General features: G+C 42.4%; 2 protein-coding genes across 2 annotated transcripts; one reads left to right on the plus strand and one right to left on the minus strand.

Moving 5' to 3' along the window:
• Positions 1–21,038: 21,038 nt before the first annotated feature.
• LOC135547658 (NEDD8-activating enzyme E1 regulatory subunit) lies at positions 21,039–27,870 on the minus strand. Its single transcript, XM_064976850.1, has 20 exons — positions 27,761–27,870; positions 27,169–27,272; positions 26,992–27,052; positions 26,848–26,878; positions 26,683–26,754; positions 26,253–26,332; positions 24,942–25,051; positions 24,701–24,810; positions 24,512–24,574; positions 24,353–24,416; positions 24,117–24,208; positions 23,917–23,976; positions 23,670–23,803; positions 23,257–23,332; positions 23,010–23,049; positions 22,701–22,787; positions 22,497–22,589; positions 22,245–22,359; positions 21,983–22,032; positions 21,039–21,859 (listed from the first exon to the last, which is right to left on the minus strand). The coding sequence occupies exons 1-20, from the start codon at positions 27,808–27,810 to the stop codon at positions 21,750–21,752; spliced, it is 1,602 nt and encodes a 533-aa protein (XP_064832922.1). The 5' UTR covers positions 27,811–27,870; the 3' UTR covers positions 21,039–21,749.
• A 673-nt stretch (positions 27,871–28,543) lies between these two features.
• Positions 28,544–42,933, plus strand: ca7 (carbonic anhydrase VII). The gene is made up of 7 exons (XM_064991417.1): positions 28,544–28,654; positions 29,312–29,509; positions 34,284–34,402; positions 36,093–36,188; positions 38,575–38,637; positions 38,796–38,951; positions 41,280–42,933. The coding sequence occupies exons 1-7, from the start codon at positions 28,618–28,620 to the stop codon at positions 41,400–41,402; spliced, it is 792 nt and encodes a 263-aa protein (XP_064847489.1). The 5' UTR covers positions 28,544–28,617; the 3' UTR covers positions 41,403–42,933.
• Positions 42,934–62,032: the final 19,099 nt, after the last annotated feature.

The following is a 62,032-nucleotide window of genomic DNA, read 5'->3' on the forward strand; positions in this document are numbered from 1 at the left end:
TCAGCAACCATCAGTCCTGTGTTCCAATGGCACATTGTGTTAGCTAATCCAAGTTTATCATTTTAAAATGCTAATTGATCATTAGCAAACCCCTTTGTAATTACGGTAGCACAGCTGAAAACTGTTGTCCTGATTAAAGAAGCAATAAAACTGGCCTCCTTTAGACTAGTTGAGTATCTGGAGCATCAACATTTGTGGGTTCGATTACAGGCTCAAAATGGCCAGAAACAGAGAACTTTCTTCTGAAACTCATCAGTCTATTCTTGTTCTGAGAAATGAAGGCTATTCCATGCGAGACATTGCCAAGAAACTGAAGAGCTTGCACAACGATGTGTACTACTCCCTTCACAGAACAGCACAAACTGTCTCTAACCAGAATAGAAAGAGGAGTGGTAGGCCCCGGTGCACAACTAAGCAAGAGGATAAGTACATTAGAAGTCCTCAACTGGCAGCTTCATTAAATCGTACCCGCAAAACACCAGTCTCAACGTCAATAGTGAAGAGGCGACTCCAGGATGCTGGCCTTTTAGTCAGAGTTCCTCTGTCCAGTGTCTGAGTTATTTTGCCCATCTTAATATTTTATTTTAATTGGCCAGTCTGAGATATGACTTTTCCTTTGCATCTCTGACTAGAAGGCCAGCATCCCGGAGTCGACTGTTCACTGTTGACATTGAGACTGGTGTTTTGCAGGTACTTGTGGGATACGGAGATGGAAAATGCCAATAAAATGTTTCTACCTCTTGAAAAGCAGATTGCACAGTGATTCTGTATTTTCTGGATGGGCAGGATTTAGCTTCTGCATGGTGGAGGAGGCAGGGCTGTGCACGCCACACATGTTGATGATGTCACGGATTTGGGCAGACCAGTAGTACAATTAAGGGAGGGAAGGGCAAGACCACCCTTAGATTCAGGTTTCGATAGAGTGGAGAACTTGATCCTTGGTTTTTTATTGCCCCATATAAATTTGGTGATGCTTTAGTTAGTTGTTTTGAAAAAGGAAACTGGGAGATAGCATGGGAGCATCTGAAATAAATAGCTCAGTCTAGGGAGGATGTTCATACGGATGACATTAATTATTCCTACTAAGCTAATTGGGAGGGAGATCCAGGTTTGGAGATCGTTCTTGATTCGATCCAGGAGTGGAAGATAATTTTCCTTGAAAAGGCTATTCAGATCTGGTGTTATGAAGATCCCAAGGTATTGAAACCCCTGTGTCTTCCATTGGAATGGACATAGTGTCTTCATAGAGCTGGTGAGTGTAATATTGAGAGGGCAGACAGTGGATTTGTTCAAATTGATCTTATAATCTGAACACTTGCCATACTTTGCAATTGTGTCTAAAATGGGAGGGATTTCTCAGGGTTGGATATGTAGAGCAAGACATCAGCGTAAAGTGAAATCTTGTGCTGCAGGCCGCCTGCAGAAACACCCATAATACTTGGATTGCTCCTTATCAACTCTGCCAGAGGCTCCGCCCCCAACGCAGATATGTGTTTAATATACAAACCCCATAAGAAAGTGTCTGATAACGGAACATTCCATCGAATTCTAGAAAAATAACACTTTACTAAAAAGGCTGTAACTCATTCACAGTAAAAGGTATAACTATTCGATTTCAGATTTTCAATCCTTACAAAATGAAGAAGACTCATTATGCTCTAAAATGTTCTGTCTCTTCATTATGAAGTTGCATAAATGGCAGTTGTTTGGGAAAAAACGTGTTGATTTTTGTTTAAGATACACATTTTCACTGGGTTTTTTTCTTGACTGATTACCATTTGATTGCTGCATCGTCAAGACCGTATGGTGAAGGGAGGAGGGGTGTGTCTCTTTGTTAACCCTATCAATCCCAAGACTAAAGAAAAAATTGGCTATTCATTTATCTGACTTTAATTTAGCTGCATGCCCAGCCCTTATATTTAACCTCACAATGAAATGTTTTATCATTTTCATTTCAGGACAACCAGGGCTACAAGTAGAAAACAAAACAAGTTGACATAAACAGTTGCATTCATGAGTTTTATTGACAAATGTAAAAAATTAAAATTAAAATTAAAACGTTAGCCAATGCAATAATTGAATAAAAATGAATTTATATGAATGCTGTAAGTACAGAAATGGTTTGCTCAGTGGGAAATTAATATCCAACTAGTCAGTGACAAATGTGTGGAGTTTGGAGTTTGTGACAGCAACTACTGTATGTGAAGAACTTAATTACTCTTGTGTAGCTTATGAGCAATATAACCATGTTTTATGTCCTGGGATTTCCTATGATCTATGTAAATATAGAAGAAGGGTTCTTTGGGTTTGCCTAACCTTCTAACGCCAACAACTCGAAAATTGTGTAACCAAACACAACCATTATGAGCATCATAGAGATATGTGAAAAAAATATGTGCATGTTTGTAAGAGTCGGAAAAAGTTTGACGTTTTGGTGACTGCTTGTCATAGTCACGATTTTCTACACATTTTAGGATATCTGAAGTGAAATAGAAAGGTGAACACAGGAATCAGGTTGGTTCCACCAGGCTAATCATAACCACCATTGATAATGTAATCAGTGCTCTGTGTGTGGGTGGATGTGTGTATGTGTGTATGTGTGTGTATATGTGAGTGTGTGTATGTGTGCTGCTCTGCCCATCATTGGGAATCTGGCAAAGAATTCACCTCCAGCCTCACCTCTTGCCTGCTTACCAACTGTCATCGATGGGAAGACTAGAATTAGGTAAGTTTAGTAAGACCTATTCAAACTTAAACTTAATACCTGCTTGTGTATGAGATATTACCTATCCTAACTCCAATTGGTAATAGAACAGTTACTGTGTGTGTATGTGTTCACAGAAACATGTATAAAGCCAGCACACGGAGACTTGATGCAAGATGCTGTGATGAAGTCCAGACTGACAGACATGCTTGATGCTGATGTCTCTGAATGGAGAGAGACCTGGCACACGGCATAAAAATGTCACTCGACCCAACTTTTACTTGTATTGTCTTTTTCTCTATTCAATGGTATCAGTCAATGTGGGGAGGGAGAAACCCTGTGTATTCTGCACCAGGATCAGGGAACTCCTGTTGTACATGGGACACCACACTGGAATGCATGACCATTCTGACATATTTTCCAAGGTAGCCCCATTACCACAAGAAGAATGCTGTTAGGTACAGTATCTGTATCGGCTGGGAATGACATTTGTACTCTATATTAGCAGAACACTGCTTCTATGGTATTTTGTAAAGGATTGTTTATTCTACATTTGAAAGTTATCAAAACACTTAGTATAGAATATCTACATAAATTCAGCAATTGCATTCTTCTCGTATTGCTATGTAGGCTACTGACCTATTCAACTCGTCCTCTGGCATCTCATCATGCATCTGCCTGTAGTTATTGAACTCAACCTGCAGGAAGTTTGTTTGTTGGCATTGAGTGGGGGGAAACAGCTGCAGGAAAGGTTCAGACAGATGGGCGTGTCTTGGTGGTGGCTAGGACACCTAAGAAACACTCACATTAAACCACACCCCCAAGCCAACTCACATTTGGCTTCTCTCCTCTTTAAGTACAGTGGTGAAAAAAGTACTGAATTGTCATTCTTCAGTAAAAGTAAACGCTACACATCAAATTCCTTATATTAAGCAAACCAGACAGCATGATTCTACATGGAACCCAAAAGGGTTCTACCTGGAACCAAATAGGTTCTACCTGGAACCAACAATTGTTTGTCAAAGGGTTCTCGTATGGGTACAGCCGAAAACCTTTTTTAGATTCCAGATAGCGCCTTCCTCTAAGAGTGTAGCGGAGTAAAAGTAAAAGTTGTCAAAAATATAAATATCAAGGTAAAGTACAGATAACCAAAAAAATGACTTAAGTAGTACTTTAAGTACATTACACCACTGCATATCACTTGATGTCAAATCTGACACACAATACTCACTCACCCTTAAAATAAAGAAATCATTTACTAAAAGTCAATGCCCTTGAAGGCTATTACGTCATGCTTTTTCCGCCTGCTATTGCTGCCTGGTGAACAATGGTGGAGGGTTTGTAAGCAGCCACCATGTGTGTGTTTTAGATGAAAGATTAGATGAAAGATGAACATTCATTCTCTGGTGGGTCACCTTGATCCAAATTGCTACTGTGGGGCCAGCCAGACCACAGAAGTACACAGCACGTGTTTTTGCCCTTCAGCATAGAGAACAACTTCCTGGTAACTGCACAACTGAACGCATACCATTACCATTATCCAATAATGTGGATGTTGCCGTGCACAGTCATCAAAATGCACAAACAAGTTCTTCTAAAAACTGAGAAGAATGACAAATCCTTTCATTGTGGGTTGCTTGAGGCTCAAAAATGACAAAAATGACTGGAATTCAAAATAAATGCTGAATAAATGCTAATCGTGTAGATACATACTGACAGAAAACAATTTAATGTTGATTAATGAAGGGATATGGTCAATCTCCTTCCCTCCACATGACTATTAAACTAATATATATGAAATTACATTGGATTTTAGGCCTTTTGTGGTGACATGGCTAAATCACAGTCCCTGCTTACTTAAGACAGCCATACCAGAGAGCCTGTCCTGTTCTGGTGAATTATTTATAAACTAGATGACTATCGGTGGGGTTGGAGAGAGGGCAATAGGAGACAGAGGACAAGAGACCATATCTGTTTGTAATGCACATGTGTTACATTAGAGAGGGAAGAGGAAGACACAGGACAGTGAAGGAGAGAGAGAAAATATAGAGGGAGAGAAGCTGCCCTCTCCTCTGCTGCTACCCTTTGCTCCTGCAGTTAAAGGCAGTGTATCAAGATCTATGATCCTAACCTGTCACAGCAGCAGTCCAGGCAACAGACGCCTAGAGCCATTTCCACAGGTACTGTGTGTGTGCGTGTGTTTTTGGTTTTACAATCTTTGTGGGGACCAGAAGTCCTAGGATAGTAAGGATAGTAAAACAAGGAACATTATGAAGTTGGGACATTTTGCCAGTCCTTCCCAGGAAAAAGGCTATTTTAGGCTTAGGGGTTAGTTTTAGGGTTAGCATTAGGGTTAGGTTTAGGGTTATGTAGGAGTTGGGGTTAAGGTTAGGTTAGGTTAAGGAAAGCTGGATTTTGAATGGGAATCAATTGTTTGGTCCCCACAAGGATAGCAGAACAAACGTGTGTGTGTGTGTGTGTCTGTGTACTAGAAAGAGGCAGGCCTCATGGTCAGAACAGGCCATTCCTGAGAACAAAACAGCCATTCACTTTTCACAACGGTAGGTACACCTTTTCTTTAGGCAACAGACACACACACATACTGTACACACCGACTCACCTTCCAACCCACCCACCCACGTGCTGCTGTATTCACTAATATCGGCACAGTGTAAATTGAAAGCTGATAACAGCTATGACAGGTTTCTAGGGATAAATCCCCAGTCTTTATTCGACTCCATCACCTCCTTCCTTCCCCTACTGTTAGTATAAAGGAGAAGTTGAACTCGGAGCACGACAACAGCACAGCGGCAGTCTGAATACCCCTCCATCTTGAAATGCCACATTCTCCCAACTGTGAGCATATTGGGGGCATATTGTGCAGAGGAGGCACTATTTGGTAGCAACGTTATTCCCAGTTTAGTCATTTTATCAACAGCATTGACACCTGTATACAGTATGTGCCAAGATTTACACTCTGAGCACAGATAAACTGGAGGCTCAATACAAGATACAACCCACTAGGCACACACTGGTTGAATCAACATTGTTTCAATGAAATTGCATTTCGACCAACGTGGAATCGACATTGAATTGACGTCTGTTCCCAGTGGGAAGTGACTTACTAGTACGCTAGGAGTCGGGAAGCAAGTACAGGGAGTTAATTTAATAATAAATGGAACAAAGCAAGCACCACAAGTAGTGTACAGACATATAACACAGGAACAGAATCAATAACGCGTGGGGAAAGAAGCACAGGGAGTGACAGATATAGGGGAGGTAATCAGGAAGGTGATGGAGTCCAGGTGAGTCTCAGGTGCGTGTAACGATGGTGGCAGGTGTGCGTAATAATGAGTAAACTGGAGACAACGAGAGCCGGAGAGGGGGAGCAGGAGGAGACGTGACACTTTCAACACCTGTCTATAGAATCCTTGTTGATTGGCATGTTGATGTGGGATTTTCTAGAATCATATCTTTCAAGTACCAGGCAAAAGTGTGTTCAAAGTCATGTCAAAGCCATTGCTTTTCCCTTACAAGGAGCCGTGAAAACCCACAATATCATGTTACAGGATTTGTAACAGCTCTGTAATTGGTTTGTGTGAAACCAGACCACTACAGGGCCTCTTCTACCAACTGTCTCAACAAAACATGCTGGGGAGAAAAAGGCTTTTGTCACTCCTAGACATAGTATGGTGACATAACAACTGACAATTTAGTGGCCTAAATGAATCACAATAAGCCTAAAGGGACATTTTGTCTATGCTACGCAAGACTGGATTGGAATTTCTTCAATGAACTGAAAACCATGAAGCAAATGTTATTATGTTGCGTGACAGAATCCATGTCATATTAAAAGCAAGATGGCATCCATAGAGGTGTTAACTCATTGAAATGGTAACGGTCAAGCTATGGCATGCATCACTGTAATAGATATAGTATACATGTAGGATTTACTGTAATGAACCACTCTCACACAAAGGATATTATATCCGTGGTGAAAATCCTTGAAGTTGTGGGGTGTCAGCCTTCCTTTAACTATGAAGTACTCTAAGTTACTATGACAGTCCCCCTTCTCCTAGCCTTTCACCTCGAGTTAGTCAAATAAAGTATCACGCTCGCACACACACACACACACACACACACACACACACACACACACACACACACACACACACACACACACACACACACACACACACACACACACACACACACACACACACACTAGTAGGTTTCGTGAGGGATTTAGTGTGCCACTTTGGCGAGTTTAAGCAGTTTAAACACAATTAAAAAACTCTGCAGAATAAGAGACATGATTTACATTTCTTACCACCATTGAAATAGGCAGGAACATTAAATACATATTTATCCATAACAAGGGATACTATAAGACTGGTATCCTTGTTCAACTAAAGGCTCAAGATGCCAGGACAATGTGGTTTCCCCACAGCTGATACCATAAACCAGTTAGAGACTTTTCTTATTTGGCAGATTGAACATGTAAACTTGAATTCCACATCACCATTGATATGGTTTCCGAGGGATAGGCTCATAACAAGGAGAGCCTCAGTTTCTCCGAAACGACCTTGCTAACTCCCTCTTCCTGTCGTTTGAAGTTGCCCCTGGACATTGTGTTAACAGAGATTAGCGTGTTGATCCTAAAGCGCGCCGGTCTCTGTGCATGACTAGGGGAGCCCTGCTGAGAGCAGCCAGGCTCATGTGGCAGTCCACAGATGGGCCATAGCACAAGTCACAGAGCCATGGGATAGCAAGAGGGACGCAGACGGGAGCAGGGGAGGGGCGAAGGGGGTCTTGGATGGAAAGAGGACTTCAGAAAAGTCCCTCCTCAAGATGAAGCCTCGGCTACGGTGGGGGCCCTATGAAATCCGAGGTAAGGAGAACGCGGACGGAATCAAGGAACCTAGACAATAAAACGGAATTCAACAATATTCAAAAATGTGTTGAAATTAGTAGGGAATCAACCAAATGTATAAAATAATAAAACAAATTGCCCAAGTTTTTCATAAGACATAAACAGAATGCATCAGTGATTGATATTTCCCGCAACTTTCTGAAGAGGCAACGAGTGTACTGTGTACGATGCTCGCAGCTAACACTTCTGGTAGATGGAAAGGCTTTCCCAAAAACATTCTATATTAAATGTTAATTACAAAGAATCCTATGCTTGCCTGGCAGAATGATATCATGATTATTTGCATCAATACAGTAGGTATGTATTATGCAAACTTTACCATCACGTGCCCTACAAAAACACTTAAACAACAGCCTCTTGCTAGGTGCCACTGGAATTAAAGGGTAACTACAACTCAAATGTGGTCTCCTGATGTGGTTAAAGCATTGTTGTGGACATAAAACATCCAATTTAGTTGTTTTTCTATAGAAAATAAAAATGGGTGATTTTGAGAGCAAAAACCAGAAAATTCTGTGGGAAATGGAAATTTTGAAAAACAAAATGGCGAAAATGGAATTTGTGAAGAAATTTCTCGGAATCAGGCAACAAAAACGACAAGATTTTATAGGGCCTTAGGATCACTGCGCTTCCTCTGTCTGTGGCTCCCTCATTCACCCTCCTCTGTGCCTCATTAAAGCTCTTACTCCCCATTCTGAACCCACCGCCCTCCCACTGTCACCTAACCCTCCGCCTACGGCAGTGCCATATGCCTGCCATTCTGGTATTGGCAGAGACACGGGATTCGGATAAAATTCAAGTCCCACTGATCTTAATAGGGGAAGCCAATTGCATTGCCTGCGAGGAAACAAACTCAAAACATCTTGCCACATCACCTGCATATTATATTATTTGCCATACACTGTGCACACTGAACACTGTAAACACACTGTACCATTTGGATCATGCAAGCTGATGAAAACTCTTGGAGTAAGTACAGTTTGTGGTTAGCCTTCCCAGCTGGTAATCTGGGCAAAATGAGATCCAGGGTGGGTGGTCTGGTAACCACTGCAAGTGCCACGCTGCCCATTTTCCTTGAGAGGGAGGAGCTCTGCTCTGGTGGAGGGAGGCCATGCTGGTCCCACACAGCGGAGCTGGGCAAAATATTCCTCTGCTCTGGGAGAGCAGACAATAGGATTACTGGCCCTGCCTTCTGCCTTCCTGCAGGCTGCCTGCCTAAACTTAGCAATGAGCAAACTACTCTTTCAGAGATAGCAGACCAAACGCACATGCTAGGCCTGTATAGTGTGTACTGCTGTGCCTCCCCAAACATGCAATGCCACTTTAAAAAACTAAAAGGACCATTCCATCTAAAAAAAAGGTAACCTTGATGTCTTTTTAGAAGAGGGGTACTGAAATCAGGAATTAACCCCAAATGTGTTCCATTGGGCTCATCTAATAACCTGTCAATACGAACTCAATGTCTGATCTATGGGATAATTCTTGAACTAACCGTTCAGCTTTAAAGTGATGCTCCATAACTTTTGTATAATTTCAGGCAGTAGTTTTATAAATGGTGCTAACAAGCCAAAGGGAGTCCCCGTTTTTTGTGTACTACGTCATCCAATTGTGTACTACATTATCCATTTTGTATTATATGCTACGTTCTGCACAATATATACAGTGCATTCAGAAAGTATTCAGACCCCTTGACTTTTTCCACGTTTTGACACGTTACAGCCTTATTCTAAAATGGATTAAATAAAACATTTTCCTCATCAATATACACACAACACCCCATAAGGACAAAGCGAAAACAGGTTTTTAGAAAAAGTACAGAAATACCTTATTTACATTAGTATTCAAACCCTTTGCTATGAGACTCAAAATTGAGCTCAGGTGCATACTGTTTCCAATGACCATACTTGAGATGTTTCTACAACTTGATTGGAATCCACCTGTGGTAAATTCAATTGATTGGGCATGATTTGGAAAGGCACACACCTGTCTTTATATAAGGTTCCACCATTGAAAGTGCGCATCAGAGCAAAAACCAAGCCATGATGTCGAAGGAACTGTCCGTAGAGCTTGGTTACTCTAACAGAGCTCCAGAGTTCCTCTGTGGAGATGGGATAACCTTCCAGAAGGACAGCCATCTCTGCAAGACTCCATAAATCAGGCCTTTATGGTAGAGTGGCCAAACGGAAGCCACTCCTCTGTAAAAGGCACATGACAGCCCGCTTGGAGTTCACCAAAAAGCACCTAAAGGACTCTGACCATGAAAAATAAGATTCTCTTGTCTGTTGAAACCAAGATTGAACGCTTTGGCCTGAATGCCAATCGTCACATCTGGGGGAAACTGGCACCATCCCTATGGTGAAGCATGGTGGTGGCAGCAACATGCTGTGGGGATGTTTTTCAGCGGCAGGGACTGGGAGACTAGTCAGGATCAAGGGAAATATGAACAGCGCAAAGTACAGAGAGATCCTTGATAAAAATCTGCTCCAGAGCGCTCAGGTCCTCAGACTGGGACAAAGCTTCACCTTCAAACAGGACAACGACCCTAAGCACACAGCCAAGACAAAGCAGGAGTGGCTTTGGGACAAGTATCTGAATGTCCTTGAGTGGCCCAGCAAGAGTCCAGACTTGAACCCGATTGAAGATCTCTGGAGAGACCTGAAAATAGCTGTGCAGCGACACTCCCAAACCAATCTGACAGAGCTTGAAAGGATCTGCAGAGAAGAAAGGGAGAAACTCCCCAAATACAGGTGTGCCAAGCTTGTAGCATCATACCAAAAGAAGACTGGAGGTTGTAATCACTGCCAAAGGTGCTTCAACAAAGTACAGAGTAAAGGGTCTGAATACTTATGTAAATGAGATTTTTTTAAATTCAATACATTTGCTGAAATAAAATAATAACTGTTTTTGCTATGTCATTATTGGATATTGTGTTTTAGATTGATGGGGGAAATACATATTTAATCAATTTTAGAATAAGGCTATAACGTAACAAAATGTGGAAAAAGTCAAGAGGTTTGAATACTTTCCGAATGCAATGTATACTGTATGTATATAAAAATGTATTTGAATGATATGTTACAAATCCAATTTGTACAATATGTTACGAATTTGTTGTGCTTAAGATCCTGGACTGCATCTTTAAGTGATGCTTCTGTTCATGATCAACAGACTGAAAACAGGAAACAATGCACAGATTTAATGTTAGAGACTGTTGCCTAGGCAAAATGTTGATGTCTTATATCAATATCTACTTCAATTGCCGTCGCGCTACACATAAACCACTGTTTGCTGACAAGCCCTTGCTCCTGCTGTAACAATTAACCCAATGGCCTGATCCCTAACACTGTTTTCTGCAGCATTAACTTTATGGTGCAGAGGAATATTTTATCTGAGGGGCGGAGTTGCAACCAGTATGCAAAACAAGGCTGGCCTGTTGAAAACCAAATCCAAAAAAAGAGTAATATGCCCCTAAATTCCTCACACTAGTCTAGTTTAGTAAATCAGACTGAAAAGAGAGAGGAACATAATGAATATTCATGACAGCTTGTGACAATGACGCATGTTTCAAGGTGCTAGAAAGCTATTCCTGGTACGCAAAAGCTATTCCTGGTATGCAATCATAGATCAATGCCGTTAGGGAGTTGTGTACCTACAATTTCTTAGTCTTAGGTTACCACTTCCCCGTCATGTGAAATATTCCGTGGTTGTTTTAGGAGCTTACGACCACACTAGAAAGAGAATATGGTCTGCACTAGAAAGACACTATGGCACCAGAAAGAATAGATAATTATTTGGCTGTGATGTTCTGTCTTCCTCTTGGTAATCATTCACACAGAGGGATACTGATTGAGTCCAATGCGTTTGTGTCACACGCCTACTAATATGACTTCAAAGTTGTAGAGAGTAGAGACAGAACTGAGAGAAGAGGGGAGTTGAGGACCTCATCTGTTTTTAGTTTTTGTGTTTTGGAAAGTAACACCCATCATTTTATCACATGTTCAGTGGCAATTTGTTTAGCATAGTTTCATCCAATGTCACACAAGGAATGCTAAGTGGAGAAAAAACAATCACTCATTTTCTTTGAATGCTTTTCCAGCCTCTTGGGACAAAAACAGAGTAAAGCAAAAACAATTCCACAGTCATTGAAATAATGTATTTGAAGCTGAACAGTGCCCTATCCATGCAGTTAGAATGAGAGCGGGGTTGTGAGAGGACTGAAGGCTTCGACTGAGGGGATGAGAAGAGGGGATAACCAAAAGGACAGGGAGATGAGAGTGAGAGGGGGATAGAGGACAACAGAGGCCAGAGAGAGGCAGCCATTCACTACCCTGTCCTTGGCTGCCGTGACTCTGTCCTACACTGATCAAGAGAGACATGGTGGCTGAAAGCACTTTGGTAGCCTAGACAGAGAAGCAACACCACACCGTCAGTGACCCCAGCACTTCCCTACATCATTGCAGACCATGCACACTATTACATGTCCCTGCAGCAGGGGAGAGGGAAGAGAGAGGGGAGGCACAGGGTTCAACGTGTTTTCAGGGCTGAGTAACTCCCTCCCACCCACCCATCAGGGGAACTAGACCGACTGGTCCCTCTCTCTAACAGGTAGAACCAGCATGACTCAGCTCTCTCTGGGACTTAACCCAAATTCACAGCTCAATCTCCAATGTAAAACTGTCAAGGAAACAAGGTCAGAGCCCGTCTCTCGGCACCGCTCTCTAAAACATTTGTGACATTTGGGAGGAAGGAAAAAAAAAACAGATTTTCTGAGAGACTGGCTCTAGATGTACCTCTACAGAAAGCCATCTCAGCTGGTGTCTGGGCCGGCGGTACGTCTCTTCAGACTGAACCACCCGACTCCCAGTCAGATACACAATAACGTCTTTCCGAACAATAACACAACTTATCCCTCAGAACTTTGCAATAATAGCTGGCTCGACTGGCCTACTTTACCCTGACCTCTGGTTGAGACTTTTGAGGGAAGGCGAGAGGGTTAGAATGATTTAAAGGGATACTTTGGGATTTTAGCAATGAGGCCTTTTATCTACTTCCCCAGAGTCAGAAGAACTCATGGATACCATTTTTATGTCTCTGTGTCCAGTTCAAAGGAACTTTGATGTAGTTTCGGGAGCCAATGCTGACGAGAGTTACTGTAGTGTAATGACTGGAAGTCTATGGGTATCTGCTAGCATGCTGTCTACAAGTTCATCTGACTCTGGAGAAGTTGATAAAGGGCTTCATTGCCAAAATTCCACAGTATCCCTTTAATTATGGGTTTCACTTTCAAATCATAGTGAAATGAGCTTACAACTCATTAGCTACTTCTTAGCCACTCGTAACAAGGCGTATTTACGCCCCGTTAAACTATTCATTCACATTCCGTCGTTTTGCAAGTGAACACTGCCAGTTACATGGAATGTAATGCATGCTGTAGTGATGAGACATCCTGTGTTTTTCTTCAAATGGCCCCTGTGAGAAGGAGAGAGGGGGGAGGGAAGCAAAGGGGGAGTGGAGAGAGTGAGAACGACAGAAAGAATACATGCATAACAGGGTAACTGTTGCATCAGCAAATCTTCTCAGGGTGCCCTGTTTGGTGTGTGTGTGTCTGTGTTCCTCAATCTCTAGGAATCTCACTCAGGTGTGTGAAATATTATCTCTCTCTATACTGTAGCTGCCCCAATAGTGATGGTCCACAGAGATGCTCGCCAGCCATCAGCCAAGCTCCTGCTTATGAGATGGTACCAGGGTGCAACCTCTGCTTTGGACTCCCCCTTGTGGTTAGAGGGGAGACATGAACATGTAGGCCTCCATGTGAACCCCCTACTGAGAATGCTCCCTTCCTCTATCATACCACCTCCTCTTTCTCTCTCTCTCTTTCAAACACACACACACGCTCTCTCTCTCTCTCTCTCTCTCCCACTCTCTGTCTCCATCTCTCGCCAACATCTCCAGCCCCTCCCCCTACTCTGTCAAGCTGACTGCTACATTGTGGGTCTCTGCGGCTAGCATGGTGTATCATCCTGGCTGCTGCTGACACACACACACGCAAAGCACAAAGACATAGACCCTGAAACACACACAATACAACCCACAAAAGCACACATCCACATAATGCTTTGTGTTCCACAGAAGTGATGTGCTTTAGAGTGGCTGTAGGGCAGCGAGTGGGAAGGCCCTCTGCCATAAAACTCTCATTACCACCCCCTCATAAGGATTTCATTCCACATCTTTTCCTCTCCCTGACTTAATAGTAGATATGAATCTGATGAATCTGACCATCCTTCCTGTTTCTGAGCAACACAAATAAAGCTCAATAGAAAATGGGCAATTTAATTACACAGAAGAATGCTAGGAATGCTGGGATCTGAGCTTGAGGACCCAGAGGCAAATTCAAGGGAGCTGATTTACTCTATGTGAGGGAAGGAGGGCATGGGGCCAGGCAGAGAGAGAGCTAAACAGTTGGGTCATGTGGGGTTTGATCCTCACACTGCAGTCAGAGTTGCGCCTCGGTTCTTGTTGAGATTATGGCCATTCCTATGGCCCCTTGGAATGGACATGGCCAATATCACTGGTCTGTTCTCAATCAGGATTAGAAGCACAAGCATTTCGCTACACTCGTATTAACATCTGCTAACCATGTGTATGTGACAAATAAAATTTGATATGATTCTGATTGGCTAATCTCAGTTTCTGATTGGTTCATCCCTACACTCCTATTAGCGTCACTACATTCAGACTCCTCAGTTTACTCTTGCTCTATCCTAACCTTATCTCTCTCTCGCCTCAGATACACAAACATCCCTTTCTGAGTGGCTGTGTCAGCCTTTTGTCTCCTGTGCCTCCTTCCCTAACCTCGTGGAGCACCAGGCCACACCACTTATCTGTGGAATTCGCCGTGCCCCTCTCCCCTCTCATCAACACCTCCTTGTGGAGCTAGCCCTTTGTCAAAACAGGCCCTGGCCTCAAAGGCTGTCTGCTCTATGTTCAGATAAAGAATTTCAGCCCAACTTCAATTTGTTCTCACATTGTCAGAGAAGCTCATCTGGATGGCTTATAGGGAGGGGAGACCAGTAAAATGACATTGTTTGTTAATAACAATGTCTGTTATTCCCCTCGGGACATGCCACAAATAATTCCCCTGGAAATTCTTTAAATGGCTCACATTGGTGAGATGTTTTTGAACTCTTTGTGTTTTGAATGTTGCAGTCAAAAAGAACAGGTGTTACTAATAAAGAGAAACAAGTCTTGTTTTGTGTAAGGAATGGAGGGGGAGAGGGAGTGAGTGACCCATTTGAGGCACATAGATGGGAGAGTATGAGAGAGGTGCTGTTAGTACTGCTTGTCAGCTTGGCCTTGGCTGCGTGGAGGAGACTGAGCTTCCCCTGTAGAAGCCTCTCTCCTGCCTGCTGGCCTGGGTCCCCCAGCTGCTCATCCCTCCTCTGAGGCTCTTTCCCTCACAGGCATCCAGAAACTTTCCATATAGCAGGGAGGCGCAGCCTTGCTCCCGGGGTCGCAGAGTTCGCCCCATGAGGAGTTGCGGTGTGCACCCTCAACTGCCTCCGAGCCAGAGCAATCTTGGAGTTCATGGAAAAACACACTAATTTGTCAGTCACCCTTTGAGCTCTTCTGAAAAGGATAAATGATTTGTATACCAGTGGGTGCTGTTCATTAATATTCGATACACCACTTCTGCTTTACTGTGGTGGACAGATTCAAATGGAATTCCGAGCCTTCCCCAGGAGATCTTAGTGATGGCAAATAAAGGAAATGCCAGAGAGTGGAGATAAGACTGGCACCTTATAATAAAACATCTGTCCAGGACATAAGTTCAAGCTCTCGATTCAAACGGTTTATTCCTAAAATCTTAACAGGCACGGCCATAGCCTACGCCAAAAACAAATCAGTTAAATACACAATCACCAACAGTTATCTAGCACCCATGCCCAGGCCCCCTGCGGTTCCACCAACCGTAAGGACGCCTGGCACCGAAATATTCCAGGCATTCCTTTGATGGGCAGACAGCAGGGGGATTGGCCTGCTGGACCCAGCGAAACCTAGATAACTGTTTGCACCAACATACAATAAGATAATGTCATAACTCAGGCACACATACCTGTCTATGAGGATTGCTTCAACACGGTTCCTGAGTTAATGACACGCTAGACATGGACAACACATGCCATCATTAACACATTTACAAAAATAAACACAGCAGTAGAACACACACATGCAGACATTTACACACAATAGAGCAGTGTTCCAACCCACACTAAAAAAAATCCCCCAGGTAAGAGGAGAACTGTACTGTGTATATGTTCAACTGTACTTTATGTGGTTCCACAGTATATCATATATACATGACACCAACAGGATCAGGGCCTCTTACATCCTGTCCTGTATATACAGTAGGTATACATCAGAGGAGGCTGGTGGGAGGAGCTACAGGAGGACAGCTCAATGGCTGGAATGGAATCAATGTACTGGAGTCAAATGTTTGGTACCATTTTTTGTTTTTTTACCCCATTTTCTCCCAAATTGCTGGTTTGCTGCAACTACTCAATGGGCTTGGGAGAGGCGAAGTCCGAGACATGCATCCTCCGAAACATGACCCGCCTAGCAGCCTACTTAACCCGAAAGTCAGCCGCGCCAATGTGTTGGAGGAAACACTGTTCGACTGACTAACGAAGTCAGCTTGCAGGCACCCAGCCCACCACATAAGCCAGAGAAAGCCCCCCGGCAATACCTTCCCCTAACCCGGACGGCACTGGGTTAATTGTGTGCAGCCTATTGGGCTCCCTGGGATTGAACCCCAGGCTGTAGTGGTGCCTCAGCAATGCGATGCGGTGCCTTAGACCTCTGCGCCACTCGGGGCACCTCATTCCATTCCATTGATTCCATTCCAGCCATTACAAGGAGCCCGTCCTCCTATAGCTCATCCCAACAGCCTCCTCTGGTATACTCCTCTGGTATACATACACCTCACCTCTGAGACTAACTGTAAGGTCTGGAAATAAAAAAGAAATGAAAACACACAAACAGTCGTAAGGCGACTGCAAATGGGAGACGCAGTCTTACTTTGGAATGAGACACCTTCAAGGTATAGGGTGGTAACAAGTCGGCTTGCACAATCTGTACAAAATAGTACTGTTTTACAGAAGATCAATTATTGCAAGTAATTTATGTTTCGAAAATTATAATGTCCAAAACTATAGTCACATGTTTTAATATTATTAAAGGCATGTATGCCCTAAAACATCTCTCTGTGATGTTATATACAGTATAGAACACATTGCAAATGACATAAAGCACTAAAGAACCTCACGGACAAGATGATCTCTCTCGGATAAGAGGATCTCTGATCGTCTCCACACTGTGGTTTTGTTTGAGAATGAATGTGATTGTGCATAAGACATGTTGGAGGCACCAGGAGGAGGTGAGAGAGCCCTGTGGATGGATTGTGTGTGCGCGTGTAACACGACATCTACCACAGGCCCCGTGGGGCTGATCCAGAGGTGACTCTGAGCCTGTCTGGAAGGCCCCTCTGAGGGGATGAACAGGGAGGATGACCTGGGCAGACAGGAAGATGCAGAAAGAAACAATGTTGCATATGACACAAACGAAGAATCCAAATTTAGTTTGCTGTTGCATCAGCCCCCCCCAGGCTCCCCCTTCCTTCCCCAGAGGGCGAGTGGTGAGAATTACTGTAGAGTACTTGCATGGGCTGGGCGATGTTGTGTGTTTTTACTGTTTCACTGCAGTCTAACGGTCTATCCTCATCACCACATCCTAGTAAGGGGGCAGGCTGACTGGGTGGGGGGGTGGAGGGGAAATCACGCATGGGCTCACATGCTTTCCCACAATGTTAAAGGTGCATGAGCCGCACCCCCCCCCCACACACACCCTGATTTGGCAGGCTAAACTCCTCCTGGGAGAGGGAGGTTCAACCGTGTTACATAAACACACTATATAAATCACGGGGCTGACAGTGACAGGCCTTCACAGTGCCCATCTTCATACTCACGATCCCACTGACCATCCCACCACAACATGACTGGGAGCTACAGTATAGGATGACCGTTGGAGTGAAATACAGCCTCAGAGGCATTAGAACCTTTCTGACATTGATGGAACTTTGAACTCTTTGTGAAAAATGACATATCCACATCTATCAGTCCACAGAATTCTCCCTGAAAGACTCATGTGAGGGTTAATACTTCCAGATTCCCTGCAGCCTTACAGTAAACAGACTGAACGCTCTACTCAAAAGGCCATGTTTAAATACAGCCAAGCACTACTGGCCCCAGGGAAGAGAGCACAGCGCTGGAGCCCAGCCAGACAAATATCCAAAGTTATAATCACCAGGGATCAGCAAAACCACCCCCTTCTCTCTCGCTCTCCCTCTCAGAACCAAAGCAGTCTTTCACAGAATGCCAGTAAAATAACACAGCAAATCATCACTGGCACTGTAGCCTTTCTGCAGAGTCAATGTTTCTGATTCACAGATCTTTGAATTAACGGCCAGACCACAGTAAAGCAGCGGACTCCTATTGTCCGGTCTCCCCTGTGACGGGAGATAACACTACACCCAAGCTGGGATACTGGAGGTTGATAAAGTGTGAATGGAATAGAGACAGACGGTACAAGGCCAGATGAGTGTGGGTGTACAGTATATATGTGTGTGGGTGTATGTGCATAGTGCATACAAAAATAAAGAGGGTGGGAGGGATTAGTAGGAGGGTGAGTGAGCGGGTGGGTGGCTGTTCGTGTCACCAGTAAGGCAAATGAGGGAACGAGTCTCAGTTTCAGAGACGCAGCTTCATCAGAATGCCTTCCTTTAACCTCTGAAGGAAGATGAATCTATGGGAAATGTGCAAGAGGTTCTGTTTTTTTTATTAAACCTTTATTTAATCAGTGCAGCTACGAATGATGTGCATGTGTTCTACAGGAAGCATCCATTAAAGGGATTCTTGGGTACTTCTGTGTGCTTTTTAGCCAGTAGTTCTGAAAGTAGCGCTAATGAGCCAACAATGGTCACCGAAAATGTGCATACTATGTCACATACATTTTAAGTCTGAAGTTTACATACACTTAGGTTGGAGTCATTAAACTCATTTTTCAACCACTCCACATTGTCTTGTTAACAAACAATAGTTTTGGCAAGTTGGTTAGCACATTTGTGCATGTGTAACAGTATAGCTTCTATCCCGCCCCTACCTGGGCTTGAACCAGGGACCCACTGCACACATCAACAACAGTCACCCTCGAAGCATCGTTACCCATCGTGCCAAAAATGCCCCGGCCCTTGCAAAGCAAGGGGAACAACTACTTCAAGGTCTCCAACGTCATCGAAACGCTGTTAACGTGCAAACGAGCTAGCCATTTCACATCGGTTTCACGTCACAAGTAATTATTTCAACAATTGTTTACAGACATAATATTTCACTTATAATACACTATCACAATTCCAGTGGGTCAGAAGTTTACATACATAGTTTTGGCTGATTTATTTGGATTTTCCCATGATGTCAAGCAAAGAGGCACTGAGCTTGAAGGTAGGTCTCGAAATACATCCACAGGTACACCTCCAATGGACTCAAATGTTGTCAATTAGCCTATCAGAGGCTTCTAAAGCCATGACATAATTTTCTGGAATTTTCTAAGCTGTTTAAAGGCACAGTCAAATTAGTGTATGTAAACTTCTGACCCACTGGAATTGTGATACAGTGAATTATAAGTGAAATAATCTGTCTGTAAAAAATTGTTGGAAAAATGACTTGTGTCATGCACAAAGTAGATGTCCTAACTGACTTGCCAAAACTATTGTTTGTTAACAAGACATTTGTGGAGTGGTTGAAAAACAAGTTTTAATGACTCCAACCTAAGTGTATGTAAACTTCTGACTTTAAATGCACACAATAAGACCATCTTGTAAACGGATCATGTCTGTGTTTATTTTCCAGTATGTCTGTTATCATTAGAACAGACTGTCATAATAGTGCAGCCTTATGCGACTATCTAGCAAGACACTAGCATCTGGCAGGCCCCGATACAGTGAGACAAAGGCTGCACAATGAGCATTTAAGGTAATTGAAGCCATCTCTGTATGTTTGAAATGGTCTCCACCGTCATGCTGGCGTGTTGACACAGCTGTGTAGAGCGCTGGACAAACCATGGGCACACCAGATAGGTTTGACTGATGTTCTCAGCTGGGCTCATGCGGTCACTAGAGCTGGGAAATAGGTCCTTGAAGAGAAATAAACTGCCGGAGAGACATCACATCAGAGGCTAAGCAGATTATAAAGCCTAGCTGCGTCGCTCAAGGAAGATTGCCAGGTGACATGTAACCGGCTGAGATAAAATCAGATTTGTACTTGAGACACATGGCCTTAAGGGCCAGATGATTAGCAACTCAGATCAAGAGATGTGATAAAATTGCAACAGTAAAATAAATATCCTTAGCCGAGAGAGGAGCTTCCTGCCTAGAGCCCATGCAGTCCAACCCCAACTGTGTGTGTAGATTAGATTCAGGGCTGGTTAAATAAAACTGGCATTCCAAACAGAATAATCTTAGAAGATTAAACTTTCTGTTTGGAAAATGGCCAAAGTACATTTTGGCAGGCCACTCGAACACCGTGATCTGCACCGTCCTCCTCAGGAAGGAGGCGGGGGTCTTACAAGGAAAACAATCTACCAGGGGCAAATTTCCACTCAGTTAAATCCTGCAGGCAAAACACAACAAATGAACAACATGTCAGTGCCCTCTCTAAGCAACCAACCAACGCATATTCAAAAGCAGCCCACAGTTATGTAACAGTGGCCTTCAGTATACCAACTCTCTTGTTATTGGTCCCTGGCTGGCTGCAACACAAATCAGATGTAAGCAATGAAGTGGTCATAATTGTTCTTAATGGTACCGAGTAGCACCAATGTTTCCAGAGACTGGGACATTGAACAAGAACATAGTGACTAAACAACATAACTGGTTTAGGCAGGCTTCTCATTAACATTTTGTAGCTAATGATGTCTGGTACAGTGGGTGCTATATAGTCAGAATTCAGGAATTATTCACTCAACACAATGATCGTATGAGTGTGCCTACCGTAAACATGCTCTTCACGCCGACATGGGAAATATCACCCTCTACTGAATGTAATCGGGATTATATAAATTAACTATGCAGGAATTTGTGTGCTGCAACAAAATACAGAGCATTTTTTATTAATTGGGGGGAGGAAACACCCATACTCCCAAGAAATCTTTATGATGAGTTTCTGCTCCAAGTGTGTAGTCAGCAGAGTGCCTGCTCACCACAGAACACACACTGCATTTTGTGACAAACACCACTCCACCAATGCTCTATAATCTGAACTGGGGAAGGAACCAAAACAACATATTACACAGCTCTTAAGAGGATTTCTTTTTATTGTTTTGCATATAGAGATGCTTGTGTCATGTTGGGGTTATTCTACCAGTCAAAAGGAAAAGTTAACAAATTTCCTCCATCAGGCCAATGTCTTGGGAATTGTGCCCAATCAGTCAACTTTGGGCAAATTAGAGGGTGGCAATTTTGCTTGTTCATCATGAAGCTCACATGATAGTCAGCTCATTTTGATTTGGACAGGACAATGTGACCCCTACTGCTGGCCATGTAAAGTACCATGTCCAGACTGTTGCCCATCAGGGCGCAAGATGTTGGAGCACAATCAGAGTTCCTTGGGTACCTAATGTACAGGTACACCACATGCATTTCCCTCAAACTTCCTTCTCTGTTTAGTGCAGGATATCTTCAGAGGAAATAATTCAAACCCTGGGACATTTCTTGAATGTTTTGAATTTGGCAGGTAAATTATTAAAATGTACTAATAGGTACAACACTTAATGTGTGAGAATAAACCAGCAAGAACACAAACATTGAAAAGTAATCAGAAACAGTCCATCAGAACTTCCTCTTTCTTTCAGCCACAACATAATAATAATGTGTGGAAACATACAGTATGAACAAAGTGTTCCAACTACACAAACTTTCAGTTATCACCGCTACTGCACTGCAACATTCCATTCATATAATTTACAGAGGGGTTAAGTGCATGTCATTAAGGAGGAAAATAGCTTTTTCTACAGCTGAAACGTGGCAGTTGTCTGGGACATGGCATTGTAGATGAATGTATTGTTGAAGGGAACAAACTGACGAGTGATGATTTTGATGGCCTCTTGTGCAGCAGATCCTAAGGAAACACATTGAAAACGGTACATTTGGACCAACTCCAAGAAAACAAAATGTTTATCCCATAACAAAAATAGCACGAGGATGCTAGACCATAATAGGATCCAAGTCCTGTAGAACTCACCTCCCAAAAAGGATGCCACTGTGTGTGGCTCAGAAGCACCATAGCGACAGCTGTCAAAGAGCAAGGTGAAATGACATGTAGATTATTTAATCATGTTCCTCTCCTTGATGATAACCTCATACCCATTTTACATTTAATGGAAATATTCTGGCTAAATTACAAATATAAACACAAAAACTGTAGGGAGGTTTTGCAGTGGGCTGTAAAAATGACCATTCTCTCTGCAGAGAACATTGGACTGGACACTATGCACAATACATACAACTCGTGGATGTAGTCATCTTTCACATTGACGTTCAGGCTGTACTCCTGCAGAAGGCTGTTCACACACAACTTCAACTTGCTAATGTCTTCTTCTACTTGGTAATTGTAGACACCTTCAAAAAGGAGGAAGAACATATCACATATCTGGAGATGGGCAGTTTAACATTGCGGAACACAGTTTAGTTACGCTGTGTGCCAGGTTGTGTGTGACAGTTGTGTTGGGAGCAGAACTACGCCAGCCTTGCCGTACCTGGGTAGCGGGAATGCTGCTGATAGAAACGGTCCACAGAGCGCAACATTAGGTACAACACCATCTCCCCATCTGCACTGTCCATGCAGGAGGCTGAGGAGAGAGAGCAGAATCTTAGTACACACTACCAACACACAGAATCAAAGGGACTCAAAAACAGAATAGGCCAAATCAAGGTGGGCGTCTGTACGGTGTTGAACTTACTGATCGCATCTTTATTGACCGTCTCCACGCTGTATTCTTCAGCCAGAGACCTGCAGCGCACCACCCTCAGGAAGGCAGCGTTCTTACCTGCAGACCGAAACACACAGCACAGGGCTCAACCTACTGCAGTGTTCCCTTTCAATCATGGGTTCATCAAAGTGCAGCCACACTACTGTATGACAAACAACACCTGACTGACATGACGCTTTGAGTTACTGTTAAATGAGTTAGAGTATTCAATTTACATTCCTGCCATATTACATGTCCTGTTCACATTATGGTTGTGTGTGTTCTTGTCAGAATACTCACAGAATAGTTTGATGTCCTGCTCAGATATGCTCTCTGAGGGCTTTAGCAAGAGAAAAGACAGAAGTCAATCCAATTAACTAGATAATATCAGAAATCAAACCTTTTTACAATCTATCAAAGGTAATAAAATGTTGATCCTTACACAGCCCTACTGCTGCATAAGTACTACTGCAGGAGAGTTACTATGTGTTTTTGACATCGCATGAGATTAAATATCCCTGACACTACAGAATAAAGTTTCACATACCTTTCCAACAGACTGCAGGAGAGACTCCACATGCTTAGACACGACGGAAGCATCTTGCATTGCCTTCTCTCTATAACTGAAAACATATGCCTGCATTAATGCCCAGGCCAGGACTATGATGATCATGCCAGCACAAAGCATACCTTGTGTTCGGGAAATAAGGTTAAGGCACAGGAAATCGTAAACAACAGTGGAAATTGCAGCGTCATATGGTTTGGCACATACAATTCTACCATTTAGCTATGGACATTGGTTTATGGTTTATTATACAATGATTGTCCCCTCCTTGATATGCCCCACATTGCAAGCATTGAGCTGTGCTCGCTATTAACTCATACAGCAACTGACTTTTTAATTAAACCGGCGGCTGGCTGCTTGCCATATAAATTAATAATATAATTATCACTACCTACATATTCTGGAGAGTGATGAATTTCTCTGAGTCCGCAATCATGTCTGGAATGGAGCCACGCACAGGTAGGTTTCCACCACCGTCGTTGTGCACAAACTCCCTCACTGCTCGCGTCATCACCCAGAAGGCTGGAGTCTGCGTATAGCAGAGAAAGACAGAAGAACCAGTCATGCATTAAAACCTACAAATAAACCATTCACAGGATGCTTCGATCATGGCCCGAGTAGACGCGTCATATTTAGATTCACCTGTGATGTAATGTCATTGCATTGCTCTCCATTGAAAATGTCGTCAATGCCACTTGAAATCTACAGAGAGGTGAGAGTGGAGTTAGCAAAGTTGACAAGAGTAGCAACTTCCAGTGATCTTGTGCAACCAGCAGCACGGATTAACATAATACGGCTGAAAGGAGTGAGGGGGTTTAGGGGTGCGGTATGAGAAGAGCCACCTTGGTGGGGTTAAGGGCTGTGTTGACGTTCTTGATGGCCTCCTCAAAGTTCTCCTCATCCTCAGGAGTTCCCTTCTCACTCTTCAGGATTCCTAAAAGAAACCAAGTATCATGAGAACACAAACCATATACAGTCAGGCATAATCTGGATAAGATAGTGTCTGTAGACAACTAAAATTCTGTGAAAATGTAAAAATACAAATGAAGACAAGAAAAATCTATGTGAAGTGAAATACCTTGCCGTATAAGCTGTTTGAAGGCCTCCTTCTCTTTGTAGTTCTTCGGGAACTGAAAATTGTGCTAGGAAAAAAAAAAATGTATTAAATTGTCAGCTCTCTTGCACATCATAGGTTGCTGTAGAATGTGCCTTTGGTTGTTGGTCACAAAAGTATTACCTCACTGAACCACTTTTCTAGGTATTTGGCAACAATGATGATCCATGGTGTATGACTGTGATCCTGCATAACACAAGAGCGTAAGAAAATACATGAACCAGTGAGGACAAAATTACAACTAAAATACAAAACACAACAGTGGCCTAAAAAAAAATTATTATTTTTTTTTTTTTAAACACCCAAACACACCTTCTTCCCCATTCCCTCCAAGTCGTAGGACTGGATGTGGTTCTTGAGCTCTGCAAAAGGTTGGTCAAGCCTCAGGTCCTCCAAGGCATTGTCTGGATGAGACTCAATCACTAGAGGGAGTGATTGCAAACAGCTTGTTTGAGTGTTTTCAATTTACTGCAAGAGAACACTGACCTTGAGTGCTTGTCACCATTACTACAGATACAGAAATACATGCGTGACTCACAAGAGTTTACCATACCTGTGTGCTCCTTCACTACTAGCCTCATGTATCCGACGAGGCCATACGTTCTACACACCAGGAAAGGTATGTTTGCATTCCACAACACTGATCCCAGTCTCAAACACGTGCTGTGAAAATAAAATAATTTACATGACGAGAAGGTTTAAAAAAATATATATTTGATGTTACTTTGTAAGACTATCACAAATACCAAATAAAAATACTTCATTTGAAACTACCGTTCAAAAGTTTGGGGTCACTTAGAAATGTCCTTGTTATTGAAAGAAAATCACATTTTTTGTCCATTAAGATAATATCAAATTGATCAGAAATACAGTGTAGAGATTGTTAATGTTGTAAATGATTATTGTACTATTCATTAAGTAGTACCCGCAAAACACCAGTCTCAACGTCAACAGTGAAGAGGCGACTCCGGGATGCTGGCCTTCTAGGCAAAGTTGCAAAGAAAAAGCCATCTCAGACTGGCCAATAAAAAGAACAGATTAAGATGGGCAAAATAACACAGAGACTGGATAGAGGAACTCTCCCTAGAAGGCCAGCATCTCGGAGTCGCCTCTTCACTGTTGACGTTGAGACTGGTGTTTTGTGGGTACGATTTAATGAAGCATCCAGTTGAGGACTTGTGAGGCATGTTTCTCAAACTAGACACGCCAATGTACTTGTCCTCTTGCTCAGTTGCGCAACGAGGCCTAGCACTCTTCTTTCTATTCTGGTTAGAGACCGATGGCGCTGTTCTGTGAAGGGAGTAGTACACGGCGTTGAACGAGATCTTCAGTTTCTTGGAAATTTCGCTCATGGAATAGCCTTTATTTCTCAGAACAAGAATAGACTGACGAGTTATGGAAGAAAGGTCTCTGTTTCTGGCCATTTTGAGCCTGTAATCGAACCCACAAATGCTGATGCTCCAGATACTCAACTAGTCTAAAGATGGCAAGTTTTATTGCTTCTTTAAAATCAGGACAACAGTTTTCAGCTGTGCTAACATAATTGCAAAAGGGTTTTCTAATGATCAATTAGCCTTTTAAAATGATAAACTTGGATTAGCTAACACAACATGCCATTGGAACACAGGACTGATGGTTGCTGATGATGGGCCTCTGTACGTCTATGTAAATATTCCATTAAAAATCTGCCGTTACCAGCTACAATAGTCATTTACAACGTCTATACTGTATTTCTGATCAATTTTAATGGATGAAACATGTACTTTTCTTTCAAGAATAAGGACATTTCTAAGTGACCCCAAAACTTTTGAACAGTGGTGTACGTCCATAAATAAATGTGTAAGAATAAGAGGATGAATAGCACCTTTCTGGCAGCTGGACACCAATCACCAGGGTAAATCTGTGGAAGAACTCTGGGTCGTTGTCCAAGAGCTTTTCAGGGCTCTATAATGGAAAATAAAACACCAGATCACAATAAGAGTTTGACAAACAAGACTGATCTACTATAAGTGCTCTGCTAGTTTTATAACACTCAGCAATCAATACATTCAGATAAAGAAGTGCCCTTTGTGGGCAATGAGACCCATCAATGGCTACTCAACCAGTGCAGCGCCATAGTAAATCTACACCTTGATCGGAATTAACACAGATCTACCGCTATACCCTGAGGATTGTGTAGTCAACTCTAGGATCTTTTTTCAAATGACAAGCGTCATAGTAAATCTGTGCAGGGAAAGCTGTGACAGCCCTCTTCAGGAAGAACTCATCTACTGCTCATAGTTGAAAACACAAACCTCCTCCACAAAGTTGCCAGATACATCAGTGTTCAGCTCCTGTAGCAGCTCTGTGGCAGCCTGGGCTCGGTTCTGGAAAACACACCATCCCAAAAGACTTGTTATGACATACTGCATACAGGTAGAGCTAAGATATTGATAGAGTAGAATAGCATAATCGTTTACCCTTCCTATGCTGTTGTTGCTCAGAAAAAAGCTGAGTAGAAAAGGAAGTTAAAGATAAAGACAGTATATTGTATAAAACATTTTAAGATTAAGATCAAAAGCGCTTCAATTAGATGATAAACAATAGGCCTATCACGTTCTTACTTATTTCCGACGTCTTCCCCGGAGACTGTGTGTCCATCGACAATAGTGAACGCTCCAATACCTGATGGAGAGAGCAACTAGCTTAGGTAGGCTAGCCTACTCATGCATTCCCTTAGAGCAGTGTTTTCCCACTCCTGGTCATCGGTCTTTTCTAGTATCAAATATTGAAATATTTACCTGGAAGCACAAGGTTCTTGAGTATTTCAGTCCCAGATGCTGTGGAATTGATCAGGCATACGTGCGCATTTTCAAGTTCTTCTTGGCCATGGTCTCCCCACAATCTGAAATGGAGTACAGGCCATCATAACAACGGCATGTTGCCAATCTCATTGTCATCTTCAATGCCTTGTTATTGAGCTATTATCACATCTCATCTGGTATGGTACATAGACGAGAACAAGGAACCTTTTTGAGATTCAGTCAATGAACGACACCAATTCTGGCTGGTGTTGTTGAAAGTAAATTAGGTGGCAAGAAGCTATAGCAGACAGCTAACCACTGACTATAACAGGACAGCTAACTAGCATGTCAATGGAGACGAGCTACAGTAGCTAGCTATAATACTTTTAAAGCATGCTGGTTGGTTGGCATAGTTAACGTTAGGCCAAGAGAATACACTATCAAGAATAAATCATTTAACGTTACGGGCTTGCTCGCATAACTACGTTAACTAGCTGCAGTTTGTCAGTGGAGATATGTCTAACTCATGCAAAGATTTAGGTTTAACAAATAACTGTATAATTTTCACAGAATTTCTAGCTTTACATACCTCAATTGTCTATCGTATTTCTGGTCTTTAGAAGCTTTAGTAACTGCCATGGTCCGCTTGGGGAACCCCACCGGTTAATTTGATAGCTCCATTCGATGATTCGATAGAGAGACAAGTGGTTGAACGCAGTTGTAAATTCAAAGCTGCACTTTCGATTTAACTGCAGTTGACCACCAGAGGGAGTAGTAGTGAACATTCAATCGATTCAAATTTGCGCAAAATGTAATTCATTAATTCTGCCACAGTTGCATCACCGGTTCAGACTAATCAAGGACTTAGAATTTTGAATTACATATTATAGTAAGATGTGATGTGTTCTTTTAGTAAGTCGCTCTGGATAAGAGCGTCTGCTAAATGACTTAAATGTAAATGACTTAAATGTTTAGATGCGACTTTTAAAATATTGGTTATATAATCATAAATATTAGTTATGGGTTTAAGCTGGAAAAGCAAAACAACACTATACCCATTGAAATATGTGCCATGCATTATCATTAAAAACATGTTGTGATACATGTTATTTCGTTAGTTCAGAGGAAAGTGTATCTTAATTGGCTGCTGTAATAGGTCTAAATATCATAAATGAGGGGTCTTTCTTTAGATGTTTTGAAGTACAATAAACAGAAATCAAGCAAGGTAATTGAAAAGGGGGCGTGGCAAGAAAGTATCATTACGATTGCCATTCGTCGCCACCTGATCATCCTTCCCAACCTCCACTCCCAGTCTTTATCAACACTGCTCACACATCAGCAGTTCATTTTCGGCACGCCATTTATCTCATCATTTCGTACCGTCTGGGCTGTGAGTCGAGAGTCAGTCAGCATATAGATAAGGTGAATCTAAGCGGAATCCTCGCAATGACAGGGCATCACTGGGGATACGGAGAGCAGGATGGTAAGTAAACCTACCAGCCTGGGAGAGCATCACTATGTAAGCTACTGTAGAACACACCGTATCGCAGCGTTGACCTTGTTTGGGGACGCTCATGCGCTGCGAGTGACAGGCATTCGGGAAAGACTGCATTTGTCTCTGCAAGACTGAATGCATATTTGATTAAATACGTTTCTATTGGCAATAGTCTATAATCACATCCATGTTTTGAACTATGACTGCATCGGACCTTTTTTTAAGAATCGACAGGTGACTGATGGGCTAATTTAAAAAATATATGTATTGATTCTGGTTTGCTGCGTTCTGGGTGGGGATCTCGCATTGACATTCTCAGACAATAGTGCTAACGTTGAGAGAAACAGTAACTCTTAATACGAGATTAGCCCAATTATACTTAACCTGCATGCCACCTTATTTAGCCATCTATTCAACAAGCAGGTTTTAGCAAGTCTTTGAGTTCTAGGAGTCTATCAGTATTGTTAAGGTATTGAGGCCTATGATCAATATGTTGATTGATGCAGCAACCTAAAATGTTATGTCTTGGTGTGAACTTGAGAATGTCATGTCTTTCTTCAGTTTTTATAAAATGGTGAATTAATGGATCTTATCTCCTTTCTTTACATAATGTCACGTCCAGCTCTGACCATCTTTGTTTCTAAGGTCCAGATGCATGGCACAAAGACTACCCCATCGCCCAGGGCAATCGCCAGTCTCCCATAGACATAGTTCCTGAGGACACTGTATACGATGCCAGCCTGCCTCCCATATTCGTCTCCTACGACCACTGCAACTCAATCAACATCTGCAACAACGGCCACTCTGTGACCGTAGAGTTTGATGACACCGACGACAAAACAGGTAACAGCAACAGTGGATGAAGAGATCCTTTGTAGACCATATAATCATCCCTGAGTGGAAATCCTCTCTCACAGAGAAAATGCGGACGTAAATACAAGCAATATTGAGATACAGTATTGTTTCAGATTCGATCATCGACCCTTCAACTTTGACTGAGTGTGAAAGTCACCCAGCCCAGGAGGTATTTATCACTGTATATCACTCTGGTGGGTGGTTGTTTCTGGGCACCTTTATCACTCATGACTTTGACATTAGCCAACACAAACCACTGTATTGGTAAGGTGACATCATTATGTTACGGGTACTGTGTAGTAGTACTATCATGCTATAACCACCACCCTTGCATGCACATGTGACACGTGTTTAGTGGCTGCAGTCCTACCTATGCCAATCAATCCTACCTATATATGCAGATCAATTTAAAGTTCAGTGACACCAGATTCTCCACCTTCGTCCATTCTGAGCAGTGAAGTAGATTGTGGAAGCCTAATGCCCTAAATGACCAAATTTACTTTTACTGCCAGGAAACCTCAAATGTTAAATATTATCCATTCAAAATATTTTTATGATTTGCATACTCCTTCACAACTACCATCAAAATGTGGTTGATGGATAGACCACCTACATTTGTATATCATTAAGGCCACTCCTACTGGACTGTATGATTCAGTGAGATGTGTTTTGGTGGATATAGTGAAGCCAGTATTTAACTGTAGGAGTGTCTGTCTGCCAGAGCAGACATCTGACCACATCAGGTAATCTTCATGGTTGTGTCACATCTGTTTTTTAAACTGACAGTCGAAGTTAACAAAGTCATAGACAAATAAAAAATGGGGAGAGCCACTTTGCTTCTGTGGCATGAAAATGTAATAGGAAACAACAGTCTGAATAGAATGACAACCAAATAAGTTGGGGCTTGTATTTTGAAAGGTGGTAACTGAACATCTACTGTACAACAAAAAGGCCTTCTACCTCAGTCATTTCGTACCCCTGCACATCAACTTGGTACTCGTACCCTGTGTATATAGCCAACTTATTGTGACTTGTGTATTTGTTTCCTTATTATTCTGTTTTTATTCTCTCTCTACATTGTTTGGAAAGGCCCATAAGTAAGCATTTCACTGTTAGTCTACACCAGTTGTTTACGAAGCATGTGACAAAATCCATTTAATTTAAAAAAAGGCCCTCCTCAAAAGGAAAATACAAGCCACAACTGATTTTTGTTTTCTGTCTCAAAAAAGTGCGGCTGTTTGGCTAAGGTGCAGATCACTATGAAAACAAATGTACAGAAACCAAACGAAGAAGTTCCACTCTGCATGACATGGTCTTATGATGGATAGGCTTCCCTGTACTTTCACCGTCAGGAGCTGATTAGAAGTTTCATCACCTCGGCATGCCCATTTTGTCCTGTTTCCCTTTTGTGGTTGTGTCCTCTCGCCTGTGTGTGTGTACCTTTTTGTACATGTGTATACATGCCTAGTGTATCATTAACTCAGGAAACGTATGAACATGCTCTAAAGCACACATTACCAAGGTGCCATTCTTATCCACCCAACCATTTCATGCGGATGAATTATTCGACACATGAAAAAAAAAAATCCCGACCGGGCTGATGGAAACAGAAATGAAGGAACAATTTTATAAATGTCAGCAAACAATTTGTCCATTTGACAAGGTGTGATCTTTGTTTGTAGGTCCCAATGTATTATGCGAGAAATGGCGGAAATATCTTTGTGCAAATATTGATCTAGAAACCATCCTATCGAAGCAAACTTGGAGTCACGCAATGATATTATGTTGTGTGGTCCTCCCACTACAACTCAGGAAAGCATGCAGTTTATTAGGCTACTGATGAAATTTAAAAAAACAAAATAAAAATATAGGACAACTCACCTCACGATGAGAGACAACACTACATAAAGAGAGACCTAAGACAACAACAGCATGGCAGCAACACATAACAACAACATGATAGCAACACAACATGGTACAAACATTATTGGGCACAGACAACAGCACAAAGGGCAAGAAGGTCATTTTGGTAAATAGCAGAAAATATAGGCCAATCTATTGTAACTTTTGGTAACTTTTACATTAATATTTTAAAAATGTATATATATCGGTCTCCATATTGTCCATGCATTTCTAGTAGATAGACCATAAGGTTCAAGAGAAAATAGCCTAAATAATGATAAAACAATCATTAATGTCATTATTTTTTATGAACTCATCCAATAATTTACTTATTTCATTTTCATAACTGCCACCAGTATGACAACAAATACACACTGACATAGCAGAATAAGTGTGTAATTTTTTTTATATATATATTTATAAATCTCTCTCAGGAAAAAAGAAATGTCCCTTTTTCAGGACCCTGTGTCTTTCAAAGATAATTTGTAAAAAAGAGAGACAGGACGGACGGCTGATCGTCCTCGCAATGGCAGACCACGTGTAACGACACCTGCACAGGACCAGTGTATCTGAACATCACACCTGCGGGACAGGTACAGGATGGCAACAACAACTGCCCGAGTTACACCAAGAACGCACAATCCCTCCATCAGTGATCAGACTGTCCGCAATAGGTTGAGAGAGGCTGAACTGAGGGCTTGTAGGCCTGTTGTAAGACAGGTCCTCACCAGACATCACCGGTAACAACGTCGCCTATGGGCACAAACCCACCGTCGAGTCGTGGTTTTGTCTCACCAAGGGTGATGGTCGGATTCGCATTTATTTTTTAAATTTTTTTATCATTGAAGGAATGAGCGTTACACCAAGGCCTGTACTCTGGAGCGGGATCGATTTGGAGGTGGAGGGTCCGTCATGTTCTGGAGCAGTGTGTCACAGCATCATCGGACTGCGCTTGTTGTCATTGCAGGCAATCTCAACTCTGTGCGTTACAGGGAAGACATCCTCCTACCTCGTGGTACCCTTCCTGCAGGCTCATGCTGACATGACCCTCCAGCATGACAATGCCACCAGCCATATGGCTCGTTCTGTGCGTGATTTCCTGCAAGACAGGAATGTTAGTGTTCTGCCAGGGCCAGCGAAGAGCCCGGATGTCAGTCCTATTGAGCATGTCTGGGACCTGTTGGAATGGAGGGTGAGGGGTAGGGCCCCCCCCCCAAAATGTCGGGAACTTGCAGGTGCCTTGGTGGAAGAGTGGGGTAACATCTCACAGCAAGAACTGGCAAATCTGGTGCAGTCCATGAGGAGGAGATGCACTTCAGTACTTAATGCAGCTGGTGGCCACACCAGCTACTGGCTGTTACTTTTGATTTTGAGGAACTTGTTCAGTTTGTCTGTTGAATCTTATGTTCATACAAATATTTACACATGTTAAGTTTTCTGAAAATTAACACAGTTGACAGTGAGAGGACGTTTCTTTTTTTGCTGAGTTTATATATAACGGATATTTCATGCTGAAACCCTCGTATTAAACACCAATGGTATTTTCTAAATTGAGAGATTATATTTTGGATAATGTTTTACAGCTGTCATTGTATGTTTTTATTTGTAAATCTTATTTATGTCATCTATTTTACATGTGATAAGGCCACACAGAGGGCCAGAGACTATTAGACACCTCAAAAAATCTAAAGTACCCAAAAGGGCCACTAGATGTCTTGTGATAGATTACATAAAATCCTTGCAAGATGCACAATTTCTGGTAGTTTGCTGGTTGCCTTTGCAACAGTAAGCTTGATGCTCATTTCCAATAAATATTGGGGGTCTTATTCTGGTGACATAATGATTTGACGTTTGGCTGTCCTTTGACAAATAAAAATCATCTCGCTCTTATTCATAATAATCTCATGTTGGTAGCACTGTGTCTGTGGGCTGTTGTCTAGAGCACACATTCCCAGACCAGAGTGGGCACATTTTGCTATATAACGCAACAAATTTTGTGACAAAACCACCAGGAGAATGGAAAATGCAATGCAAACCCATTTAACTTGTAGTTTTGTATTTGGTACATGGGGAATTTAACTTCAAAAGTCATTTTTATGTGCACTACGCCATCACAAACACTAAGTCTGTTTGGTGGGAAAATGATTTTAGAATATTAGCATAAAAATCTGTTGCCAATTAGATGGAAGGAAACCTAGCTTGTGACACTCCGCTCTCTGGCATTCTCTTCATCTGCCATCATAACGATCTCGTTGTGTGTTTATATGGGTAGACTGTGTGAGTGTGTGTGTGTGTGTGTGTATGTGTGTGCTTGGCTCCAGTGGTATCAGACAGAATTTGTCACCTACTGCCCTGGCCTCCCTGGAGCTCTTCAGTAAAGTGACACACTGTCCTACACTGTCAGTAACAGAGCCCATCCCAGACACTGTCTCTCCTAGGGACCTTATCCCCAGCACCACTCCAGTTAGTGAAGGGACAAATCCTAGGCATATCAGGACGCAGGCTCAAAGTACTCTCATTTGTCTGATGTCAGGTAAAGTAAGGCCTTCATGAGGATATAGTTGTGTTAATACAGTGTGTTAACCTGTTTCGCCAAATGCTCTCAACCGTGTGGTTGTAGGGCAAGGCACCGTATGTGTCTGTCAGAGTGTCTGCTGTCTGTCAGCTTTAGTGAGAGTGATTTAATGAGCAGTGGCAGGTGTTGCCATGTTGAGGTGCTCTTCCAGGCCTGGTGTGTGGTGGTTCTTGCCTGCCTGTCTGGTGTGTTGTGCTCTGCAGTGGTACCATGCTAGACACGAGGCATAGGAGCATAGAGGCGTGGCAGTGGCTGACTGATGTCTCTTGTCCTCTGCCCTGACAGTAATCAGGGCAGGCCCCCTTGACAACGCCTACCGGCTGAAACAGTTCCACTTCCACTGGGGCGGGAAGGGCAGCCATGGCTCAGAGCACACCGTCGGAGGGAAGACCTACGCTTCAGAGGTGAGTGTTTCCCCCTAATCACACAGACGGAGCCGAGGTAACCCAATTTTCCCCGACATACAGTGCATTCGGAAAGTATTCAGACCCCTTGACTTTTTCCACGTTTTGTTGCGTTGCAGCCTTATTTTAAAATGGATAAAAAAAATATAAAAAATCAATCTACACACACTTTCTTAATAATGACATAGCAAAAAGTAATTTAACATTTTTGCAAATTTTATTTAAAAAAACGTAAATATCAAATTTACATAAGTATTCAGACCCTTTAATCAGTACTTTGGAAGCACCTTTTGGTTACAGCCTTGAGTCTTCTCCCATTCTTCTCTGCAGATCCTCTCAAGCTCTGTCAGGTTTTCAGGATTTCTTGAGATGTTCGTTCGGGTTCAAGTCCGGGCTCTGGCTGGGCCACTCAAGGACATTCACTTGTCCCGAAGCCACTCCTGCGTTATCTTGGTTGTGTGCTTAGGGCCGTTGTCCTGTTGGCAGGTGAACCTTCACCCCAGTCTGAGGTCCTGAGCACTCTGGAGCAGGTTTTCATCAAGGATCTCTTTGTACTTTGCCCCGTTCATCTTTCCCTCGATCCTGACTCGTCTCCCAGTTCCTGCCGCTGAAAAACATCCCCACAGCATGATGCTGCCACCACCATGCTTCACCGTAGGGATTGGTGCCAGGGTGCCTCCAGACGTGACGCTTTGCATTTAGGCCAAAGAGTTGTTTCTCATGGTCAGAGTCCTTTAGGTGCCTTTTTGGCAAACTCCAAGCGGGCTGTCATGTGCCTTTTTACTGAGGAGTGGCTGCCATCTGGCCACTCTACCATAAAGGCCTGATTGATGGAGTGCTGCAGAGATGGCAGAACCTTCCAGAAGGACAACCATCTCCACAGAGAAACTCTGAACCATAGAGTTCTTGGTCACCTCCCTGACCAAGGCACTTCTTCCCCAATTGGTCAGTTTGGCAGGGTGATCTGCTCTAGGAAGAGTCTTGGTGGTTCCAAACTTCTTCCATTTAAGAATGATGAAGGCCACTGTGTTCTGGGGGACCTTCAATGCTGCATAAATGTTTTGGTACCCTTCCCCAGATCTGTGCCTCGACACAATCCTGTCTTAGAGCTCTACAGACAATTCCTTCCACCTCATGGCTTGGTTTTTTGCTCTGATATGCACTGTCAACTGTGGGACCTTATAGACAGGTATGCCTTTTTAAAATCACGTCCAATCAATTGAATTTACCACAGGTGGACTCTAATCAAGTTTTAGAAACATCTCAAGGATGATCAATGGATACAGGATGCACCCGAGCTCAATTTCGAGTCTCCTAGCAAAGGGTCTGAATACTTATGTAAGTAAGGTATTTCTGTTTTTAGATTTTTAATACATTTGTAAAAATGTGCTTTGTCATTATAGGGTATTGTGTGTAGATTGAGGATTTTAAACACGGTTTTTAGAGTAATACTGTAACAAAACAAAATGTGGATTAAGTCAAGGGGTCTGAATACTTTCTGAATGCGTTGCATATCTGCATCTATATTTGCCAAGAAGTAGTTTTCCTTTCTCTGGTTCAGTTCACCCCTCAACTAGGTGACTGGTTTGTTTAGTACCTGAGACAAAGAAGCAGTGTTTCCCTGAATTTGGGTGCTTGTCTCAGGCTTGTCCCTAACCCTGCTGGCCCTCCTCCCTGTTTCCTCATGCAGCTTCATCTGGTGCACTGGAACGCAGACAAGTACAAGACATTTGGGGAGGCAGCGGCAGCCCCCGATGGCCTGGCTGTCCTTGGCATCTTTTTAGAGGTGAGAGGATCTCCCCCGGCACCAGCCAGCAGCTGTTCATCCGTCAGCCAGTACATTGCTTTGGAATTGAATCTCTTTCTGCTTCACCAGGGCTGTTTAACAGGGGTTAGACTGAAGACCAGCAATCACTGAAGGAACAATGTAAAAACATGTTTATGATATTATGTCTGAACAGAGAAGACCAAACATTTCACACGTGTTTGTGTTGCAAATTGTTCAATCATACCAGGACCATGTGAGAAATATGTGGCGCGCACTTTTATAGACAAGGTATTTAAATAATAAGTATATAATTTGTTTATGAAATATAGCTTATTGATAACACATTGATGTCGACACTGAAAACATTAGGAACCCCTGCTCTTTCCATGAGACTGACCAGGTGAATCCAGATGAAAGCTATGATCCCTTATTGATGTCACTTGTTAAATCCACTTCAATCAGTGTAGATGAAGGAGAGGAGACAGGTTAAAGAAAGATTTTAAAGCCTTGATACAATTGAGATATGGATTGTGTATGTGTGCGATTGACTGTGGAAGGGCAAGACAATATTTAAGTGCCTTTGAATGGGGTATGGCAGTGGAGGCAAAAGGGGGTGCAACTCAATATTAGGAAGGTGTTCCTAATGTTTTGTGCACTCCGAGTATGCATACAGTACATGATGGTTAAAAAAACACATCAATATATGATTGTGGCAATGTGTGTATGATCTACTGTGTATATACACAGCTCAAAAAAAATTAAGAAAAAATTACATTACACAATGTAACTCTAAGTCAATCACACTTCTGTGAAATCAAACTGTCCACTTAGGAAGCAACACTGATTGACAATAAATTTCACATGCTGTTGTGCAAATCGAATAGACAACAGGTGGAAATTATAGGCAATTAGCAAGACACCCCCAATCTAGGAGTGGTTCTGCAGGTGGGGACCACAGACCACTTCTCAGTTCCTATGCTTCCTGGCTGATGTTTTGGTCACTTTTGAATGCTGGCGGTGATTTCATTCTAGTGGTAGCATGAGACGGAGTCTACAACCCACACAAGTGGCTCAGGTAGTGCAGCTCATCCAGGATGGCCCATCAATGCGAGCTGTGGCAAGAAGGTTTGCTGTGTCTGTCAGCGTAGTGTCCAGAGCATGGAGGCGCTACCAGGAGACAGGCCAGTACATCAGGAGACGTGGAGGAGGCCGTAGGAGGGCAACAACCCAGCAGCAGGACCGCCACCTCCGCCTTTGTGCAAGGAGGAGCACTGCCAGAGCCCTGCAAAATGACCTCCAGCAGGCCACAAATGTGCATGTCTGCTGAAACGGTCAGAAACAGACTCCATGAGGGTGGTATGAGGGCCCGACGTCCACAGGTGGGGGTTGTGCTTACAGCCCAACACCGTGCAGGACGTTTTTCATTTGCCGGAGAACAACAACATTGGCAAATTCGCCACTGGCGCCCTGTGCTCTTCACAGATGAAAGCAGGTTCACACCGAGCACATGTGACAGTCTGTAGACGCCTTGGAGAACGTTCTGCTGCCTGCAACATCCTCCAGCATGACCGGTTTGGCGGTGGGTCAGTCATGGTGTGGGGTGGCATTTCTTTGGGGGGCCGCACAGCCATCCATGTGCTCGCCAGAGGTAGCCTGACTGCCATTAGGTACCGAGATGAGATCCTCAGACCCCTTGTGAGACCATATGCTGGTGCGGTTGGCCCTAGGTTCCTCCTAATGCAAGACAATGCTAGACCTCATGTGGCTGGAGTGTGTCAGCAGTTCCTGCAAGAGGAAGGCATTGATGCTATGGACTGGCCCGCCCGTTCCCCAGACCTGAATCCAATTGAGCACATCTGGGACATCATGTCTCGCTCCATCCACCAATGCCATGTTGCACCACAGACTGTCCAGGAGTTGGCGGATGCTTTGGTCCAGGTCTGGGAGGAGATCCCTCAGGAGACCATCCGCCACCTCATCAGGAGCATGCCCAGGCATTGTAGGGAGGTCATACAGGCACGTGGATGCCATACACAATACTGAGCCTCATTTTGACTTGTTTTAAGGACATTACATCAAAGTTGGATCCGCCTGTAGTGTGGTTTTCCACTTTAATTTTGAGTGTGACTCCAAATCCAGACCTCCATGGGTTGATAAATTTGATTTCCATTGATAATTTTGTGTGATTTTCTTGTCAGCACATTCAACTATGTAAAGAAAAAAAGTATTTAAAAATAATATTTTATTCATTCAGATCTAGGATGTTATTTTAGTGTTCCCTTTATTTTTTTGAGCAGTGTATTTAGAATGTTAATGGGAAGCATGGTATTTTCTCATGACACTCTGTTTGGGCTACTGTTAGGAAGTTGAGATAAAAAAAAAAGGGAATGTGTTTTATTTACAGATCGGAGATGAACACAGAGGTTTACACAAGCTAACAGATGCTTTATACATGGTGAAGTTTAAGGTAAGTCATAATGCAAAAGAATGAATCACCTGATGAGTGGCTCGAATGATTCAACAGGGCATTTGAAAGATATGCTTGATAATGTTGATACTCTGATAAAAGACTCCTCTTAAGTGTAGCGTATTTGTCATGCTATTCTTTGTTCTATTTGCACCCAGGGAAGCGTTGCTGATTTCAAAGGTTTCAATCCAAAGTGCCTCCTACCTAACAGCCTCCACTTCTGGACATACCTGGGTTCCCTGACCACGCCCCCTCTTCACGAGAGTGTCACCTGGGTTGTTCTGAAGGAGCCAATCATAGTCTCAGAGAAACAGGTGGGAGCCCTTACCATCTGGGTAGGGGTGAATCAGTGCTACCTGGGCCTAACCAATATGGAGATATCTGTGCGTATGGAAATGTGGGGTCTTTGCCTAGGGAAACCACAGTGAACCACTGCGTTTGTCATGATGTAAATGATGAACCATTTGAATGACAGGCGTCTGCCCTGATGGTGGGTGTTCTGCCCTTCATCTGCCCTTCATCTGCCCTTCTTCCATCAACACCAGAGAAAAGTTCAAGAAAGAAAAATGCACTGAGATTTTTACTGATTTATTTTGAGTGTCTGTTGAATTTATTCTTCTGAACCACTGAAGTTAAAGTATGTCAAGGTTCACTTTGATGGCACACTTGCAACACTATGGCTGCGTTTACACAGACAGCCCATATGTGATATTTTTGACAATCACATCAGATATTTTCAGATCAGCTCTAGAAAATATTTGATGTGAAAAGATCTGATAGCGCAAAAGACCAATTTGTGAGAAAATATCAGAATTGGCTTGCCTGTGTAAACGTAGCCATAGTGTTGCAAGTGAGCAATCAAAGTGAACATTTGCATGCTTTTACTTATCAGTTTCTGTTTGACAATAGACCAATTCAGTTCTCTCCTCTTTTCATGGTGAATGGTTAATGATTTGAAACCTCAATATAGTTGCTTATCGATGTGAAGTCTTTGTGACCATTAGTGAGTGAGCTGGGTTCGTCCTTGAACCGGCTATGATGTTACTATGGCTTCTCCAGACGGAGGGCTTTGATTGGTGGATGCCAGGGGAGTAGGCAAAGGTGTGTGTGTGTGTGTGTGTGTGTGCCAGAGTGAGAGAATATGAGCCTGGGGGGGGGGGACTCAGTTGGGCTGCAGCAATGGCCAGCTGAAATCCAAGTGGGAACCCTAGATGTGAAAGACCTCTTTGTCGATCCAGGTGTCACAGCTTAAGCTCTGTTCAAACAGTGGGCATTACCCCCGGGCTCTCGACAGTCATGCACACATTGATGTCCTTTACTATGTAGCTGTGCAGTGCATGTTCTCTGAATTACTGTAGGCTAGATTATCCCTTGCATGTGCTTATATAGCTTGAAAAAAGAGGTGAGTCTGTCTACTCTAATGGTGGAATTGGCTATTAGACCCATTTCATTAATTTAAAATATTTACTTTACTCTTAGTAGTTCTAATTAATTCAAAACACAGTCTTCTATAGCTAAATTGTTAATTGAAGACCCATTTATTAACTTGGAGAGTTTCTCATCTTTTCTTGTTTGTTTTTTTTATCATCAAGAAAGCAGGCTACAGCTTTAGGGATCTTGTGTTATGGATGTGGAGTAGTAGACTGTTTGAAGTCGGGGTGCATGCCCAGCTCTGCTCCATTATACAGGGGTGGAAAAAGTACCCAACTGTCATACTTGAGTAAAAGTAAAGATACCTTAATAGAAAATGATTCAAGTAAAAGTCAGTCACCCAGTAAAATACTACTTCAGTAAAAGTGTAAAAGTATTTGGTTTAAAATATACTTGCGTATCGAAAGTAAAAGTATAAATACTAAAAAAATCCTTATATTAAGCAGACCAGGTGGTACCATTTTCTTGTTTTTAAAATTTACGGAAACACTCCACACTCCAACATTCAGACATAATTTACAAACGAAGCATGCGTGGCAGTATGGATGACCAGGGATGTGTGAATTTGACTATTTTCCTGTCCTGCTAAGCATCGGGTACTTTTGGGTGTCAAGGAAAATGTATTGAGTAAAAAATACATGATTTCCTTTATGAATGTAGTGAAGTAAAAGTTGTCAAAAATATAAATAGTAAAGTACAGATACTTTAAAGTACTACTAAAGTAGTTTTTGGGGTTATTTCTACATTGGTACTTTACACCACTGCCATTATAACAGGCTGTTTACCAGGGAGGTGACTGCATGCCTTCCAGGACCCCTCCTGAGCTGGCACTGTTTTGTGTTCTCAGCCTTTTTGTGATGGCACTGGGAAACATAATTAATGTCACCTTTGGCCCATCGGCATGCTGTCTGCATACTTCTGTTCCTGGCCTGGCTGACTGTGCTGGGCCTGGGAGCCTGGGAGCCTGGGAGCCTGCTCCCTCACTGCTCCTTCGCTGCCCTTCGTGTAGGACTCCAGGGCACAATCCTTTGATCCCTGGGAGCTGATTAACGTCATGGATGGAAACGTTTTGGCCTTTTTTAATTGTGAAATTCTTTGGAGATACTCAGCAGGGAAAAGTCTTTCTTACTTAAGAGGCTATTGTGTTTTTCCTCCCTTAGACACGGCAGCCAGTAAGGTGTTTCTGTCTGTTTCCAAACATCTCTCCACAGATGGGAAAGTTCAGGATGCTGCTCTTCAACGGAGAGGAGGAAGAGGGCAGGAAACGCATGGAGAACAACTTCCGACCCCCTCAACCCCTGAAAGGCCGGAAGGTGCGAGCATCCTTTGACTAACTTGACTGCAAATAACCTCCTGGTGGCATAGCCTAACATATGGTCTATTATATGTCAGAGTGAATGTCTGAATAGACTTTCTTCTCAACCTTATAGTTTTACTACTGATGATGAATATAGAATATACAGGTCAATTACTTTCAACCGCACTTTAATTGAATGTCAGATGCAGATATCGACGTTTGAAACAGTCATAATGACTACTATGTGCCGCCCTCTGCACAGTTCTCTATTTTTAAAGATGGTAGTGATCTGTAACATTTTTCTGAAGTGAAAGATATTGCTCACATAGCCATCCAGACATCGCCTTGACAGAAAACAGTCTAATGTATGTAACTCTGTAGGGATTTTTTATTTTTTAAAATCTGATTGTACCTTTTTCAAACAAAAGTCAATGTGGCCTCATGGGTGTAGTGAAAAGCGTTTAAGTCAATGAACAATCCCCCTCCACCCCAAACGCACGCGCACAAACGTACACACACCATTTTCTGTCCACCCAGTGGATTGCTGTTGTTTAGGCTGCTATTGTTTCTATGCAAGGTGCTATATATTCTTCCCAAGGGTTTAGCCACACCTTATCTAACAATGGAAGATGATGCCAGTGCTCTGTAACATGTTGTCTGAATCCTGACGGCCTCTTGGTGGTAATCTATGTTGATTCATATTTAGATGGGCTGGATCCACATCGTCCTACAGTAGTTGCCATAGATCCTTTAACCCAACACTCACAACTGGAGGTGGAATTACATTTAAATTGCTCAACTGTAAAGTAAGAGTTTGCTCTGTACTTTCCCTGTGCCCTGACAGCCCAGTGATTGATGGAATGGCACTAGGGCACTCTCTCAGCTGTACATCAGCTTTAAAGATGCCAAGCATGCGCTGAATAGAGTATTGAGTTCATGTTGGGTCAAAACAGTTCCACTTTCGAGAAATGAAGGAGAGGGCGTACACACACACAGTACGTTCTGTATGGAAATGAGACACTTCTGTAATGGGTTTATGTCCATGTCTTTGTGTGCTGCTCATTTCTCCTGTGCCACAGAACAGCCTCCTCCCTACAGTCGGTTCCTACACTACTGTGTGGTACGTTGTTGCCGGCAGGGTGACGCTCCAGTTCTTTTACGATAATGGAAGTTCTCAGTAAGTGAAGGTCATAATGATTAATAGATCCCCACTGTAGCGACAGTTGTAAGAGACATTGCTCCTCGGTACACTATGTAATTCCTAATGAAAGTCTGCCAGACCTCTGTGTTTGAGTAGTTTTACATAATGCTGTTCCATAGATAGAGGTGGGCATTTACCCATATGGACAAACTGGTAGGGGGACACCCCTCTGCTTAGTCCCACCTATGGGAATTAAGGCTTGGAACTGGCACTTGAGCTATCTGTTTCAAACAATTGATATTGTACAATATCAGGGACATGATTTATTAAATATTTACCATGTGAATCATTTTGCATGAACTGGTGACAATTTAATTGACTTGTTTGTTTTGTAAATTGTAGTTCTTCAATAATATTAGATTCAGTACTGTTGTTTCAGAAACAAAAGAGGAGATTAAAGGAAATCTATCAAACGTTTTGTTGCCGTTAACATGCTTGTGTGGAGTATACAAATGACCTTTTTAAAAGTATGTTTATGACTAGGTCAAGTGTGGGTCCCAGAATTAGTTCTCACAATGGTGACTGCTGCAGTCTCTAAACATGAGTCACTGCTGCCACTGTGTAGTCTAACAGAGAGCTGAGAAGTAAGCATTTGGAAACAGTTCCTAATGAGCCCCATGCAAGTACAAAATGCATTACAGTGGATTACTTTTAAAACCAACATGTATAGTTTTTGCTGTCCATTCCTGACTCATCAGAAACATTTCAATCAGTCCACTGAAATCAGTAAACACAACAGTTTACATGGTCACTGATTTTCTTGACAGCTATTGATGTGTGAGGAATTTCAGTATGCATTGAACCTTGATCCTGGTACAAATGTACACTACCCTTCAAAAGTTTGGGGTCACTTAGAAATGTCTTCGTTTTTGAAAGAAAAGCAATTATTATTTTTTTGTCCATTGTTAAAATAACATCAAATTGATCAGAAATACAGTGTAGACATTCTTAATGTTGTAAATGATTGTTGTAGCTGAAAATGGCTGATTTAAAAAAATAATATATGTACAATTTAAAAATATATATCTACATAGACGTACAGAGGCCCATTATCAGAAATCATCACTCCTGTGTTCCAATGGCACGTTGTGTTAGCTAATCCAAGTTTATAATTTTAAAAGACTAATTGATCATTAGAAAACCATTTTGCAATTATGTTAGCACAGCTGAAAACTGTTGTCCTGATTAAAGAAGCAATAAAACTGGCCTTCTTTAAACGAGTTGAGTATCTGGAGCATTGACATTTGTGGGTTCGATTACAGGCTCAAAATGGCCAGAAACAGAGACCTTTCTTCTGAAACTTGTCAGTCTACTCTTGTTCTGAGAAATGAAGGCTATTCCTTTCAAGAAATTGCCAAGAAACTGAAGATCTTGTGCAACGTTGTGTACTACCTTCACAGAACAGCGCAAACTGTCTCTAACCAGAATAGAAAGAGGAGTGGGAGGCCCCGGTGCACAACTGAGCGAGAGGACAAGTACATTAGTGTCTTGTTTGAGAAACAACGCCTCTCAAGTCCAACTGGCAGCTTCATTAAATGGTACCCGCAAAACACCAGCCTCAACGTCAACTGAGAAGAGGCGTCTCTGGGATGCTGGCCTTCTAGGCAGAGTTGCAAAGAAAAAGCCATATCTCAGCCTGGCCAATAAAAAGAACAGATTAAAATGGGCGAAAGAACACTGACTGGATAGAGGAACTCTGCCTAGAAGGCCAGCATCCCAGAGTCACCTCTTCACTATTGACGTTGACATGTGTTTTGCGGGTAATATTTAATGAAGCTGAAGCTTTCTAATGATCAATTAGCCTTTTAAAATGATAAACTTGTATTAGCTAACACAACGTGCCATTGGAACACAGGAGTGATGGTTGCTGATAATGGGCCTCTGTAGATATTCCATAAATCAGCTGTGTCTGGCTACAAAGTCATTTACGACAATGTCTACACTGTATTTCTGATCAATTTGATGTTATTTTAATGGCCAAATATTGTTTTTCTTTCAATAACAAGGACATTTCTAAGTGACCCCAGACCCCAAACTTTTGGTGGTGAGAGTGTGTGTGTGTGTGCACGAACGTGTTCAAAGAAAAAGCTTCTCAAGACTCTCAACGTTTAAACTCTGTCTCACTAATCAGAAGCCGTGAGGATATGTAAATGTAATCAGTGCGCCCCTCAGCCCAGGGGTGAGAGAACAAAGGTCAGTGATTGACGTGCTTGTTCACTGATATGAGGAGCACAGCACACAGTTGTGATTTCTTGCGTAGCCCCAGGGTGGTAGAGACATCTGGCAAAGAGCTTACTCCTGATTGATTGTGCTGTATGAAGGATATTCAAAACACTCAGGCCCTCCATTTAGTAATCACCCCAAGGCTCATTTCATCTCTCCCAGACACCTGCTAATGAACGTACTGAGAGGGCTCTTACTGTTTGCCTTGAGCAAGGCTGTCACTCTGCTACCTTCATTTCCATAACCAGCGTTGCACAACAACCATGGACCAATGCTTCAGCTGCACCAGGCTCAAGGCAGGACAGAGAATTTAACACACCATAACAACACCACCTTACTGCAGACAGAAACGGGCTATCTTAGGCCTCCCAAGTGGCGCAGCGGTCTACGGTACTGCAGTGCTAGAGGTCACTACAGACCCGGGTTCGATCCTGGGCTGTATCACAACTGGCCGTGATCGGGTGTCCCATAGGGCGGTGCACAATTGGCACAGCGTCGTCCGGGTTAGGGGAGGGTTTGACTGGGGGGGCTTTACTTGGCTCATCGCGCTTTGGCGACTCCTTGTGGGGGCTGGGTGCATGCAGGCTGACCTCGGTCGTCAGGTGAATGGTGTTTCTCTGACACATTGGTGCTTGTGGCTTCCGAGTTAAGCGGGAGGTTGTTAAGAAGCACGGTTTGGCGGGTCATGTTTTGGAGAACGCATGACTTGACCTTCGTCTCCCGAGCCCGTTGGGGAGTTGCAGCGATGAGACAAGATCGAAAAATGTATCTGCAGTGGTCTGTGTGGGCTGCAGGTGTGCATTGATAATGATCATGGTGCAGGGTGCCTCTTGCACGTATCTATCCTGTTACTACTTTATGACCTTGGGGACATCTCTTAACTCTCGACTCCCAACTTCCATCCAGTTACCAGTAGAAGCTGTAATAGGAACCTAACCTCTGGAAACCCAGATCTAGGGCAACAGCATTAGTATGCTGAACATTGTGGGAGGCAATCCGTCTGCCTCGGAAGACTGGGACCCAGCAGCCCACCACTACAAAAATCTGTTGGCAGTTTTAAAGATGTCCACATGGTGGCAGCATTTAACCATCATATATAACAGTAGTCTCCAACAAGACTTTGAGACTGATTTGAGTTTGAAGAGCCTGTGATGCCATGTAGAGCTTTATACTAAGATATTTAACCTCAGATTTCACTGCATCATGAACACGTTTTCTTCCCCAGTATTGCAAACCGTGACATCGGTCTGAAGTTAAATAACTCACAACTAAATTGTAGTATGTAGTCTAAAGTATTTTCTGTAGGGGTTATTCCTTGACCAACAAAACTATTTTGTAAGTCATAGTACTTCTCTAAATAGACATGTCTTTGTCTGCGTAGGCTATATTGGATTCATTTCACATGAAGAATGGTCGGACAGTCATTTTGTTGATTTGAAGAATTCTGATACTCTCCAGTGTTTCTTAACTGGCCCCACTTGTCACCTGAGCAGTAACATCTATGGAAAAATTCTGTTTGCAGGTACATGAATAATGAATGAAACCGGGTGCATAGTGTATATTTAACATATCTTCTGACATAACCCTCCAAAGTTAGCATCCAATGAGCTTTCTTAAGCCTGAGGATACCCGAGCAAGCACATCATTGATGAGCACAATCAATGTGCTGTGTAATTGAAACTGCATTTAGTCTTCCAAAATAGGTCCTGTCAGATATATTTTTGGCATCCGGATGTCTGTTATTTGTACCGATGATTCTCTGACACAGCAGCATCTGACCAGCCTTTGAAATATGAACCCAATCAATCTACTATCTGTAGGACAATACACCTTCGTGTCTTTGTGCTTGAGCACACTGCCCGGGTTGTCTTTCTATTGACCATTTAGGTAACACTTTACGTTAAGTCGCTTGTATACTTGTGTGGTCATGCTGTAATTTATATAGTAACAACATTGCTGTTACATAGTACTTTGAGATTGCATAGTAATGGGGTTTAGCTGTTTAGTTTAAGACGTTTCCTTCACTGCAATTTGGACTGATGTCTTCATTTTTGTTTGTACACCGTCTTGTCTCTTTTTTATGTAAACCTTACAGTGAGTACTACTACACAGTACGTTTTTTTTCTGATTTAATTCTCAAATTACATCCGCAAAGTGGAAAAGGGTCCTAAAACAAGTTTTGTTACTCAATATGTCAGGCCTGGAAGACTTTTATAGGCAATAATAAGCACTAACTTTCTCTTCTTCATCAGTTGACATGTCACAGTTACCATGGCTACAAACAACACAACCCAACAAAAGCCCATAGTGTATCTCCCCCACTTGCCTTTGAACAAGTGATCAATCGCTGTCACCCGCCAGAAAATAAAGGATGCCGTCCCAAAATATCTCACTCCTGCCTCCCCAAATACTTGGGAGCACTGCATCGACTCCTCCGAAAATACACGTGTTTTACTGTATGTGTTGGTATCTATATTTAGCAGTGTGTAGGTATCGATTTGCGGTTCTCAGCGTAGGGTTCCAATAGACGTGCAGCTTCACTGACTACATGGCAGACCAGGGTTTCTCATCCCATAGGAACAATCCGTCTGGTGATCACAATACCCTTTACACATAAAGCAGTGTAAAGCACATGGTGAGTACCCTCTTCACACAACCTACACTGAGGGTCATGGACTGTAGTACCGGCCCTGGCAGCAGACATAAATCATTCCCATGATGATTTATGGAAGAAAAAAAGAAGACATCTTAATTGATAAATGGTCTAATACACAACAAATACTTCTATCTGTGTGTCCCTGACATATCATAGATAGATTGGCAAAATGGAGTACATGCACTTTACCTTGGTCTTTATGGTTCATTCACCGACCCATCATGTGACCCCACTGGTGTGAGGTCACACGGTTTATGCAGGCTGGCAGAAACTACACAGATAACCATTAGGGAACCACCGGAAACAGGGAGACGGAGTGACCCCAAATGCTCATTGATTCAGTGCATGGTGATCTGACTTGCTTCCATAGTGTTGCTACAACAGTACTAGTGACAGAACATGAGTAGCCTAGTCCTCACTGTCCACGTCTGCTCTTGGCTATGCTGAGCTAGTTCTGACTGGGAGCACTTACATGTGAAATAGTGCCAATGGGAGTGAGATGTCTAGCCAGATGCCTTCTACATGATTAGTTTGAGAGAGATTGCATGCTCACAGGGCTGATGCTGGTAATGGGCTTTCCCCTCTCCTTCCCAGAGAGAATAACTAAGAGCTCTGAGAGATCACCAGAATATACAGTAACTGCCTTTCAATTTACTGCCTTTTTCCAATGTCCCCAGCCCCACCATGAATAGCATCCAGAGAGATGTCAAACTGCTGTGGGATTCCGTACAGAACAGATTTTTTAAAACGTTTATTGTCATGAGTCTTGTTTTGGAGGCAGAACTGTGCGATTATTATTATTATTTTTTTCCCCTGAGGCCATCTGAAAAGTCAAAATTGGCTATATTGTAAAAATTCATGTTTTTACCCCCCCAGCTTTTTGATCATATACTGAACTAAAATATAAACGTAACATGCAACAATTTCAAAGATTTTTGTGAATTACAGTTCATTTAAGGAAATAAGTCTATTGAAACATTCATTAGGCCCTAATCTATGCATTTCACATGACTGGTAATACAGATATGCGTCTGTTGGTCACAGTCGGTATCTGGTGTGACCACTATTTGCGTCATGCAGCAAGACACATCTCCTTTGCATAGAGTTGATCAAGCTGTTGAATGTTGTCCCACTCCTCTTCAATGGTTGTGTGAAGTTGCTGGATATTGGCGTGAACTGGAACATGCTGTCGTACATGTCGGTCCAGAGCATCCCAAACATGCTCAATTGTTAACATGTCTGGTGAGTTTGCAGGACATGGAAGATCTGGGACATTTTCAGCTTCTAGGAATGGTGTACAGATCCTTACGACATGGGACCCTGCATTATCATGCTGAAACATAAGGTGAAGGCGGAGGATGAAGGGCACAACAATGGACCTCAGGATCTCGTCACGGTATCTCTGTGCATTATGCCTGCCCATACCATAACCCCTCTGTCACCATGGGGCACTCTGTTCACAATGTTAACATCAGCAAACCACTTGTTGTGAGGCTGGTTGGACGTACTGCGAAATTCTCAAAAACGACGTTGGAGGCAACTTATGATAGAGAAATGAACATTTAATAATCTAACAACAGCTCTGGTGGACATTCTTGCAGTCAGCATGCCAATTGCACTCTCCCTAAAACCTTGAGACATCTGTGGCATTGTGTGTTGTGACAAAACTGCGCATTTTAGAGTGGCCTTTTATTGTCCCCAACACAAAGTGCACCTGTGGGGCAAACACTTTACATGCTGCATTTATATTTTCGTTCAGTGTCATTTAAGGTTAGGTGTAGGCATTAATTAGGGGTAGCAGTGGGGTTAAGGCAGGACTGTGCAAAGGCCGGCCCACGGGGCCGTATGCAGGCTGCGACGTGATTCAATATGGCCCGCGGAATCATGCTCAGATCACAAAGATTTTGCGATAATCAAGATTTGAAAAAGGTATTTGTTATTCAAATTAAAAGCCCAATGAAAACCTGCCTTTTTTTTAAACTCCGACCGCTTGTGGAACATTTATTTTGAAGGCACGTATAAATAACAACTGCACAAGGACAGACAGTGACTGACAGGCTGATTCACACGTCAGTTACAAATTGAGCAAAAATGTGTTTTTCAAAGAAAAAGAAAGTAGACAGTGAATGCAGGGTGTTTTAAGCAAGAGTGGACATCGACATATTTCTTCGAGGTAACGGAGAAAGCTGTGCGCTTAGCGACGCTCTCTTTGCACACTGTCTTGAAAGACTACACGTTGTCCCGACACATCCAGACGAAGCAGAGAACTATAGGTAGTCTTCTGAGCAGAAGGAGAGTTCTAAACCTCTCTGCCAATAACGGCTTGTTTTCCCCCTCACCTCTCAGACCGCTCAGACAGTCCTAACAAAACCCTCGCTTGAGAAATTGCTCTTGCTAAGAAGCTATTTTTGTTTGTTTTCAATCAAAATGGTCAAAAAGAATCACTGTAAGGTCCTTAACTCTTACCCTGAAATTATTTGATATTGAGATACAAACAGCTGTATTGGGCCTTTGACATTCATTTATCATATTTAGAGTAATAGATCTCAGACAAAGTATATACAAACGTGTATAGTCATGGCAAATCCACTATGGAGGAATTGTATAGCCTTTATATAAAATATACTGAACAAAAATATAAATGCAACAATTTCAACGATTTTACTGAGTTACAGTTCATATAAGGAAATCAGTCAATTGAAATAAATAAATTAGGAACTTATCTATGGATTTCACATGACAGGGCATGGGCGAAGCCATGGGTATGCCTGGGAGGGCATAGGCCCACGCCCTTGGGAGCCAAGCCCACCCACTGGGGAACCAGGCCCAGCCAATCAGAATTAGTTTTTTTTCTTACAAAAGGGTTTTTATTTATAGACAGAAATACCCCTCAGTTTCATCAGCTGTCCGGATGGCTGATTTCAGACGATCCCGCAGGTGAAGAATCCGGATGTGGAGGTCCTGGGCTGGCGTGGTTACACGTGGTCTGCGGTTGTGTGGCTGGTTGAATTTACTGACAAATTCTCTAAAATGACATTGGAGGCGGCTTATGGTAGAGAAATTAACATTTAATTATCTGGCAACAGCTCTGGTGCCCATTCCTGCAGTCAGCGTGCCAATTTGCACACTCCCTCAAATCTTGAGACAGCTGTGACATTGTGTTGTGTAATGAAAGTGCACATTTTAGAGTGGGCTTGTATTGCCCCCAGCACAAGGTGCACCTGTGTAATGATTGTGTTGTTTAATAAGCTTTTTGATATGCCACACCTGTCAGGTGGATGGATTATATTGGCAAAGGAGAAATGTTCACCAACAGACCTCCTTGTGCACAACATTTGAGAGAAAAAACCTTTTGTGCTTATGGAACATATTTTTTTCTTCTTTGATTTCAGCTCATGAAACATGGGACCAACACTTTACATACATGTTGTGTTTACATTTTTGTTCAGTATAGTGTAAATGATGACCATAACACCGTCAATCATGTTTTTACGACAGAGGTGCTTCTCTCATATCAATAAAGTAACCTAAAAAAGGTAAGTAGTAGGAAAGAATTTGAAGACAATAATTCATTAATTAGTTCATATAATGATGAGAGCTATAGCTGCAGGCAGTATTGCTGTAAGGCAGCCTGGCAGGGCTGTTTTCAATAGACGGTGCTTCCCAGCAACGAGGGCTTACCGACATGTGACCTATTGAACGGTGACTGGAAAGCTTGCAAGTGGTGCTGTCAACAGTAGGACATAAATAAAGCTAAAGATAGGGCAATGTGGCTGAGGCTGCTGGTCAGCCCACTGCTTTTTATAGATACACTTTGATTTATAAAAGGCGATGGGGACTATTTTAGACCTTGGAAAATGTCTAATGATCTCTGGGTGTGTGATTGACCCCCCCCCCCCCCCTCCTAGACCTAAGCGTGGTGGTTCAGGAGATTGCAGATGTGACGAGCCAACCTTAACCATGTTGGTTGAGGTACATGCAGTAGCAGATATTGTTGGTCATCCATTTGATGACTTTCCTTGAACCCTGTCTGATGATCACATACTAGAGAGGAGGTGACTAGGGTCATGTGGAGAGAAGGGGTGAAGGTTTACAACTTCACTCTCAAAGTGACGTAATATTTCAGGTTAACTGCTGAGTTATGCAACCCTGTCAATCCTGTGAGCTGGTGTCAATGCTAGGGTCAGGGGTCAACATGTTGGCATGTTCCAAGAGGAATCCACTGTCGAACACAGACCACGGACAAGGAGGTCTGTCCGGACTGGAGTCTGGTCGAGTGGGTAACACTCCCGCCTCCGGAACCCCCCTGCGGAGGTGGATCCCTGTTCGATCCCTGCATGAGCCCTAGATTTTCTATGTCCTCTAATCTGTCTCTTGCTTCTGCTCCTATAAAAATACGTAAGTTGTTTTGAATTCTGTTCTCCTGAAAATAAGAGGCAGCTCTGCAGTGGTCTCCAGCTAGCACAGCCACAAAGCAAATCTGATTTTAAACCTTAACCCAGGCCTGGGCAATTATTTTGCATAGAGGGCCACATTAGAATATATTTTTGCCACCGCAGGCCAGAATCATATTACGGGATAATGCATAATATGTATGACTGTGTTGACAGATATATCTACTGTAAATCACGTCCAGATACTACTTATATAACTTTTTTAACATGCACAGAAATAAACCACATCCAGGTTCTCCTTTTGGTAGGTATTTGTATTTTTTAACATGCTATGAACTACACGGAGGGAAAAGCACACTGCATTCAGCACCACGGACAAAACTCTTGTTAACTCTTGTTGATCTGTGCCTTGACTTATTATATTTCATCACTGAAAATGTCTGTTCACATACATAGGTTTACCCAAACAGTACAAACCTATCTTCTGACAATGACTCCTAATCTTTGGAAACTTGTGTTCATCGAGAGATGCATAGAACCTAATCAGTGACATTGTTTTGAATATTCCTCTAATCACTGCATCAGTCTGAAGATTGATAAGCTCAAGTTGCAGGTCAGTGGGAGCGTTATCCACATTGAAGGTGAAAGGAAAGGAAACCAACAGCATGTCATTGTCCAACACTTTGAAATCCTTAAAACGACGAGACAACTCACCATTCAAAGCACGCAGCAGCGATGTATACTTCTCCCACTGGTCATCTGATAGGGAACAGACTAGTAGTGTCAGAAGGTGGGTGAGATGGTTGGCTTCTACTTGGTGGGTTAGGGGAAGTAATTTTCCCTTGAAGGCTTTGACAAGGCTGTACATCTGATGTGCAAAAAGGCCCTTCCCTTGTAGTTTGGAATTCAGTTCATTCATGAGGGCCATAATGTCCACGGTGAAGGCCAAATCAGCCAACCATTCTTTATCTTGCAGTTGAGGGAAATCCACATGTTCCTTTCATTTTCAAAAACTGCTATCTCCAACTTCAGATCCCACACCCTTTTAAGCACCTTCCCCAGCACCTTACTCAGCCATCTCACATTTGTGTGGTCAACAGTCAGACAAACTGCCTGTGGCTTAAATATTTTGCCCTTTATGAAGTTTACCACTTTAGTGATTGTCTCCAAAACATGGCTCATTTTCAGAACACATTTACAGTGTACCTCCTGATGAATAATGCAATGCAGGAAAATAATTTTCTGATCTGGGTTCAGCTCAGCTACTTGATCTTGTATCCTTTTCAAAAGGCCAACATTTTTTCCTGTCAAGTTTGGGCATCCATCAGTGGTCACACTGGATAACTTTTCAAAAGTCAGTCCCAGCTTTGCCACACACTTATTAACCTCCTCCAATAACTCTTTCCCTGTGGCTGTGCTCTTCATTGACGACACTGAAGCTCCTCTGTAATTTCAAAGTCTGGGGTTATGCCTCGTAAGAATATCAACAACTGCGCTGTGTCACGTGCATCACTGCTCTCATCTAGGACCAAGGAGAAATAGGTGAAATCCTTAACCTTTTTCGTTTAACTGTTGTTCCTTATTCTCTGCAATGTCCTCAACACGCCGTGTCACTGTTCATATTGAGAGGGAAACATTTTCAAACAGCTCTATCTGGTCGGGGCAAAGTATTGCTGCAGAGTCAATTAAACATTCTTCAATGAAATCTCCCTCAGCGAATGGCTTGCTATATTTAACCATTTTTGTGGGGCAGTACATGGCTAGCACTCGCAATTATGTCCTTTGCTGAATGCAGTTTTGTGAAAAGTCCTTGCTGCTTTTGCAACTGATAAAGCAACTCTTTCAATGCACTTGCCCCCTGCTCATTAGTCTACTAACTAATTTACTGCCTGGTAGGTCAAAACTCCAACCAACCAAAACAGATTCACATTTAACGGGACGTCTTTTCAAACAGATCTTACACTAGAAGAGCATTATCATTTTCACAATTTCACAGTATTATTCCAACCTCATAGTGTGGAAATATATATAAAACACAAGGAAATCACATTTTTGACTAGACTAGGCCTGGAGAAACAATGTCCAAAAGAGATGATTGCCGGTGACTCCATACAGTTTTCCATTACAACTTTTTGGCATGCTGTACAAGTTTGGCCTTTGTCCAAAAATATCAAATATAAAGTCAACATCTTAATGACTAATCAAAGATGTTCTATATAAGAAACTGGACAACGTTACTGGGGTTTTAGGCTGGGTTTCTGTACAGCACTTTGAGATATCAGCTGATGTACGAAGGGCTATATAAATAAATTTGATTTGATTTATTGTAAACCAAAGTGACGGTCAAACATATAAAGCCCCAAACTTCACCTCTGAATGCTTTGTGCTCCGTGAGTGAAACAGCTGAAGCCTTCAGCTGGCTTTGCAGAGAGCACTGAGGACTGGCACCAAGGACTGCCTTACACTCACCCAGGAGCCTTGCCAGGCCTGTTTTCCTGAGGCCAGGGACGTAAAGTCCCTCTCCAAGTTTCCAGGAAACATGCTTGATAAGCAGCGGGCTTATTTTGGAGTAGCCATTCAGTGTAAACTAAGAGCACTGGACGTGACAACTGTGTTACTTTACGCCATAGAGTCGATTTGATATGTTGCGTTGGTGCTTCGTATCCATGGCATAAAAGGGAGAGTTCAGCTGACCCGGGGGTGTAGTGGCTAAGCCCAATTGCACCCAGGATGACAGGAGACCAGGTGTTGGAATTCCTGAGAGGAACCCAATACGGGTGTGGATGATTCGTTAATCCTAAGAGATCCACAGGGCCCAGCCGGCACACTGAAGCTGCTTGATGTAGTTAGTGTAGTAGTGTTTAAACCTGATGATCAGACACCAGCAGCACCCTGGGTAATGTGTTACGTCACGTCCACATTACGGGTTATATAGCATTGCAGTTAACAAGAAATGGAATAGGTTGGATCCCGAGTGGCACAGTGGTCTAAGGCATTGCATCTCAGTGCTAGAGGAGTCACTATAGACCCTGGTTCGATCCCGGGCTGTATCACAACCAGCCGTGATCGGGAATCCCATAGAGCGGCGCACCATTGGCCCAGCATCGTCCGGAATAAGGGAGGGTTTGGCCCGGGGTAGGCAGTCATTGTAAAATAAGGATTTGTCCTTAACTGACTTGCCTAGTTAAATAAAGGTAAAGAAATATAAATACAGTTTAATTTGGAAGTTTGTGTTCACTTAGGTTATTAAAACTCATTTTTCAACCACTCCACAAATTTCTTGTTGACAAACTATAGTTTTGGCAAGTCTGTTAGGACATCTACTTTGTATCACAATTCCAGAAATAAAAGACAAGGAGGGTAGATTTATACTTGTTAAATGTAAACTGGATAACAAGGAAATTACATTATTTAATGTATACGCACCCCCGGGGAGTGACATGGTCTTCTAAGGGAAAGCGTTTGATTTAATTGCCACGGAAATTGCCACAGAAACCACTGGCACTCTTATCACTCTTATCTGTGGAGGGGACTTTAACACAATTCTAAACTCAAAATTGGACAGCACAAATCAAAATAGGAAAATGAGTCTAATTGCAAAAAAAGATCAATGGGATACTGCAGGATCTAGGACTGCTCGATGTATGGCGTGACACCCACAAGATCGATAAGGAATATACTTTTTACTCAGCCCGCCACACTGAATACTCCAGGTTAGACTACTTTTTTATATACAGTGCAGATAGACACAGGCTTAAGGATTGTTGGATCGGGCAGAGCGACTTTACCTTACTCTACACCTTGATAGCAAACCAAGAAATACTATATGGAGACTTAATACAAGCATGCTAAATTATTCAGCATTCAAGGATTCAGTAAAGACAGAATTGAACATCTATTTGGAGAATAATGATAATGGGGAAGTATCTCCTGCTATATTGTGGGATGCAGCTAAGGCAGTTATTAGAGGGAAGATCATAGCCACATCATCTCTCAAGAAAAAGATTAAAGCACAGAAACTGCTGAAATTACAGGAAACCCTAAGAAACGTAGAACGATCTCATAGTCAATACAAAGACCCTCTTATATTACGAGATATTCAAAAGGTAAAACAGGAAATTGAACAGATTTATAGAGAAGAAGTAGAGAAAAATCTTAGGTTCCTGAAAAAACGATATTATGAAACAGGCTCAAAGGCAACCAAATTACTAGCATGGAGACTCAGGAAACAACAAGCACAGAATGCCATTTTCAAAATAAAAGACCCCAAAACAAAAAAGATCACATGCAAATTAGATGAAATACAGAATGCATTTGAACCATATTACACAAATCTGTACAAGCAACCAGAGAAGGCAGATACACAGACAATAGAGCACTATGTCCCTTCAATTTGGACAGAGCAAAATGATAGACTAACTTTAGAAATATCCACCGAAGAAATTAATAAAGCAATATCTCAACAAAAAGTCAACAAGTCTCCAGGCACTGATGGCTTCCCTTCAGAATGGTTCAAGACCTTCAGAGAACAATTAGCACCTCTACATAAGGCCTGTTTTAACTGGACTCTGAGGGAGGGGGGTCTCCCACCGTCATGGAGAGAGGCCATCATATCATTAATCCCAAAAGAGGGTAAAGATAAATAATTCAGTTCATATAGACCTATCACAATTCTTAACACAGATTATAAACTATATGCATCAATAATAGTTAAAAGAATGGAGAACATAATCCCAGAATTGATTGACAGAGATCAAACTGGTTTCATATAAAATAGGCAGACACAGGACAATATAAGGAGAACACTACATGTCATGGACCACATTACTCAGAATAAGACAAGTGCAATATTAATCAGCCTAGATGCAGAAAAAGCATTTGATTCAGTGGGATGGGATTACCTATTACAAGTTAACCTGTTGATGCTCTGGGGGCGCTATTTCATTTTTGGATGAAAAACATTCCCGTTTTAAACAAGATATTTTGTCACAAAAAGATGCTCGACTATGCATATAATTGATAGCTTTCGAAAGAAAACACTCTGACGTGTCCAGAACTACCAAGATATTTTCTGTGCGTGCCCTAGAACGTGAGCTTCAGGCAAAACCAAGATGAGACGGCATCCAGGAAAAGAGCAGGATTTTTGAGGCTCTGTTTTCCATTGTCTCCTTATATGGCTGTGAATGCGAGAGGAGTGAGTCAACCCTTTCTGTCGTTTCCCCAAGGTGTCTGCAGCATTGTGACGTATTTGTAGGCAGATCATTGGAAGATTGACCATAAGAGACCACATTTACCAGGTGTCCGCCCGGTGTCCTGCGCCGAAATTGGTGCGCAAAAGTCAGCTGCCAGTATTTTTCCATGGGATTCAGAGAGGGAAGCAAGCTTCCACGAACGATATATCAATGAAGAGATATGTGAAAAAACACCTTGAGGATTGATTCCAAACAACGTTTGCCATGTTTCGGTCGATATTATGTAGTTAATTCGGAAAAAGTTTTACGTTGTAGGTGACTGAATTTTCGGTTCGTTTCGGTAGCCAGATGCAATGTAGAAAACGGAACGATTTCTCCTACATACAGACGCTTTCAGGAAAAACTGCGCATTTGGTATGTAACTGAGAGTCTCCTCATTGAAAACATCAGATGACCAGGTGGCGAATCGCATCTCTGCATGTCTGGCAGACATATCAGTGTGGATGACGGATCACCACCTCAAGCTGAACCTCGGCAAGACGGAGCTGCTCTTCCTCCCGGGGAAGGACTGCCCGTTCCATGATCTCGCCATCACGGTTGACAACTCCATTGTTTCCTCCTCCCAGAGCGCTAAGAACCTTGGCGTGATCCTGGACAACACCCTGTCGTTCTCAACTAACATCAAGGCGGTGGCCCGTTCCTGTAGGTTCATGCTCTACAACATCCGCAGAGTACGCCCCTGCCTCACACAGGAAGCGGCGCAGGTCCTAATCCAGGCACTTGTCATCTCCCGTCTGGATTACTGCAACTCGCTGTTGGCTGGGCTCCCTGCCTGTGCCATCAAACCCCTACAACTCATCCAGAACGCCGCAGCCCGTCTGGTGTTCAACCTTCCCAAGTTCTCTCACGTCACCCCGCTCCTCCGCTCTCTCCACTGGCTTCCAGTTGAAGCTCGCATCCGCTACAAGACCATGGTGCTTGCCTACGGAGCTGTGAGGGGAACGGCACCGCAGTACCTCCAGGCTCTGATCAGGCCCTACACCCAAACAAGGGCACTGCGTTCATCCACCTCTGGCCTGCTCGCCTCCCTACCACTGAGGAAGTACAGTTCCCGCTCAGCCCAGTCAAAACTGTTCGCTGCTCTGGCCCCCCAATGGTGGAACAAACTCCCTCACGACGCCAGGACAGCGGAGTCAATCACCACCTTCCGGAGACACCTGAAACCCCACCTCTTCAAGGAATACCTAGGATAGGATAAAGCAATCCTTCTCACCCCCCTTAAATGATTTAGATGCACTATTGTAAAGTGGCTGTTCCACTGATGTCAGAAGGTGAATTCACCAATTTGTAAGTCGCTCTGGATAAGAGCGTCTGCTAAATGACTTAAATGTAAATGTAATCAGAAGCTCTTCAAAGGTAAATGATTTTATTTATTTGGTTATCTGGTTTTTGTGAAAATGTTGCGTGCTAAATGCTACTCAAAATGCTATGCTAGCTTTGCATACTCTTACACAAATTAGTCAATTTCTATGGTTCAAAAGCATATTTTGAAAATCTGAGATGACAGTGTTGTTAAGAAAAGGCTAAGCTTGAGAGCAGACGCATTATTTTCATTTTATTTGCGATTTTCAGAAATTGTTAACGTTGCGTTATGCTAATGAGCCTGAGGCTTTAGTCACGATCCCGGATCCGGGATGGGGAGTTCCAAGAGGTTTTAAGGAAAAATTTGGTTTCAACAAAGAAAGGATACAGTGCATCGAAACACTGTATTCATGTCCGACCACTCGAATAAAGATAAATGGACATTTGACACGAACGATAAAATTAGAGCGAGGGGCAAGACAAGGCTGTAATCTTTCACCCACGCTCTTTTTCTTGTACCTCGAACCATTAGCACAGGCAATAAGACAGGACCCAACCTTAGAGGGAATAACAATAAGAGGCAGTGAACATAAGATATGCATGTATGCTGATGACGTTCTGTTATTCCTTAAAGACCCAGGCTCAAGTGTACCTAGATTGATGGATGTTTTACAAACATTTGGAACATATTCAGGGTATGTGGTTAACGTACACAAGACCCAAGCCCTAGTATATAATTATACCCCACAGGAAGCGCTGAAGAGTAGGTATAACTTCACCTGGACCTCTTCATCCATTAAATATCTGGGAGTATATCTACCAAAAGATACACCCAAACTTTATTGCATGAATTACGATCACGTCAACAAGAAAATATATTATGATCTAGACAGGTGGAATTCACTTCCCTTAGATCTTAGTAGTAGAATTGAAACTATCAAAATGAACATCCTGCCAAGGTTACTGTATTTGTTCCAATCATTGCCCATAGAAAATCCCACCTAAACAGTTTAGGGAATGTGATAAATGGATATCAAGGTTTATCTGGAACAGTAAGAGACCAAGAACTAGATATACAACATTTCAGTTACCAAATAACTGTGGGGGTATGGCCTTACCAAACCTAAAATATTATTATGTGTCAGCCCAATTGAAACCTCTGGTGCGTTGGTGCAATTCAGAATACGAATCCAAATGAAAAGACATCGAGACTTCTTTGACAGAGATGCCCATACAGTCAGTACTGGGGAAATAAGGACATGGTAAAAGAAATATACAATAGACAAAATCTGTGGATTAATTTCTCTCTGAAGACATGGTTTAGGGTAGTTAAGCAAAATAATTTAGACGGAGAGATGAAACTGCTGAGTTAGCCCGCATACAACCCAAGCTTCATCCCTGCAACTCAGGACAGCAGATTTGAAAAAATGGACGCAGAAAGGCATCACATCATTCAGTACAATTATAAGGAATGGGAACCTAGATAACTTCCAGGCCCTAATTAAAAAAACATGGTTTGGTTAAACACGATTTTTACAGATACCTACAAGTTCGACACTATTTCTTAAGGGAGATAAAAGTGACTGGCCCTCGAGCACCTCCAAAATTAATCCAAGTATTCACTAATGCATACAACTTGGGGAGTAACAAAAAAACGATTTCAAATCTCTACTTGGTTATTCATCCTCAAAGAAACATTCTACAAACTATATTAAAAAGAAATGGGAGGAGGAACTTAACATTAAAATAACTGATGAAACATGGTTGAACATATTAGAGACTCAACAAAGCTCCACCAACTCAAGGTCATGGAGAGAATTCTGTTGTAAGAATGTTATACATTTCTTCATAACACCTAAACTGAAATAAAAACAGACTGGCTCACTACACACTTGTTGGAGAGAATGGCTGTGTTTTTCTGTGACTTGGCTCTGACCTAACATAATCATTTGTAGTGCTTTCGCCGTAAAGCCTATTTGAAATCGGACACTGTGGTGGGGTTAACAAAACCCACGTTTTATTCGCAAGAGAAATTTTAGAAATTTAAAGTGTTTTAATGAGCAGGCTTTCTTTCATGATTTGTTTTATTTTGACTGGAGCAAGATTGAGCTTTTATCCCTGATGTGGAAACTGCCTGGGATTCTTTCATGGTGGTTTTTCCCAAATAGTAAACAAACATGCCACATTCCGCAGGTTCAGGGTTAAAGGGCGGGATAATCCATGGTTTTCTTCTGAGCTGTCTTGTACTATTCACGGCCGTAATCTAGCCTGGGCTAAAGCAAGAAAATCATGTTCTGATGCTGATTGGCTTATTTTTAGGCAGTTACGAAACAAGTGTTCTTTTCTTCTCAGGAAGGCCAAGTCTGAATATTTTATGTCTGTTACCACTAATACCACCTGAATGAACCTAGAAAGTTTTGGAAGGCTATTAAGTCTATGTCTGGTAACAATAATGTTAATGAATTTACCGTCATGTGTTTTGAAGGAGTCTGTTGCTATATATGACAAAACTGAAATGCTGAATTGTTTCAATGAGCACTTTGTGTCATCTGGTAGGCTGTTTGATTCAGTGTCCTCTGTCTCTGTACAACCCTGTGTGGATGAACCAGTGAGAGCTGGTCAAACCTTTAGCTTTTTGCCATTCTCAGTGCAGGTGGTACATAAAGCCCTGAAATCCTTAGATCAGAGAAAGCCTGAGGTCCTGATCTTTTGGATCCCTGCTTTATAAATCTGGCAGCTGATTTCATAGCTGAACCACTTACATCTCTGTTTAATCTAACCCTGGAATGTAATGAAATTCCAAAGATCTGGAAATCAGCATTTGTCCTACCACTTTTAAAAGGGGGAGATCCAACTCTTTTACATAATTATAGGCCAATCTCTAAGCTGTCACCCCTGGTGAAAATACTTTAAACCCTTGTAAGTGAACAGCTAAAAGAGTTTTTATTTACTAACTCTATTTTATCAATGTACCAATCGGGCTTCAGGAAGAAGCATAGCACAATTACAGCAGCCATGAATGTTTTAAATGATATCACTGAAGCCATTGACAAAAATTGACACTTTTTATTGATCTCTCTAAGGCTTTTGATACAGTTGATCATGCTATACTAAGGCAGAGATTGTCGAGTGTAGGTCTTCCGGAGCATGCAGTTGCATGTTTTGCTAACTATCTGTCTGATAGAACTCAGTACACTCAATTTTATGGACTTATGTCTGTTAAATTGTCTGTCTTAAATGGTGTGCCCCAAGGCTCTGTACTTGGTCCTCTCTTATTCACTATTTATATAAATGATTTAGACAAAAATGTCCAAAATGCACAACTTCATTTTTATGCTGATGATACTGTTATTTACTGTTGTGCCTCGTCTCTTACAAAAGCTTTCCAGAACATGCAAACTGCTTTTTATACTGTTCAAAATACCTTGTGTCAATTGAAGCTTATCCTCAATACAGACAAAACTAAACTAATGGTGTTTTCAAATGCAAGAAATAGACCTCTGAACCTTTCACCTATTACTACCTGTCAGGGCAAGGAGATTGAGGTTGTAACCTCATATAAATATCTTGGAATTTTAATTGATGACGGCCTCTCTTTTAAATTGCATATTCAACAACTTACAAAAACATTGAAGCTGA

This window comes from Oncorhynchus masou, chromosome 1 (genome assembly GCF_036934945.1).
Source record: "Oncorhynchus masou masou isolate Uvic2021 chromosome 1, UVic_Omas_1.1, whole genome shotgun sequence".
Taxonomy (NCBI): Eukaryota; Metazoa; Chordata; class Actinopteri; order Salmoniformes; family Salmonidae; genus Oncorhynchus; species Oncorhynchus masou.

Excerpts from the sequence above, each read along its gene's own strand:
- LOC135547658 (XM_064976850.1), bottom strand. The coding sequence starts at position 27,810 with ATGGCAGTTACTAAAGCTTCTAAAGACCAGAAATACGATAGACAATTG. Across the intron at positions 24,575-24,700 it reads TGGAGGGAATGGGGAAGAAG|GATCACAGTCATACACCATG; the intron begins GTGTGTTTGGGT and ends TGTGTTATGCAG. Across the intron at positions 22,590-22,700 it reads GGTCAATAAAGATGCGATCA|CCTCCTGCATGGACAGTGCA; the intron begins GTAAGTTCAACA and ends CTCTCTCCTCAG.
- ca7 (XM_064991417.1), top strand. The coding sequence starts at position 28,618 with ATGACAGGGCATCACTGGGGATACGGAGAGCAGGATG. Across the intron at positions 28,655-29,311 it reads GGGATACGGAGAGCAGGATG|GTCCAGATGCATGGCACAAA; the intron begins GTAAGTAAACCT and ends TTTGTTTCTAAG. Across the intron at positions 36,189-38,574 it reads TCCTTGGCATCTTTTTAGAG|ATCGGAGATGAACACAGAGG; the intron begins GTGAGAGGATCT and ends TTTTATTTACAG.